Source organism: Hyaena hyaena, unplaced genomic scaffold, assembly GCF_003009895.1.
Source record: "Hyaena hyaena isolate Hyena2069 unplaced genomic scaffold, ASM300989v1 scaffold_806, whole genome shotgun sequence".
Classification (NCBI taxonomy): domain Eukaryota; kingdom Metazoa; phylum Chordata; class Mammalia; order Carnivora; family Hyaenidae; genus Hyaena; species Hyaena hyaena.
Genome location: NW_024081440.1, coordinates 646,296 through 718,384, shown reverse-complemented (window position 1 = coordinate 718,384; position 72,089 = coordinate 646,296). Strand labels below are relative to the sequence as shown.

General features: G+C 36.2%; 1 protein-coding gene across 3 annotated transcripts; it reads right to left on the bottom strand.

Moving 5' to 3' along the window:
- Positions 1–12,211: 12,211 nt before the first annotated feature.
- LOC120221749 (U2 snRNP associated SURP domain containing) lies at positions 12,212–65,179 on the bottom strand. Of its 3 annotated transcripts, none has more exons than XM_039219309.1 (28): positions 64,993–65,179; positions 54,264–54,308; positions 52,922–53,053; positions 50,542–50,640; positions 48,242–48,356; positions 47,648–47,781; positions 44,263–44,330; positions 43,586–43,680; positions 43,467–43,502; positions 43,292–43,374; positions 42,127–42,292; positions 41,738–41,949; positions 40,753–40,796; positions 37,593–37,697; positions 36,269–36,335; positions 36,027–36,190; positions 34,533–34,695; positions 34,032–34,111; positions 33,240–33,327; positions 31,129–31,251; positions 26,007–26,163; positions 25,115–25,210; positions 24,368–24,434; positions 21,421–21,580; positions 18,848–18,958; positions 16,230–16,348; positions 14,322–14,498; positions 12,212–13,158 (listed from the first exon to the last, which is right to left on the bottom strand). In XM_039219309.1, the coding sequence occupies exons 1-28, from the start codon at positions 65,035–65,037 to the stop codon at positions 13,020–13,022; spliced, it is 3,090 nt and encodes a 1,029-aa protein (XP_039075240.1). In that variant the 5' UTR covers positions 65,038–65,179; the 3' UTR covers positions 12,212–13,019. The 3 variants fall into 3 exon arrangements, with proteins under 3 accessions (XP_039075240.1, XP_039075241.1, XP_039075242.1); XM_039219310.1 differs by having other exon boundaries at positions 43,470–43,502; XM_039219311.1 differs by lacking the exons at positions 40,753–40,796; positions 42,127–42,292; positions 43,292–43,374; ... (7 more) ...; positions 54,264–54,308; positions 64,993–65,179 and having other exon boundaries at positions 41,738–41,885.
- Positions 65,180–72,089: the final 6,910 nt, after the last annotated feature.

The following is a 72,089-nucleotide window of genomic DNA, read 5'->3' as shown; positions in this document are numbered from 1 at the left end:
AAGAGTTTTTATAATATTAAAAGATTACTGTTCATTTTTTTCTGATGTAAAATGGTATTGTGAGTATTTTAAAGCCTTTATCTTGTAGAGAAACCTACTAAAACACATACAATTAATTGAAGGGTAATTGTTAAAGCTGGTTGATATATTCAAGAGGGTTCATTATACTACCTTCTCTACTTTTGCATAGGTTTGAACTTTTCATAATTGAAAACATATATATCAGGTCCTAGGCTATACCCCACACCTACTGAACCAGGGTCTCACATACAAGAACCTGGCATCTGAGTTGTGAGAGCCCCCATGTCATTCTGACGTAGCTGGTCTGTGAACTAATTTCTAGGAAAGAGTGATTTGACTCATAAGGAAACTAAGGCACAATGACAGTGTATTTCTTTCCCAAGCTCACATAACTAGTTTATGGAAGAGCCCACGTTGCCAGACTCTTGCCCAAGATCCTTTCCAAGATGATAGACAGCCTCATGAATACAAATGCCCTAGATCCAGACTGTGTCCTCTCTTAGGCACCATGATACTTTGGCCTTGTTTGAATGCGCGTGTCCAGAAGGCACTCTGGGAATCATCTAGATCTTTTATCTCTTCAAAATCATAGTCCCATGCGGCTACCGATGAGAACTCAGTGTCTATCACAAAAAAGGAGGGGGATTTTTGAACTGCACTTGCACATAGGAACACAAATTTATGATCTCCAATGTTATTTCCAAATGAGATTATACATGGAGATCACAAACTAGCTGGATTCACAGTTCCGTAGTGGCAAAATCCCCTTTATCTTCAACCTCTTTTCTAAATGGAAACCAGAAGGCAAAAGGAACATTCAGAAAGGAGGTTGAGGACATAAGGAATATTGCTTCTGTTGGACTGTGAATCCTGGACAGAAAGGGTGATGATATTCAGCCTGAAAGTTTATTAAGTGTTAGAGGTGGCATAGGAATCTGGGGCTTCTCATGATAATGGACCTAACCTGCGATAAGGAATTGGATAAATTCAGTCTTGGCAGATTAAAGAAAAATAATGGTAGGAGTGGTTGTGAGAAGTTGTGAGGAGGGAAAGAAAAGTTGTTTGTAGTTTTCTCCTGACCACTGTTTAATATGAAGACTTTTTTTTTTTCCATGTGTATTTATTTATTTTGAGAGAGAAATAGAAAGCATTCAGAAGAGAGGCAGGGAGAGAGGGAGAGAGAGAATCCCAAGAAGGCTCCATGCTGTCAGCACAAAGCCCAACTCAGGGCTCTATCTCACCAATCATGAGATCATGACTTGAGCCAAGATGAAGAGTCAAACACTTAACCAACTGAGCCCCCCAGGCAGCCCAAAATAAGGACTTTTCTTGACCTTTGATGATAGGGGCAGAGGCTTAAGGGAGGTTTACTACTAATCTGACCTCTGTTGTTAAAGGAGTAAACCCACACCAAAAGCACTGGGTCCTCCCTGGAGCAGAAGCTGGAGAGATCTCATCACCCATGATAATGTAGGATACAAAGTTTAGGGGAGCTGTGTCTCACTCCCCTACTTTGCTACCATATTTTGATGTTCAATATTGCTACTGTTGTAATCAAACACAAGATAAGATTTGGAGGATAAGAACCTGCAGGTCCAATTTTTTTAAGTCTTAGTGCAGGAAGACTTTACAGCATTCCATCTCAAGAGTCATCAGGGAGAAGGTTCCCCCAAAATAAATATACCAAGATATAGTAGGAAAAAAAAGACACCCATCTAGGTGTCCCTTGTTTGGGAGGGAGGGGGGTGGGGAGGAGACAGCATTGCTTGGCTTGATCTTTTAATGTACCAGAAATATACTCCTATCACCCCCAATCTTTATCATGCAACACGCAACCACACTCATACTTTCACATGTAAAAAACTAACCTGAAAAATCACATGTAAAAAATTGAAAACTGCTATCATCATCCAAATTTCAATTATTAACTTCCCTCTTCTAAAAATAGTATAAAATAGTGATTTTTTAAAAACGATGTTATAGGAGCGCCTGGGTGGCTCAGTCGGTTAAGCATCCAACTTCGGCTCAGGTCATGATCTCACGGTTCATGGGTTCAGGCCCCGCGTCGGGCTCTGTGCTGACAGCCAGCTCAGAGCCTGGAGCCTGTTTCCAATTCTGTGTCTCCCTCTCTGATGCTCCCCTGCTCATGCTGTCTCTGTCTCTCTCTCAAATACTTAAAAAAAAAAAAAAATTTTTTTTAAATAAAAAAAATTAAAAACTATGTTATAATAGATTTATGCTGGGAATCTTTGGCCTTTTGCCTGAGCTGTCAAAGGAAATTAATGTGTATCTAAGGACATAGCTATCACTCAGTATGGTTGATGCAAGTAGGCTAGCTTTAGTCCCACGCATTTCTTCAGATGGCTAGACTAGTTACCTTACTTATCTATATAGCCTGCCAAAATCACCCTCTGTCTTAAAGATTCCAGAAATCTCCCCAGCTGGAAGCAAGTAATTTCACCCAATTTGAATTTCTTTTTAAAGCAGTATGTCACAAACTCCCAGTGTTGGCAAAGGTGTGGTGACATACCCATCCTCCACATCACAGAAATTCTATAATGGTACATTTTTGGAAAGAAGGTTGGCAGTATGTGAGCTTTAAAATGTTTATGTTCTTTGACCCAATAATTCCATATCTGAGAATAACGCAGAAAAATTTTCAAGGAATGAAAACAAAAATATTATGCATAGTGACATTCATCACAGCAATCTTGAGAATAGAAAAAGAAACAACCCAAGTTTCTAAAAACAGAGCCCTGGCAAACTACAGTAAAGGGTTTTTTGTGGCCATTAAAGTTGTATTTTCTAAAAGTTGGTAATCTGCAAAGCAAGGTCCATGTGGCGCTCCCTTCCTGGAATGGACGCCTCCGGCAGAAAGACCAAGCGGCTACAGAAGACTGGAGCTGTGATGTCCGGGTGGGCAGCCTGTCCAGATTGCCTACCGCTGGATCCTGGCTCCCTCAGCCCACCGCTTTCTCCTGTTCTGCTGGTTCCCACAGCTGGCTCACCAGCTACACTGTCCATTCTCAGAGATCCCACAGGCTTCCACCGAATTCCTTTTTGCTGAACTTAGCTAGAGATGTTCTCAGTTGTTTGTGCCAAAGGACACTGACACATCTAACTAACCCATTAATCAAATCATCAGACTCTGAAAAATAGTTGCCCAATTACAGCTTGAAAGTGTTTTCCAGAGTCTGTCCGGTAGAACTTTAGCCTTCTGAGATGAGAGAAGTTGGGGAAATATGACATAATGTCTCCTGCCTGGGGATACAGAGTACATAGTCTCAGTCCTTTCTGAGAAGTTCTGCTGAAAAAAGCTATTAGCCCAACGTTTACCAATTCACTTGACCACACAACTCTTTTTTCTAAGTAAGACCTAGTAACACCATGCAGGGCAGTAGGTAGCAGCAGCAATAGATGGCAGCACACTGAATATATGAAGGAATGCTTATGTAGTCTTCACAATTTATCATCTCCTCATCTACCAGCCCAAGAGTGAGAGGCTGTTGTGATCTAACCAGATTGGTTTAAGAGAGGCCAAGTGAAGTTAATCTTACAGTGAATACTTAGCCCCTGCTGGGGGAAAAGAAATCACAAGATCCAAGAACATGATGAGAGGAGAGGTTGAATTATTTATCAGGGAGCTGCTGTTTGCTTGGGGTGATGTTGGATACTTTACTTACAAGACAATTTAATCTCCACAGCCAAGAACCTCCTAACTGGTCTCCCTGCTTCTCCCCTGGCTCCTCTTCCATTCTCTCTGCTCAGTGACCAGGGTGATCTTCTGAAATGACATCATTCCCTCAAACTGTCAAGTTCTACCGAACCTCATCTCATGCCACACCCTCCTTTTCTCACTGTCCTCAAGCCATGCTGACTGCTTTCCTCCAAGCGCTTTTCCATTCCTCAACACACCAACATTGTTCTCCACTTAAAAGTTCCATACTTAGAGCTCCCTTGGCCCAAAGCACTCAGTGCCATGACTTCACACAGCTAGCTCCACATTACTATTCTGCTCATCTCCCAATGTTAGCGTTATTGGGAGGCCCTCTTTGACTACCCTACCTATGAAAGTACCTCTCACCCACTTTGTCTCATCGCCATGTTTTCAGTCCATTTTACCACCTAAAATTATATTTTGGGGGGGGGGGGGTCTGACTCTCCCACTAGTATGTAAATTCCAAAAGACCTGTCTGTGCTATTCATCACCTTATATCCCTAGGGCCTAGAACAGTGCCTGGTGAATAGCAAATGCTCAGTGTGTTGATGACCCCTACAACCTAGATGGCACACTCATGCTGCAGATGAGGGAATGGGTTCAAAATGCCTTGGTTAAGCCATCTTGACCAAGGCCACACAGCTGGAAAGTGATCAGAAACCAGGCTCTGCAATGGCGGTGGCCTGAAAGGAGTCTTTGGAGCCCAGTTACATTGTATGACTGGCCAAGTCCTTCTGGGCCACACAATAAAAAGAATTAGATTTTCCATGAAGCACTCACCTTCTATGAATTTTCTGCCTGTCCAGCCCTGTAGGAAATAACCTAGATTTATTAAAAATGATCAAAGTTAGAAATTCATTTTTAGAAATCATGTTCTACCCAAAATATCCAAAGAGCTCTAAGGTCCTATGGTTTGACAACTAGACTCATTCATACAGATTATGGAAGTGATTACGTCTACTATTTCATGCCCTTGCCTCAATGTTTCCTCTTGCATTGGGCAGTGTTTTGGTCAAAAGTCAAGGATCTGTACAAATTAAGCAGAGAGAAATCACTTTAGCCCAAATCAGCCATGTTATCATACTTTGTTGTCTGCAACACATTCTGCAAGGAAAGAACTAAAAGCTTCAGACAAAGTGGGGAGGAAACAAAGAGCACAGGTCTATCAGAGGAGGTAAGGAGGGCAAGGCAAGTCCTCTATTTCTGCCAAAAGCACATTATAGTCTCCTCCACTTCCATCAAAACGGTCTGTTTCAGGGCGCTTGGGTGGCTCACTTGGTTAGGCGTCTGACTCTTGACTTTGGTTCAGGTCATAACCTCACAGTTTGTGAGTTCAAGCCCCACATTGGTCTCTGTGCTGACAACCTGCTTGGGATTCTCTCTCCCTCTCTGTCCCTTCCCCGCCCTCTCTCTCTCTCTCTCAAAATAAACACTTAAAAAAGGGGGGGGGGCGGTGGTCTGTTTCAACAGAGGTAAACCATCTGGCACACAGACACAAGAAGCTTTGCAAAGTCAAAGGCCTTTAGACCTGCAACGGGTGCATGTAAGGACACAAAGAGGTGTAGGCTTTAGTGTACTCAGGCACTAAAACTAGATTGAAGGCTTTTTTTTTCTACTATCCAAGTTATATAAGGATGTATGAGGTACAAGGAAAGATATGAGGAGGTGGTGATCTGTGTAGCTCAGTACTTTGAATTCCACTGTGATAGGCTATGGCACTTGAAAAGAATCATCTGAAGTCTTCACTGGGTAGGACAATTATTAGTGTATGTGCCATATAAGATAAGCCATTCTAGAAATACTCTAAACAGATCTAGATAGTTGAGTTCTGCACCTTATCACAAATAGCACTATAAGCTCTGAAATATAAAGTAGGCAAGAGTAATTGTTTATCTCAGCACCAAAACTTTCTCTCATTGTTAGTCATGGTTTTATTATACAATGAAGTTAAGAATACACTAGGTTTCATTACAAAGTACATGCAAATAAAGAATATTCTGAGAGGTTTTGACAATTTCCACATTGAGTCAGGAGAAAAAAACAAGTAAACAGATCAAGCAGTCTTTCCTGCTTTAAGACTTTCTCCAACATACACCTGCAGTTTAAGTAAAGCAAAACATGCTTTCAGGGCAATCAACTCAGAATTAAACCAGTATTTTTAGAAGTTGATGCCTCTTAAGAAGTACTTGATGAGTGATATTTCTGCTTGGTGGCACATATACAGTACTTGGCACAGAGTTGGACATGCTGCAGATTTTTCCAGGGAGGACACATTCTTAAAATAAGATGGGATATATCAGAAGTTGTGGATAAGCACCCAATGAAAGAGCACCCGAGAGTACGCATGTGATTTTGAAATTTAGAATTGACATTCACATTAGCTGAATGTTGTGATTGGAGAATATAGATAAGGAATCTACTTACATCACCATTTGAGTTTTGATACCTCACTACGCCCTGTGACAAAGGCCTATATTAGACCCAAATAGTTTACTTTTCCAGAAGTTAAGTGAACAGTTAGATTTTTTTAATACAGTATTAGCATGGCCAAAAACCATTTGAAACTCATTTTCCTTAATGTTCTTAATAAACTGCTCACACCCGATGGCTATTGCAATGCCATAAAACAAAATATGCTGAAACAAGAAAAATCATCTAATAGCACTTCATGGAATAGGACTGTTTAGCTGCTAAGGTAGTCAACGTATAGAGAGGTGCTTATTCTTTTCAATTTCAATGCTTCCTCTTTATGGAGGATCAAATAGTGTATTGAATCAAAGTTTTGCTCCTCCAGATTCGTGTTTGTGCAGTCACAAAAACTCTTTTAAGAGTTTTACAAATGTCTTGAGGACATTACTACAAAGCCATTATTTCTGAGCAGAATTTAAAGTATAATTCCTTTTTCAAATTCTTTATCATTTCAGCTCTTCAGTCTAAGGTATTTTTGGGGGACATTACTTCCTTCTGCATAATCTGATAATACCAACTGTAACACACAAATATACACAAAATACAAGAGTTCAATTCTCCCCACATCACTAACCTTAGTCTTCTCTCAGGATACTCTTCTCTGTCCACTTTGTCTTTCATCTTGTGAAAATTCCCACATTGCTTGCTGCTCTGTTCTGGTAATGTGATCTTTTTTTACTCTGAACTTGAACAAAAATTCCAGTGCTTCATCATATTTCATACTGTTCTCTGTGTTCCTTCCCCATATACCCTATTTAAGTTGTTCACACTTAGATCTTCCTTTATGGGTTTCCTCCCAGAAACTTTTGTCATGGAATTCTACAATAATAAATGACAACTAATAAAAAGTATTTTTAAAAATCAAGTTAATAAAAATACTAAGAATTAAATGTCATCTGTAAGACTGGGGCAGAGTATATACAGATATTCAGTGTGTAATAAATCAAGATATCCCCAATATAAGTTTATAAAATGTATTAGTACAGTGCTATAGAATTATAGTATTACTCTATTTTTAATTAAAAGATGTAACCATCATTAGTTTTCAGGAATATGGTTAATTTTAAATACCACTGGATGACAACTATGTGTCAGTGATTTACATGTGATTTCACCCTTACAATAAACACCCAAGATTAGTACCCATTTTGTAAGTGAGAAAATTAGATTCCAAAATATCACACAGCTAGAGCCATAGCTCAGACTCTTCCTCCCCTTCCACACTAGGCCAGGCCACATCTCATTAAAAAATTCAAAAGCAAGTTCCTTACTCTAAACAGTTTGAAGCTCTGTGTTTTCTTAGGGCAAAATAAAAGAAATGAGAATCGAGTTTTTCTTTTCTTCGTGGCAAATGAATATCTAATCCAAACACTACGTTAACTATGTGCCAAAGTTTCAGTTTCCTTTTCAGCAGGCAATAAATAAAACTACAAAAAAAAAAAAAAAAGGCATGAGTATGGTAATTACCATTAATACACTACAATTTTAAAATCACATGGCTTGCCTCGAAATCATATTTTGTAGCCCATCCTATGAAATGCTGATGTGAAATTATACATAACCATTAAAAAGAACACGGCACAAAAAGTGGTAAAAAAGGTAAAGAAAGTGGTGTGGAGTAGTTGGCATATATACTTGTTATTACTTTGTTTTCTTTTCAAGTTTTTACTTAAAATAGAAAATGCTAATAACATGTCATTTGAGGAAAATCCTTTTCAAGTTCTGTAAGGAGAGAAACTTTAAAGAAGAAGGTTTTAAAACAATATACATGCTACCACATGGATGAATCTTGAGGACATTACGCTAAGTGGTTATCCCAGTCACAAAAGGACAAGTACTGTATGACTCCACTTATTTGAGGTATCTGGAGTAATCATACTCCCAGAAATAAAAAGAAAATAGTTGGGGTGTGGGGAGGAGATGAATTGTTAATTGTTCTGTTTTCAATTTTGTAAAATGAAAAGTTATGGAAATTGCTTGCACAATGTGAATACACTTAACACTGATTATACACCTAAAAATTGTTAAGATGGTAAATTTTGTTATGAGTATTTTAAAATTAAAAATTTTTAAGTCTTAAGAAAAACGAATGGATTTTTAATGCAATAATAATATTGTGATTACACTGTTTTAAAAACAAAACATTCACGGGGCGCCTGGGTGGCTTAGTCGGTTAAGCGTCCGACTTTCGCTTAGGTCATGATCTCGCGGTTCGTGGGTTCGAGCCCCGCGTCGGGCTCTGTGCTGACTGCCAGCTCAGAGCCTGGAGCCTGTTTCAGTCTGTGACTCCCTCTCTCTCTGACCCTCCCCTGCTCACGCTGTCTCTCTCTCCTAGAAATAAATAAAACATTAAAAAAATTTAAAAAATAAAATTAAATTAAAAAAATAAAAACAAAACATTCAATCAGAGATACATACTAACAAGGTGATACTTGGGAGGTCCATTCCACTTTTTTTTATTTGTTTGAAATTTTCCCTAGTGAAATAAAATGAACAAAATAACTCTTCAAAGCAAGGGGAACCAACAATAAGATTTCCTAATCAAGAGAATCATCTATCATAAAAATATTTTATTATACTTTAAACATGTAAGATGTAACATTTTAGCTACAACTGATAAATGGGACACATCACTTATTTCACTTGTGAGAAAGTTGTTGAAAACCAGGTATGGTTTACTGAGCTTGCATTAGAAAAACTACACGGTTAAAATTACATGAACAGGCTAAAGTCTGCTATGAAAACAATGTATTTTTATTAAAGTAATTAAAGTCTAAAAACAACAATAAAAGGAAATTCCACAACCTTTGCAACTATATAATCTTTATGTAGAAAAACTATAAAGTGACAGTCCGGAAAGCAGCTCCACAATAAACTTAATCCTTACATCAAGAGTAACTAAATTATGGTATCCGTTCACCCAAAAGAAATGGTCTTGCTATAAAATATTTCAGCTGAGCTGATTTCAACTATATTATTCTCATTCCTGAAAAACTGTCTTTCCTGATATTTCAAATCGGCAGAGATGTAACGTACAAGAGCCTGTTGAAGTAAAAGGGTAAAACAAATATTCCAAGCACAATTACATGTGAAAATGAATGAGGGCATTTTATCTATAGATCTACAAAACTATATAAATAATCAGTTATACACATAACCCATTCACACTGAAGCTCCATGAGGTGGTACTGAATAAACACTGAGGCGTTTAAGTCTCAACAATGGAACATGGCTCACTCCGAACAGCAGCGCATTCCCACCTTTTAGTCTAGCATCACAACACTTCCCCTGGGATTTGTATTTGTGTACTTTCTGAGTCCTGGGAAGTTGACAACAAAAATAAAGAAAAAAAGCCAAAATGACAACAAATGAAATACCCTCTAAAATTTGCCTAAAACCTACATGTGAAATATGAAGCACTTTGTGAGTTTTTACAGTCATGTGTTTTTAAACTTATACTAGTGTCTTCATTACTATCTGCACTGAATTTCCTGTAATGAGTTTTTCCATTAAAGTGGAAGAGGAAAACAACAAAGAAAAAAAGCTTTTATTTCGTAAATGTACAGTCTTAGAAAAGTATTACTATTTATTTTTGAAACAACCTTCTCTGTTGAAGAAATCACACTGTTGTGGTCATCAGAATAGCCTAAGTCACTTTGGCAATACAGCGATTTATTTGCTCTCATTTTTTAAATAATCATAATGATAGACTATTATCATGGCCATAAAGCTTTTCACAATCTGTATGATCACCAAGGCAAATGTGTAGAGAACATGTCTCATACAGTTAAATCATGATTGGAACTTCTTAAAAATATTTTCAAGACTGTTAAAATGTGGGGATAAAATACAGAAGTCATAAGCAAGTATTTCTTCTGAGATTCTTTAATTGGGATAAAACTCTCAGGGTGAGCTCACAGGAAAGGTCTGCAATAAAGAAAAATTAGGTCAGCTTATAGTAATTTCTGCAAACTTTAGCAGAAAAGCCAAAAATGTTCTGAGCATCATAAGAGCATTCTTTTGGGTCAGGGCTTTTTGTTGTTTTAGTTCTTTAGTCTCTAACTTCACAACATCTTACAGTTTAGAAATGCCCATATGCTTGCTAATGGTAATAAGGAAATACAACGTCAAAGATTCACAAACATGATCCTTTTCAATCACAGGTCTTTCTTTGGTAAGAAATAGACCACCATTTATTTGTTTGTTTTCTCTCAGTGTAGGAGAAGGAGATTAAATGGTATTAAAGTGGCAAGAAATCCCTGTGTGTAAATGTTAGGATTGAAGGTAAAGAGTTTAAGCCTTTGTAAGAAATGTAGGATCTTCTTTATAAAAAGAGGAGGTAACAAGATTTCCTCTTACTTGTAGCTATGATAGAGCATAATAACCATCTATTACAGACCAGAAACAGTGTATCTCCTGTAACTAGAAAGCCGTTCCATGAACATTTTAGTCAACCTGCAGAAATTCTGCTATCTAATGAAGTGTTCTTTACATAGGAAACAGATGAATAATATGCTATTAAAAAAATGGTAAACTATCTCCCCCCCTTACAATTTACCAATTTCTGATCCTATTAAACTTTCATAGAATCCATGAAGAACAAAACAGGCTTACTCTAGATATTTTCTCATTAAGTAAAATTGGAAATAACCTACGTAACAATACCATTTGCAATTACAGGAAAAAAAAAGTCCAATACAATCTAATACGCACATTTAGCAAACTTTACAGAATACATATTGTATCAAGCCTAAGCAATCCCCTCCCCCAACACACCCAGAAGGATATTCATTGTATCTGGATCCAAATGAAGGGAACTGCCAAATTCCATTGCAGTAGGAAAACTATTACAAATAAGCACCCAAAACTGACCTAACAATTTCTACTCACTCCTACTTCTCCAGGGTTTTTTTTTTTTTTTTTTTTTTAAGAGAAAGAAATAAGTATTCCTTGGGACTTAGCTGAGAAAACCATGATCTGACTAATTATTTATAAGCCTGTACTAGATACCAACTAATAATGGAATGCCCAAATCATTATTGTTATATTTGCAGAGAAAAGCAAAATATAAAACTCCCTTCTCCCAGGCAATGAACAGAGGAGAAAAAAACGTGTTACTTTAAAAATGGCTATATTTGTAGGTTTTTAAAAACCAGCACCAAATGTTCATGTTTAATTATTCTGAGCAACATTTAGGAATTAACATTCCCTAACATTATGGACAAACAGAAGAGTGAAGTGAACTCTAAGGGAATAGCTTTCAAGCAATATTGCATGTTGATAAGAACCATTAAGTAAAACAACCTAATTGGCTCATTTCTAAAGCTGTTGTAAGTTTGCCCAGTTTGGAACTAGCACACCTCGCTGCTCAGCTAATATACCTACTCCTCAAATCATTGGTATAGCTTATTTTATTTTATAACTAGGCAACAGTAAGACAACTTGAAACTACAGTTTTAAAATCTAATGCAAAACAATCCATTATTAGAACAGTTTTCTACTCTATGAAGGGGGAAAATATCAAACCACTACATATAGTGTCTAAATGAAAAACTGAAAAATTCACAAATAGTAGTGTCAGTTCAAGTCTACATAACCCTTTATTATATTATACTTATAGCAATATTATGATCAACATTTACACAAGTTTCCTTATTTCTTCCTCATACTGTAGCAATTATTCCCATTGTATATAGATTTTTAACTCTGCAAATTATTTAAATCAACTTTTTGCACCTTGAATTTACAAACTATTGGATGTTAAGTTTCCTGAAAACTATTTTAAGTTTTACCTAAAGCTAAACCTAAAATTCAATTCTTAAAAAAACAAAACAAAAACTAAGGTGCTTTAAACAGAACTTTGTAGAAATATATGAATACGAGCATTTGAAAGGTAATCTACAGAGGGCTATATAAAAGGGCATTTATCATACAAAAAAACTTCTATGGCCAACTCTTGTTAGAAAATTTCTTTTATAAATAAACTTCTTTCATGATAGAAGATGAATCAAAAGATGGAGATTTAATTTTCCCCTAAAAACAAGTAGTTGCTCAGGACATAGGCTGAGTATACTGAAATCGTATTGCTTCTTTGATAAAAGAAAAAAATATTTTAGCCAGGCATTCCATTAACAAAAAAGACCATGCCACCACTACGTAGTCTTTTGATCTCTGAGTACAAGTATTATCCATGATAACCTTATCGAAGTTGGTTGGCAAGCCCACTAAATAGGAGTCTCAGGTCCCTTAATTTTCAGTCATCTTAGTAAATATAAAACTTTAGCTACTTGAACAATGGAGCTTATAAAGTGCATTAAGTTTAAGAAACACAACAGAAGTGCTAAACTCACTTAGTAGGACTTTAAGGGACTTGATATCACCAACAGGGCAAAAAAACAACATTATAGTTTTCTGTTCAGATTTTATTTGAAATCTAATTCAAATTGTCAAAGCTACAAAAGGGGGGAAGACATCTGTATTATTTTTGCTAAGTCACAACATCCTAAAACAAAATACTACTACTGCCAGCAGATCCATTATACACATTTCTGATGAAATTCATTAGCACAATAAAAATTTCATCTTGAGAAACAGCCACAATGAAAGTAATTTATACAATATAAAACAATGACAGGTCTACAGATGCAGTTACTCATGAGTTTACACATGCATTCACAAACAAATAAACAAAAAATCCAGGAATGCTCTTTCATTTGATTTTTTGTGTTTTTTTTTTTAAAAAAAAAACAGACCATTCAGGCACAAAACAAAATTGCATTTCCAATAAGTGACAGCATCTTAAAGATTTATGTCAGTGTTTGTTTTTCTTTGACTTTTTATGAGACCTGTGTGGAGATCGGGACTGGGATCTGGATTTCTTCCCTGACTTTTTAGGGGATCTAGACCGTGATCGCCTAGACCTTTTAGGTGTCCTGGAACCAGATGGTGATCTGCGGAAACAAATAAAAACAATTTATCAAAGTACTCATGTGATCAAAATGGACCATCCCTTCAGTTACCTAAAATGATCTTTAACAGAGCTCAAAGTCAGAAATAAAACAGGTTGTAAACTTCCCAAATTTACACTTTGCCTACTTTACAGAAACACACAGAGACACAAGTTTGCACCTCCTGTGCACAGCACCCATTATTATCACTGGTATACTTGGTTACGAAGACAAAATCCTGAGCCCCACCACTGCTCTATTTAATCAAAATCCCAAGAGATAAGGACTGAGAGTTTGCATTTTTAACAAGCTCCCCAGGTTACTGATATACCCCCCAAAGTCTGAACCTCTAAATCTACAAGATAAAGTTCAAAATGGCATCTAAAAATCATTCACACAATTTTTAAAGCACAGAAGCTCTGCAGCCTATCTTCTTGAAAGAAAAGTATCAACTATTGCATATCATTCAAGGAAATCATGTAACACACCATAATTCTGTACGTGCAGTTCATGAAGATTACCAAAACAAATAAATATACTTTATATATATGCAAGTACCACTTAGAAAAGGAGAAACTTATCTATTTTATAAAGAATTAACTAAAAATGGCTACAATAATAAAATTTTAGAATATAAAGAAGTTTTAGTTCTCAGGAAAATTCCACTATGTAATACCAGATGAATAAAACATTTCTTAACCATTTATCTAGAACTGCAAGGAAAAAAGTAAGTAACACACTAAATTACACTGAAGAATGGTATTTAATTCCACAAGTCTCTACCCAAGAACTTGCTAGTAAGATGCAGGGGCAGGAGGGAGGGGATAATGTATTTTTCTCTGAGCCTTGACAAAATCAAAGAATGTTCTATAGAAACTGAAGAACACAAAGAAAAGTAAAGCAGCTATCCCTGGTCCACAGAAAACACTGGGTGTAATGTTTAAAATTCCTGGCTGGTCTTTACTTGTTGGAAGCCCTCTTAGGCTCTAAATCATGATTAGACTGGGGTGGGGAAGTGGGAAGGAATAATCTAAAATGAAAGTATACTTCTCTGGTTTTCTAACACCCTTTAAAAAAAATGGCTGCCAGCCAAATTATTTTCAAAAGCTGGTAAAATGACAAGGAAACTGGCACTTGAAATATTACCAAAAACAACTTGCATTTACCTTTTGGCCTTTTTGCTAACATCTCTAGGAGAATCTTTGTGAGATGACCTGGACCGTGAGCTCTCTTTATGAGATCTTTCTGAACGCTCTGATCGCTCCGATTTGGGTGAAGGGGATTTCACTCGTCTACCACTGCTACTTCGAGATGGGCTAGGGGATGTGCTGTGTCGCCTCTTCCTATGGAACAAAGCCCCCAAAACATTGCATAAGTGAACAAAGGATCAAGTATTCATTTTCCTTCTACTGAATTAACTATTTATTCCTATCAGTTTACACTAACTTTATTTTCACTTAATGTTACTTTCCAACAACATTCAAAGCGCTTTATAAAGAACATCTTAAAGATAGGCTCATCAACATGGATGGAACTAGGGTGTATTATGCTAAGTGAAATCAGTCAGAGAAAGATAAATGCCATATAATTTCACTCATATGTGGAATTTAAGAAACAAAACAGATAAACATTGAGGAAGGGTAGGAAAAATAAGATAAAAACAGAGAGGGAGACAAATCAGAAGAGACTCTTAAATACAGAGAACAAACCAAGGGCTGCTGGAGGGGAGGTGGGTAGGGGGATGGGCTAAATGGGTGATGCGCTTTAAGGAGGGCATTTGCTGGGAGGAGCACTGGGTGGTTAGATACAAGTGATGAATCACTAAATTCTGCTCCTGAAACCATCAATACACTAGATGTTAACTAGTGTGGATTTAAATAAAATTAAAAGAAATAAAAAATTAAAATTTAGGTTGATCAAAACAGGAACTGAACTCAACTAAATTGGATTTTCTTTTGCTATAAGACATTGGGACAATGGATAAAATTTCATTAAGGTCTCTGATTGGATAAAAGTTTTTAAAATTTTTTATTTATTCATTTATTCTCATTTTTAAAGTTTACTTATTTTGAGCGGGCTTGAACCCTAAAACCATGAGATCATGACTTGAGCCAAAACCAAGAAATCAGAAACTTAACCAACTGAGCCATCAAATGCCCCAAATAATAGTGTCATTTTAATGTTAGTTCTCCAATCTTAAAACTTTTATTGTGGTTATGTAAGAAAATGGGGCATCACGTTGGCAAGTTACTCTTAAATGCTTGGGAGGAGGGGAAAGGAAGAGGAAAACAAAATAAAGCAAAAGTAGAAATATTTCAGTGTTTGGAGGATGCACATGAAGGGTATCTGGGAACTCTTTATACTATCCTTGCAACTTTTCTATGAATCAAAAAGTATATCAAAATAATAAATACAAGACAAACAAATGGTAACTTTAGCATTGAACCAATTAGTATACCTATGTTATTTGTAACTATCTGTAGAGTAACTATGAATTTTTTTATTTGTATTCACTTGCTTTTTATTAGAAAAATCTCAGTTCTGTAAACTAAAGTAATTTTCTCTATTAAATGAGATTAAGGAACTCTGAAAAGTAAAATAAAAACTAAAAGAACTGATTTTGATTAGAATGAAGACTTAAAGTGAGGAGCAAGTCCCCATGGTCCATGTACACAAACTGCTTTTAGACAGGATTGGGAGATTCAAATTTTCAAAGGCAGCGGCCTCAACTCAGAAGAAATGCTTATACCAGAGGCAACAAGCAAGATATAGGAAGCTGTGTAGTTATTTAAGCCTTAGGTTTGATACCTAATACGGTAACTGAATTCTTGCACTTAACTAAGGTTAAGGTACCATACGACCCATGTAAAGGGATGATATCCTAGTTAACTAAGCCAAGTGCCAACTAACTGCCCCATTTCTCAGCTAATTCTGCCTCCTGCAGCCAGGAGCCAAACATGTTTATGATGAAAAAATACTTTTCTAGTTTGTTGGCATTGGTGATGAAAACATTATAATGAAACATCATTCAAAAACTTGAAACCACTATAGGTACTGAGTGAGAAACGTTATACCTTTCTTTCCTTGTTGGAGTACATTCATCTTTCTCCTTCTTGTCTTTGGATCGAGATTCCAATTTTTCTTTATCCTTTTTATCTCTCTCTCGTTCTCTTTCTAATTCTTTCTCTTTCTCCTGTTTTATTTTTTTAAAGAAAGAATAATCATTAAAAAATACCAATCTGGGTTAATCTCATTTATGCAATAATATTTTAACTACTTTTGAAATCACTACTGAAGGTACAATTCTATTTTTTAAAAAATACCCACTCTTCCAGGAAAAGTAGCCATTTCTGCTTACACTGAGTGAAAATAGTAATACCAGTGACAGCAGCTAAATGGTTTCTGAGTCCTTACCATAGACCAATTACTAAACAACTTGCCATATACCATTTCATGTAATACTTCAAAACAGAAAATAGAAATATTACTATCACCCTCATTCTACAGATGAAATATGAAACTCAGAAAGGGTAAGTATCATGCTTATAGTCACATAGGATGGGGAAGTCAGGATCTGAATCTAAACTCTAAAACCAGTGCTCTTAACTACTCCCTCTGTCCCTCCACTTAAAAAAAAAAAATTGGAAAAAATTGGAAAAAGGGAACAACAGACTGCCCTTTCCATCTTAGGCTACAATAGTCAGCAGCAATCCTATAGCAAGTTGATTTAATCAAGAGAGCTCTTTCCAAGCAATGCGCTTAAAAGGAAATATAGCTATTCATAATAATTGTTCATCAGAAAATCTTAATTAGTAACAAGTACCATTTATACTGCAAATTTTAAATAACTTATAAAAGTACAAATGGACTACATGACTTTATATAAACCAGAAGGATGGTCTATGTGCTTATCCCCACTGCTACTACTTCCACTTCTCACTTGAAGTTATGGTTTCTGTTGATAAAATAAGGGAGTGGCTACAAACAATGAACCCACAAAGCCAACTTAGCTCTTCATTAACAGGAATTTAATTTCTCTACAATTTCTATGCAACAAGAAAGCTACCTGGTAGCTGATACAAAGCCTATACCAGATGTTGCAAACATTTTCTGTAAAGAGCCAAAACAGTGAATAGTTTCTGCTCTATGGGCCACAAAGAGTCTCTGTCCCAAGTATTCAACTCTGTCATGACAGTCCAAAAGCCACCATAGATAACAGTATCATGGCTATGTTCCAATAAGCTTATTTATGATGACGTGATGAGTCTGCTGACCATCAGTATATAACTTCAAGAAACACATCCTTCTCTCCAGTTACAATCATGGAATGCAGAGAGATTAAAATGATAATACATGTATTACTACCATCAGGACCAGTGAGTATCTCAAAGTATCGTCTTCAGTGAAGATCAAATCCCTGCCTCCAAAGAGACTCTCAGGGTACAGATAATGTCTTTTTAAAAATCTTATTTTTCTTTTTTCGAAATACAACATAGAGTACAGATTTAAAAAGTAACGCTGAAGGGATGCCTGGGTGGCTCAGCTGGTTAAGCATCCAACTTCAGTTCAGGTCATGAATTCATGGTTTGTGGGTTCAAGCCCCAAGTTGGGCTCTGTGCTGACAGCTCAGACCCAGAGCCTGCTTTGGATTCTGTGTCTCCCTGTCTCTCTGTTCCTCCCCCACTTGCACTCTGTCTCTCTCTCAAAAATAAAGATTTAAAAAATTAATTTAAAAAATAATGATGCTGACAACACTGTCTTCCTCTGGTAATCTGCAGGATATATTTTCCTGATTGATAATTTTATAGGAAATCAAACTAGTGAAAATACTTAAAATATTCTGAACAATTTAATCCAATTAAAAAGTAACTAGTTATTATCTCACAATCCTACAAAATTAGGACTAATCAACCTAACTTCCAGAGAAAAGCAGGCCTCAGGGACTTGGCTGGTAGCACACAGCAAAAAGCGGCCCCAGAAGTGCACAGGTCTATGTGGTGCCAAAGCTACTTTACCATAGTGCTGCTCCTGTCACTGGTTCTCCATTAATAGCTTTAATGAGTCTAAACTGTAGCCTTCTAGTCTAGCTTTTTCTTATCTCTTTCTCTATATGTAGTCTTTTCTACAATGATAGTCAAGATATAGTAAAATTTAATAGCAGTCCCAATAAAATTCCTGGGTTCTTTCAACAATTAACAAATGGACTTTCTTATTCTAAATTCTCTGTATACTGCCACAAATTTTTATGTACTCTGAATTCACCGATGAGGAATGCTACCACTTGGTGTCCTTCTTTGGAAACAATCAAAAAGGAGTCCTAAATGAACTTTCCCAACTCCAACTCGATCTTCATCTTTGTGCCACTTCTGAGGGTTGTTGGTGTTTTACTGTCACAAATGTTGGCACTTCATATAATGTCTTCCACCTTTCAAAGCATGCTCTTAGCAGATTTTCTAGTCCACAGACAGCATATCCAGAATAAAATGGTGCACTATCTCTCTCAGGTCCTTTTCTAAGTTGAAATGATTATAAAACATCAATTTCTAATGTTCCTACCAGTATTCAGCATTTGCACATCAAAGGACAGAATCTGAGATATACTTTTCCTTTAGTATACCAACGTACCAAAATTCTAGGTAATCAAACAAATTACTTTGGAAAATACATATTACTGAGTACACTTATTCCTTACTCGTTGAAGAAGTTTATCTCTGTAGTGTTCTACTTGCTCCTGAAAGCTCTGGCCTGGTTTTTTAGGTCTTTTTCCAGATTCCAATTCATCCTGAAACTTCATAACTTTGAGCTGTGAAATAAGACATTTTAAAAATAAATCTTTTCATCACTATAGCTTTCAAGCAGTGCTTTGGTCCTCTAAAAATTTTTTTTTCCTTTGAAATAAGTGTGTAAAAAGGAAAAATATAAACACAGCAAGCAGTAACTGATTGGGACTCAGTCAAAATATAACATGAACATAAAGCTCCCTTATCTGAAGCCTAACCATGCAGGATTCAAGGAATCAGGCGTGGGCCCACATGCTCTCTGCACAGCACATGAGAGGACTCAAAATCTATGAACTATATATAGTTCATGCTCTTAAGAACCTACTTATTATCTCAACACAACGATAATAAATTTGCTATCTGGCTCCCCAAATGTGAGAGGCAAGGGTGCTATAGGCACACATACTTCCAACAAGGTAGGACAGCCAGCAAAACATAAGAAGATAAACATTTTTTTAAAGCATTCTTTACAGTTCATGTAGAACCAAACACAGAGCTACAGAGTTTGAAAGTTTTGCTCTATTTATAGTACAACATAATCACTGAATATCAGGACATCAAAAAAGGGTTAAATCATAGTAGAATACACTTAAGATAGTAAGAGTATATACTAATAAAAAAAGATCAGAAACACTTCCAATTCCATTTCTTGTCATTTATTCACGAGCAGAAAACCATTTTTACAAAAACAATACAGCATTGTTTATATATATATATACATTCTACATTTTAATTATGTTAATATGTATTGTTATATGGTAATAATATAGATTTGTATGTATACTTATATAAAAATATAAATGTATTATATAAAGATACCTATATGTAACCTTATTAAACGAAGGGAGAACAAGGAAGATGAAATGCATGAGGCCTCAGAGGCTGTTGGAGGTGCAAGTGGAAACCACATGAACACACCGGGATGCAGTGCCAAACATGCCCAACCTGTGTCATTCACAGAGAGGAAGAAAACACTCTTGCCTGACAGAATTCCTGTATATGCAAACATCTTAACCTATTTTATTGAGCATGATAGGTCCTTTAAAGGAACTAAATGCTACTATAAATATTTATATTTGGAAAACAAGACCTCATTTGTTTTAGGTTTTCCCCTCACTACAAAGGAGGCTTTCCAACAAAATGGGAACAAGCTACAAAAACTTACTTCTATTCAAAATGTTATTTTCACCATTTTTGACTTCATGAACATTTCTCATAAATTCCCCAATTTTTGCCCTTTTTCTATCAGGGTAAATAGAACATTTAAAAACGATTCAATAGTCTGTTTTGGCACTTAAACAGGGCAACTTCATTATCAAGAAAATACCTTTTTATTTAACTTCAGGAAGGCAGAATTCAGTAAGCTTGGGAGGAGTTCTGAGAGTTAAGAAAGGGCATGTGCAGCTTGGAAAAATTCCACAGGTAGAGTGTAGTCACTGATATATTCCCCTAAATATTTTGTAGAAGGCACCTAGGTGACTCAATTGGTTAAGCATCCAACTCTTGATTTCTGCTCAGGTCAAGACCTCACAGTTCGTGAGTTCAAGCCCTACACTGGGCTCCGCACTGAGAATGCAATGCCTGCTTGGGATTCTTTCCCTTCCTCTCTCTGTCTCTCCTCTGCTTGACCTCCCCCAACCCAAAAGAAATTTAAAAATTTTTTTTTAATTTATAGAGAATGTATATAAATAAATATATACAACATATTAACTTTGAAAATCTCTCCTCTTCACTTATAACAGACAATATACTGCTTCTGTGTAAGGTTAAAATGAAGTACTTTCCCTGTTAACATTCTGGCTTGGTGATGTCTGAGAAAGAGTTGAGCAAAAACTTGTACCAGCCCAACAGTGATTAGAGAACTGGAAATAAGGTTAACTACTACAGTGGGGATTATCAATTAATAAGCAGAATAGTGCTGACACATAGCAAACATCCAAAACACAGTTAAATTAATGGACAAAGTATTAAAGGTGCCAGAAAATATCTCACTTTGCCTTGTTACATACTATGTACACTCAAATGTAATGGATTTCATAATGCCAGTGTAATTTATTCCTAAAATCAATTCTTCAGAAGATCTCCCATGTGCCAGGCACTGGATTTACGATGATGAATAGACAACAGACATGGTTCTTTCCCCTCATGTAAATAAATCATAGCCTAATAGGGACTAGAGACATTAAACAAACAAGGAAGCTTAAAAAAAAAAAAAAAGCAAAAACAAAACAAAACACATATCACAGTACATGTAAAATAATGAGAGATATAAACAGGGAGAAGTAAGCAAATGCATAAGTGTAAGAAAAAGATAGCAGGAGAGAAGAAATGCTTGAACTAAGAAGTCTGTAGGAAGTCAGCTGGTATGAAGGTTTCTAGGCACTAAGAAAATGCACAAAGGAATGATGCTAAGAGGGAGCCTAGGTCAGTGGAAAAGTGAAAGGTGGCCAGTGAAATACAGTTTCAACTTCACCGAAATACTAACCTCAATTTCACGAAGTTTAGCTCGTTTTTCCTCACTCATTTCAGAGTACTTAGAAAACTTGGACTCCGTCATTTCTTCTTTGATTGGATTAGAGTACAAATGATGTTCTTCTGATTTGGAACTCTGAGTATCTTCTTCATCTTCACTTTCTTCTTCTTGACTGTGGAAATAAGCAGAATATATCATATGTCAAGGCAGGAAAAAAAACTTTACATTTTACAGTCTGGCTTTTTTGCTTTTCACTGCATTAGTCTGTAAATAATGTTAACAAAACATAACCAGACAATTCATCACTAAAAACATTTTTATAAAATATTTTATCAAATAGACAATTTTATAAAACTCTGTTTCCTCCACGTAAGAAGTTGGAGCATCAACATAATCACTTAAAAAAATTCTATGTTAATGTTATCTACAACATTCTACAATAAACTTTCCTTGCAGTATTAAGTGAAATGAATGATTAATGATTCCCCATACTTTCCAGTTCAGAGTGATTTCAGACACTTAATACTAAAAAGCCAAATGGCTACCCTTTTTTCATAAGAGCCTATACACTGGAAAATACATGAGCTTGTGCCATAGACAGTTAACTATGAAACAAGGTAGCATGTAAAGACATTATCTGATTAATACATAATCCTAGGAATGTGTAAATTTTAAATAGTATCACACCTTAGTACGCAATGTCATAGCTGATTCTGAATATTATACTGGTTCTATGTCAGATAAGAAGAAAATAAAAAACTAAGGGACTACCATGGATAAGGATACAAAAAAGAAAAATCCTCCTATCCTTCCAGAAGCAATATAATGCGAAAACACAGGCAGACAACTATATGTAAAATTGGTCTTGTTTACATGTTTTCTATATAGAAAGGATCTAGATACCAAACATTAACCACATTATTTACTTTTCAAATGAGTTATACTTGCTAATTTAAAATACATATTTTACAATTTCTATTTTAATTTTGCAGCGCCTGAGCAGTCTGTTCTAACTGGTTTTGGCTTTAGCTCTTAATTATCAGTTCTAGGAAATCAGAACTTATTCTTTAAAGAAATGGAAATTCAAGTCTGTAAAACCATACAGATTTCATTACAAATGAAATTAAATTACTACTCAGAAGTTTTCTACAAAGCAGTAGTGCTATATATTTTTTTAATCACCTTTCTGCCATAAAAAATAATTACGTTTCAAAAAAGCATTTTTGGATTCAGCCACCAGAGAGCAGTAGTGAGGCAGAAGAAAATTTCAAGGACCAGAAAGTTGTATGTGAAAATTATCTTTGCCTTGCTTTGTACTTCCATAGTTATTTTTAGGTTACCGTGATTTACTGGGAGTTCTTAAGGAAAATAAAAATTACATTTCCAGTGATCCATGCCTCTGTATTCTACTAATCGTATTCTCACTGACTATTCTACTTTCAACACTAAAATGCAGTTACAATCTAAACATTAACACTAATATCAAATTTATGCAAAAAAAGTTAGTATCTAAAGAAACAAAACAAACTGAAGAAATACTTGAGTTCTGCAATGGCCTTTTATACCCTTCCTTTCCCCTACATTAAATAATTATCTATTGAATAAACACACTTATTTCAAGCCAGTGATGCTACAGTTGTCAGAAACATTAATAATGTAGTATTATAGACATTAAAAAGGTTAAAGCAGTATTTTAAAGCAAACTGGACTGTCCCAATTCCTGTACTCTTAAGCAGTCTTGGAGAGGTATTTCCACCAGCAAACCACATCTATCTTTTGTAAATTCTGTCATAATCACTGCTGACTTGTTCTGATCACACCAATGTTTCTGGAAAGATATCAATGATGCCAAGTTTTCCTCAGTATATCAAATTGTGTTCCCACATATGCTGATCAAACACATTTCCTTAACAATATAAATGCTACTAATATCCATATACTGAATCCATACAAATGCCCAAATTGTGCTGGGACACAAAAGGGACTTCTTCCCTTCGTTCACTCTTCCATTTGAGAACAATAAAAGAACAATGATTTTTTTTTTTTTTTTTTTTAAGCAGAAATCTTTGCTTTGTGTTCTTGAGGACATCAGTTCTATTTAAAAAAATTAATTTCCTTTGCAATGATTTAAAAAGGTGTCGGCTTCTACCTAAAATCTAGCAATACAAACTTGGCTGGAGAAGCTAGGAGCAAGATTCCTATAATCGCATTCAGTGTTAATGGAAAAAAAAAGTCTTTGAGGTGATTACCAAAGAGCAAAATTCAAAATTCTAATTTCTCTACATGTTAAAGGAAAGCTTTCTTTTATTTATTCTTAGTTCTACTGAGATGTTTACTTTTTTTTTTTTTTTTTAATGTTGGTTTATGTTGAGAGAGAGAAAATGAAGGCTCATGTGACCAGGGGAGGAGAGAGAGAGAGATGAAGAGAATCCCAAACAGGCTCCGCATCCAGTGCGGAGCCAACACAGGACTGAGGGCTCGATCTCAGAACAGTGAGATCATGACCTAAGCCAAAACCAAGAGTAGAACTCTTAACCAAATGAGCCACCCAGGCAGGCACCCCTGTTTACATTTAAATAACATAACAGAATAGCCATAATGCACTGCTTTTCTTAGCAATGTACACATTTTAAGAATCACTTTCTGTGAAGCCAAAACAGTATTTCACAACAAAGATTTGAAATAAATGCAGTTGATCATTTATTAACTACCAAGTGAGATCATATAAACAAAGCACCAAAAAATTAACTCAGAAGCAACGTGAAACACAGTGTATCAGACTAGAAACCAAAAGCTTTTTATTCACTGGAAAAACAAGGAAGAATTAAAAATGATCCTCCCAACACATTTTTTTAAGAGTGAAGTTTTCCTCTTCACTATTATTTCAAGCATACCTCTTAATGAAAAAGAGAGCATGTACGTAATAACAAACTGAGTATGTTCGAACTTAGATTCTTACTTTTGATTTTCTTCTTCTTCTGATTCTTCATGCTGGTCAAATAACTCCCATTTAGAAGTTGTTACAGCTGAAGGGAAGGAAAAAAAGGATGTAATTCCATAAAATAAATTAGCATTTTGCAGCAGTATAGTAGAAGCCGAGCTCTAGAACTGAAAGTTTATATTACAGAAATTATCTGCCGATTATCTATTGTTTGAATATCATTTCTATGTGCTAAATTTCTTTAGCTATGCTATGCTACAATGTTATTCAAATTTACAAAGTGACAAAAATTTTATCATTTTTATTTGTGTGCTGAATGGAAAGATTATTTCATTAGAACTGATTAACAATTATAGATTATAAGCACTTGAAGGACACATGCCCAAATAGGTATGAAAGCAGGTCTAAACTGTGTCTAAAAAGTCAAGTATCATGGGAGGATCAAAGCCTGGTTTCTCTGAAACTGACCTCTAGGTAGATTTGCAAGTAAGTATAGCTTCCCATCTACATCTTCTACTGAAATGCCTTAACCTGAAAGGTTTTAGTGATTTCTTTGATTACTCTCACAGCATCCAAACTGAAAGATCTAAGAAAATTGTTAACAACAACCATAATGAAAACTTAGCCACCAGAAATAAAATATAGTTAACTCTGGGTCTTAAGGTTGAAACGTTATAAAATATAAAACGAAGACATGCACACACCAATGATTAATTTCAAGTACTCGGTTTTCTAAAGCTTAAAATTTATTGCACTTTTACTCACCCTGTGCCTCTAATTCAGATTCATCTACAGCTTCCCATTTTGATGGGGCAACTTTAAATATGGGCTCATTCTTCTTTGAGTCTTCAGTTGCATCCACTAAAGAGGAAAGATAAACTATTAACCCTGACTGCTAGGGAATGACTCAAAGAGTTCATGGATATTCATTATATTATTAAAAAGTAAAATAAGGCCACACATGGATTAATAATGCTAGTGTGAAGAACAAGGATTATGACTAATCCAAGTCTCTACACCTGATGTCCAATGTTGAAACACAAATATATCAATACAGAATATACAAGTTATTACGATTTCAAGCAAACGGAGAAGTTGGGGCAGTAAAACAATCTTAAGATCTTTACCTAACTACTATTTAAACTATACAATTCTTATACTGTTTAATATTTTCATGTAATTCAAAGATTACATGATATAATACATTACATATACATAATTCAAAGATTAGATTTACTAAAGATTCTGTTATGTATCCTATTTCCAAAAATGATTTCAGGCATCTAGGAAACATAAAACCATAAATTAAATAAAAACAGAATAAAAACAGAACTGACAAAACATGGTCATCTGGGATTATGAACATAAATGAGAACAAGATTTTGCCTATAGTATTCATGACAGTTAAGACAAAAAGAGAAACTTACTTATATGAGGCTGACTATCCCAATAAAGAAATGTTGACTAGAAAGAAAACCTTTTTCTTGGCAGAGTCAAATGTATTATTGGGTATTTGAATTTTGAAGTCAGAAATAAAAGACAGAAAAAAATTAAATTAAAGATTGATACCTTAAACTTTTTCTATATCCGCATGTGTGGAAATTACAGAGTTTTGGAACCAAACTTATTAGCTCATCAGCTTGAAAACTGAACTTACAAGGCACTCCGTCAAGATCATCATCAAGACTCTTTATAGGGACTCCGTCAAGATCATCAATGGGAGTAGCATCAATTGGAATTCCATCAACATCTTCTAGAGGTGCACCATCAAGCTCTTCCTCAATGGGGGCACCATCGAGGTCATCTGGTACATCCTATGAAAACATACATACTTGCTGTAACATTTTCCTTTGCCTACGAAAGTCATATTGCTACAAGATTAACTTGCAATCAAGTACAAACCAACCAGCCAGATATCCACATTCCCAGATATAAATGTGAGGATATAACTAGGAAGATATGTGAGGAGGTAACTTCATCCTCCTGACAAAGAAGCAGTCATTCTTTCATTATTTAAGAAATATCTACGAACTGTTTCTTGATGCCAGGTACCATGTAGGGCACTGATGATACAATAATAAGCAAAAACAAGCTTGTTCCTTTGGTCCCTCCTGCAATAGGTCTTACTAGAATTTTCTGGGAGGCCAGGGGGTAGGAGGAGGCAGGCAATCATAAAATCACAATATACAAAAAACTGTGACTATAATGACTGCTACAACAAAGAGGTATTATCATACTATTCAAGTGTATAATAAGTAGGTTTCACCTAAAGAGGTCTGAGAAGGCTCAATGAAGTTATGCTTAAATTGACATCTGAAGGATCTCAGGTAAACAGGAGAAGTTTGAGAGAGAGGCAAGAATATTTACAAAGGTTTATGGTAGAAGGAAACCTATACTTAAGAAACTGAAGCAAGGACTATGCACTTGGAATAGGGGGGCTAATTAGAATCTCACAGGAGTGAAAGGGAAAATGTAACTGGATTAGGATGGTAGGACTGAAAAGGATTCATGAAACACTGATGAGGTGAAAAGCAACAGAATCGTGATGAACAGAATCTGCTACACTGTGGTGTATCTCTTCATGTACATATTTACTTACATAGCTACTTTAATAAATTAAAGCACTTTAAATAATAATTAATTTAAATAATTTAAATAAATAAAAGTTTAATAAATTAATGCTTAATTAGGTTTTTTTCACTAATGCATTATATATCTTTTCATGTCATCAAATTAAAAAAAATAGTCATCAGGGGGTGCTTGGGTGGCTGTATCAGTTAGACATCCAAGTCTTGACTTTGGGTCAGGTGATGATTTCATGGCTCATGAGATTAAACCCCACAGTGGGCTCTGTGCTGATAGCATGGAGCCCCCTTGGGATTCTCTCTCTCTCTCTCTCTGCCCCTACCTGTGGTTTCTCTTTCTCAAAATAAATAAACATTGAAAAAGAAAGTCCAAAATCTTTGGGACATAGCAGAAGCAGTTCTAAGAGGGGAGTTTCTATCAATATAGGCCTATCTCAAGAAACAAGAAAAATCTCAACTCTAACCTTACATGTAAAGGAACTAGAAAAAGAAGAACAAAGACTAAAACTAGTAGAACTAAAAGAGATGAATAGACATAAACAAAATAGAAACTAAAAAAACAATTAAAAAAAATAAATGAAACCAAGCACTGGTTATTTGGAAAGATAAATAAAATTGATAAACCTTTAGCAAGACTCTCTAGAAAAAAGAAGATTCAAATATATTAAAAAATGAAGGAATAATAACAACCAATACCAAAGAAAAACAAAGGATTAGAAGAAAATACTATGAAAAATCATATGCCAATAAACTGGACAACATAGAAGAAATGGATAACTTCTCAGAAACACAACCTTCCAAAACTAGAATCAGTAATCAAAAGAAAAGTCCAGATAAAAGTCCAAGATCAGATGGCTTTCCAGGAGAATTCTGGAAAACAATTAAAGAAGAGTTAAAACCTATTCTTCTCAAACTATTCCAAAAAATAGAAGAGGAAAGAAAACTTTCAAATTCATTCTATAAGACCAGCATTATTCTGATACCAAAATCAGACAAAGACATTAAAAAAAGAAAACCACAGGCGAATATTCCTGTTGAACATATAATGCAAAAAAACCTCAACAAAATATTAGCAAACCAAATCCAACAATACATTGAAACAATCATTCCTGGGATGCCAGGGTTGTTCAATATTCAATCAGTGTGATACATCACATTAAAAAAAGGACAAAAACCATATGATCATTGCAGCAGGGGCAAAAGAAGCATCTAACAAAATACTATATTCATTTATGATAAAAATCCAGCAAAGTGGGTTTTAGAGGGAACATACCTTAACATAATGAGGGCCAAATATTAAAACCCACAGGCTACCATCATATTCAATAGTGAAAAACTGAAAGCTTTTACTCTAAGATCAGGAATAATACAAGGATGCGCTCTCACCACTTTTATTCAACATAGCACTCGAAGTCCTAGCCACAGCAATGAGATAAGAAAAAAAGTAAAAGACATCTGAATAGGTAGGGAGAAATAAACTATTTGCAGATCACACAACACTACATATAGAAAACCTTAAAAGACTCCACCAAAAAAAACTATTCGAACAAATGAATGCAGTAAAGTTGCAGGATACAAAATATACAGAAATCTGTTGCATTTCTATACAATAATCACAAAGTAGTAAAGAACTTACAAAAACATTCCCATTTACAATTGCACCCAAAGAAAAAACTACCTAGTAATAAATTTAACCAAGAAGGTGAAATACTTATATATTCTGAAATCTATAAAAACTGATAAAAAAAACTAATGACAAAAACCAATGAAAAGAAATTCCATGCTCATGGATTGGAAGAATTAATATTGTTAAAATATCCGTACTACCCAATGCAATCTATGGATTCAATGCAATCCCTATCAAAATAACCAATAGCATTTTTTACAGAACTAGAATAATCCTAAAATTGTATGGAACCACAAAAGGCCTCATATAGCCAAAGCAAGTAAGAACAAGTCCCAGATGGGTGGCTCAAGCCTGGGTGGCTCAGTCGGTTAAGCGACCGACTTCAGCTCAGGTCATGATCTCACAGTTTGGTGGGTTCGAGCCCCGTGTCGGGCTCTGTGCTGACAGCTCAGAGCCTGGAGCCTGCTTAGGATTCTGTGTCTCTCTCTCTCTCTCTCTCACCCTCACCCGCTCACACTCCGTGTGTCGCTTTCTCAAAATTAAATAAACATTTAAAAAAAAAAAAAAAGAACAAGGCCAAGATTTTAAGATATCTACAAAGCTACAGTAATCAAAACAAGATGGCACTAGTACAAAAATAAACTCATGATCAGAAGAACAGAATATCCAAAAATAAACCCACAACTATACACCTGTACAGTCAATCTACAACAAAGGAGGCAAGAATACGTAACGAGGAAAAAAGTCTCTTCAATAAATGACGCTGGAAAAACTGAACAGCTACATACAAAAAAACAAAATGGATCACTTTCTTACAACACACACAAGAATCAATTCAAAATGGATTAGAGACCTAAATATGAGACCTGAAAACATAAAACTCCATAAAACAGGCAGTAATCTCTTGGGGACTGGCCTTAGCAACATATTTATGGATAGGTCTCCTCAGGCAAAGGAAACAAAAGCAAAAATCAACTACTGGAACTACACCAAAATAAAAAGCTTTTTGCACAGGAAAGGAAACCCAACAAATCAGAGGCAACCTACCAGAGGGAGGTGATGTTTGCACATGATATATCCAATAAGGGGTTAATATCAAATATAAAGAATTTAACAACCTGATAAGTGGGGGGGGAACCAAAACTGAACTTATATTTTTCAAAAAAAAAAAAAAAGACATGCAAATTGCCAACACATGAAAGTAGGCTCAACATCATTAATCACCAAGGAGATGCAAATCAAAACCACAAGGAGACATATCACCTCACACCAGTCAGATGGCCAGTATCAAAAGAGTAAGAAATATCAACTGCTGGCAAGGATGTAGAGAAAAGGGAACCATCACGTACTGTTGGTAGGAATGCAAATTGGTGCAACTACTGTAGAAAACTTCATAAAGATTCCTCAAAAAATTAAAAACAGAAATACCATATGATCCAGTAATTCTACTGCTGGGTATTTACCCAAAGAAAACAAAAACACTAATTCAAAAACATATATGCACCCTATTTTTATTTCAGCATTATTTACAATAGCCAAGTTATGGAAATAACCCAAGTGTTTACTGATGAATGGATAAGATGTGGTGTACACACGTACATACACACTACTCAGTCATTAAAAAGAATAGATTCTTGCTATTTGTGACAACAGAGATAGACCTAGAGGGTATAATGCTAAGTGAAATAAATCAGAGAAACACTAATATCATACGATTTCATTTATATATGGAATGTAAAAAAAAAAAAAAAAAAAAAAAAAAAANCTGTTGTTTTTAACCTGGGCTCTTGTAAAGGAGGAATTCTTCAGCTTGCTTCCTTTTCTCCCTTTTGGTTTTTTGGGTCCGTTTCCAGAGACTCTCTGGGGGAGGACAAGACAGAGAATTCCTGTGTTCAGTCCCTTGGAAGAATCCACAAGGCAACAGGCTTCCTATCCCCCTTCCCATGCCACCCTCAAATCTGAAAGGAGGCCTGGGTCCCTGTTTCTTTAGAGAAGGAAGAAAGGGAGGGAGGGAGAAAGAAGGAAGGAGATTCAAGACCGCTTTTAACTCTGAGCACTTAAAAAGTGTATTTACTTTTCCTATTTTCATAGTAATATAGGCTCATTGAGAAAATATAAAAAAAAAAAAAAAGTCCAAAAAAAAAAAAAAGTCACAGAGATGAAAAGTACAGTGAGGAACATAATAATATTGTAATAACATTGTATGGTAACTACACTTAACATGGTGAGCATCAAGTAATGTATAAAACTGTTGAATCACTATACTGTACCCCTGAAACTAATATAACACTGTAGGTCAACTATGCTTCAATAGTTACCAAAAAAATGTGAGGGTGGGGGAAACCCAGCCACCCAGTTTTCACATAAGGACCCAAAACAAAGAATTACTGTTATACATATAATTTCTTCTCCCAGGCTCCAGGAATTCCAGCAACAAAAATCCACAAGTTAGTGTTAAATAGAAGGTATTTTTCACAAAGAAATATTACTCACATCTGTAACATACCACACCCCCACAGCATCCCCAGAAATCAATTCTAAAATCATCAAATACATTGAGTACATACCTCTGTTTCCTTTTCTTCAATAATATTTACAAGTCCTAAGAAAATATTTTGTAGTTTGATCAAAAATGGTTCTGGATAAATTGCCCAATCCTCCCATGCTCTGAAACAGGTCATTACCCGTTGCTAAATAAACAGGAAAAAGACAACACATTATTATTTTAGGGCAATGTCTCAAACTTCATCTCATGAGAATGACCATCACAATTTGCTGAACTTTCCTTTAAACGAACATCCTTGATAAAAAAAAATAACTATCATTACATTTTTAAAAAATCAATGTCATCTTCTAACTAAAAGAGAATAAAATTAGGAATAAATATAACAAAAAAGAAACTATTTTGTTCTTGACCACCTAAGACCAATGCCCCATAACACAAGTGGTACACATGAGGCCACATTTGGGAATAATAGCTTAGAAAATTGGATACCAAGGTAGCCGAGTTTTGACCCAAATTCCTTTATGGTTCAATTAAGTATTTCCTTGATTCTGGTTATATTTTTCTCTGCCCCATCCCTAAACCTTTCTAGAAGCTCTAATTTAAAGTCAAAATTAAGGGTCAAGCTAAAAATTCCCTTTAAAAAATAAAAAAAGGAAGATTTTTAAGTTCATTTATTTTGAGAGAGAGCATCAGGGAAGAGCAGAGAGATAGTGAAAGAATTCAAAGTAGGCTCCAAACTGTCAGCGCAGAGCCCAACATGGAGCTGGAACCCAAACACCTGTGAGATCATGACCTGAGCTGAATTCAAGAGTCAGACGTTTAACCTACTGAGCCACCCAAGAACTCCCCTCAAAGCTAAAAACTTCATTCCATGAAGTCTCCCTCCCATGAAAGTAATATCTATTTATTTCATTATAAGCAAGATTGTTTTGTTTGGCTTTTTTATTTTTTTTGTTTGTTTATTTTTGAGACAGAGAGAGACAGAGCACGAGTGGGGGAGGAGCAGAGAGAGAGGGAGACACAGAATTTGAAATAGGCTTCAGGCTCCGAGTTCTCAGCACAGAACTTGATGCGGGGCTCGAACCCACAAACCGTGAGATCATGACCTGAGCCGAAGTTGGACGCTTAACCGACTGAGCCACCCAGGCAACCCCTTGTTTTTTGGCTTTCTTAACAGTGATCTACAAAGTAGAAGGCTATAAAAAGTAACTAAATCCATTTTCTAAGCATGAATAACCAAAATTATGTTCCTAGTCCAGCCAAATTATATATACCATTGCAAAACAAATGATATTCTGAATGTTTTTTGTGGAAAGACTAACATTTAAAACATTTAAATAAAAACACTTCAAACTGAACACCCAACAAAATAACACTAGATAAAATATTTCAAAATTTCAGGTATTTTTGATACTGAAGATAAAATGGCATTAAATTTTTTTTTTTTTTTACAAATAGTTTATTGTCAAATTAGTTTCCACACAACACCCAGTGCTCATCCCCACCAGTGCCCTCCTCCATGCCCATCCCCCCTCCCCCCTACATCCATCAGTTCTCAGTTTTTGTCAGCATTCAAGAGTCTCTCATGGTTTGCCTCTCTCCCTTTCCCCCACCATTTCCCCCCTTCTTCTCCCCCTTGTTCCTCAGTTAAGTTCCTCCTAAGCCTCCTATACGTGCAAACATATATTTGTCCTTCTCTGCCTCACTTATTTCACTCAGCATAACACCCTCAAGGTCCATCCATGTTGCTACACATGGCCAGATTTCATTGTTTCTCATTGCCATGTAGTATTCCATGGTATAGATAAACCACATCTTCTTGATCCATTCGTCCGTTGATGGACACTTAGGCTCTTTTCATGTTTTGGCTATTGTGGAGAGTGCTGCTATGAACATTGGGGTACATGTGCTCCTATGCCTCAGCATTTCTATATCCCTTGGGTAAATTCCTAGCAGTGCTATTGCTGGGTCATAGGGGAGTTCTATTGTTAATTTTCTGAGGAACCTCCACACTGTTTTCCAGAGAGGCAAAATGGCATTAAACTTTAAAACAATTTCTGAAAGATGCACGTTATGTCCTATACTTGTCCTATGTACTTCTCTAGTCTTCCAATGTGCTTGCCAGCCCCTACCCACTGCATAACATGAGGGAAAAAAATAAAATAAACATACCTTAAAGTTTTCAGACTGTAAATGGCCTTGAATTGTACGATAGGTAGCATTGAGGTCTGAAAATATCTGACATAACTTTGTTTCAAAACTGAAATTCAAATAATACATATTTATGATGGAATTTATTTAAAAATCCCTGTTCTACTTCAGCATGCTAGCAAATGAAAATACCTCTTGAAGTTAAAAAAAAAAAAAAAGAAAAAAAACCTGAGATTAATCAATTCTTTAAAAATCAAGAACTAGATGTCTAAACTCTTAAAACTATTAACTGAACTCCTTATTCTGTACTGTCCTGCAAAGAAATTAGTTTTTTTGATTCACAAGGAATCAGTATGATACTTTAAGCTACCTAAACTGACCTCTGTTTTATAATAGGAAAAGTTAAGCAACTAGTAGAAGGCAAAACAAATAAGCAAACAAAAAACAAAAACAAAAACTAACAATACAACGGGATTTAAACAGTTATATATAGTTGTCTTTTTTCCCTTCCTTTACACTCGCCATTATTTCTACTGTTTCAGTTTATTTACTACACTGGCTATATATGCAATAAAAATAAAGTTATTTTTTAACTTATTTGTTCTAGTATAGTTTATCAAAATACTAATATGAAAATTTTGAAAACATTTAGCTGAAAATGGATTAACAAATGCAACCCACTATTTTAGAAAATTCTATAAACTATCAAGAAATTCAAATTAATTAACATCAGTTAGCAAAATAATCCTCTCTCCTCAATTCCTTACCCTTAAATATTATTTCAGGACTATCAGCTTACATCATTATACTTACAATTTTCTATAATATGATGCATTGGCAACTTTGGCTGAAGAGTTATACAAAACATCAGAAACCAAATATAATCTGGCAATCTAGAATACCAAAAGATAACATAAAAGAGATTAAAAATGAAAACCAGCAGCAAATAATATATCTAGAAATAAATCCATATTGAAATTTTTTGCCGTCAGTGGCATAAGGCTAATGTTTAGCTATAATACTCACAGCTAATTAGAAGGGTTATGAGAAATTCTACATTCCTGAAGCCACTACTTTGGCAGGGATAAAATATGTAACTCATTTACATTTCAACCTGTTGATAACTTATATATTGATTAACATCAAAAGAACATAACAAGTTTCGCAGACAGAAGGAAAATAAGACCGCCTAGGGAAGGTTTCTTCAGTCAAGTTCTTCATGCAAAAGGAAACCAATTTCAAACCAAAAAGAAGTCAAATATTATTTCTCTTTTACTTAATTAAATTTTCCATAAAGAGAAATTATTTCCATACCTTTTTAGGGAGGGGTGTTTTTAAGATGGACAATGACTCAGTAATGCAATCCACTATCTCTTCAGCAGCTTCAGCATTATTAAGACAGAAAACCATTGCATCTCCAATATCATTTTTCCTTGGAGTTAACCCCCGCAGGATTTCTTCTAATTTGTCCCTCTGTCTGAATACAAATGTTTGTAACTTATAAATATTTACAGATATAAGTTTCAAATGCCATTATAGTTTCTGCTCACAAACTAATTTCTTTGAAAAACCACTCAGATAAAATTCTGGAGATTAAATTGTGTTAAGTCTTATTTAAGTCCCTCAAACATATTACATCTATTTGAAGAACTTACATGGGGGAAGAATACTTTCTCATAAATAAATTAATTCAGTCATTTTTAGCTTACAAATAAATTTTAAATTATGGGCATTTTTTTCAAGGGTGTTTGTGAGTGTCCCAATCCTATTATCCCATTACAATGGAAAAAGGCCTTCATGTTCTTTACTCTCTTTTGAAGGAAGTCAGTTACTTTAGCACTTCTGCATCAGATTAGAACAGGCTAAAGCAGGGGGTGACAAACTCTGTATAAAGGATCAGATAATAAATATTTCAGGCAATGCAGATCATATAGTCTCTCTCATAGTTACTTGACTCCACTGCTATTAACACCAAAGCAGCCACAGACAACAAGTTAAAATGAAAGAGGAGGGGAAAAAAAAAAAAAAGAAAAAAGGAGGGGAGAGAGCATGACTGTGTTCTAATAAAACTTTATTTACAAAAACAGGAGGCAGCAAGATTTAACCTACAGGCTGAGTTGGCAGATCCCTGGGGAAAATGAAGAAAATATCTTCAGAAGCAAATATGCTTCAAAAATATATAGCTCTTTATTAGCAAATGCTTTCACAATCATTGCAGCTAACATTAAGATTTACACTACACAAAGGAGTATATACTCCTATATGCCATAGCCTTTCAGCCAATTTTCTTCCATGAGAACCTCCTCTTAATGTTTAATAGCTATATTGGTTTCTGCTTCTAAAACCAGTCTAACTTCACTCTACCCATAATGACTGAGCACTAATAAATATGTTTCCATGGTGGTCACACATTGGAAACTCTTGTGGAAAGGCTTTGCATAGTCAACCATATGATTTTGCAAAGCTCTACAGTAATTTTTCCTTTTTAATGCTACATTCAGAGAGGCAAGAATAATAAGGGTCCCAATATAATTTCTCTAAACCACAAGTATTCCATTGCTAGAGAATCATTCCTTAAGAGATGATCACTATTCTTTATCAGTAGGAAGAGACAAGAGGTCAACAGGACACATACTCGTACATGCCAAGATGTTTAAAATTACAAAGCAATACAATGTTAGCAGTTTAAATATTCACAAGTACAAGGAAAAAATTTCATGTTTTAGGGTTAACACCTTAATAAGATATTAAAGCAATTATTAAAGTGACTTTTCTGAATATGTTAACAGATAAAGAAAAAATTCTTACTCTTCCTTAAGTGCTCCCTTTTTACTAGGCTCCTCTACAAAAGCTTCTGTTTCTTGTTCTTCTGACATCCCATGCAGGTATGGATTTAATGGTGGTGGTCTCCAAAAAGATCCATTTTTGAACATACGAAAATCTTCTGTCCGCCACTTAGTTGGAGAATCTCCCTAATAAACGTCCAGAATGTTATTAGAAAGATGAAATACCTCAGAGTCAAAATTAACAAAGTAATTGTTTCCACTTGCCTGCAGAATAGAATAAAGCTTCCACCTATAGTAAACATGGGCTGGTGTCTGGTTTTCAAATAAGAACCTAAAACAACCAAAAAAAAAAAAAATTTGACATCATATTCTTTAAATGTCCTCAAGTAAATATAAACAGATGAGAAATATTATCTGCTTATTTCATTTAAACTAAAACCAAAAGCAAAGGTTCTGGAAGAAAAATCCTCACCCACTGCCTTCTGCCATCTATCCCCTTCCTCACTCTAGCCCCCAGACAGCCTGTATGAATGACATTAGTATTCAGAAGGTACGTATGCATCTTGCTAAGCCTGTTTACAATCAATTTTACTGAATGCTTACATGTCAGCTATTGTATCTGGCAATGGAGAGATTTTCCCAAGATAGAAATTTCAAAAGCGGTGTTTTTTTAAATGACTTAAGAGTGTTATATGAATGTCTTAAGACACCACAGCTACTCAGAAGATCAGAAATTTTCTATAAAGCTCTATTGTTCTACCATATCTCACTTATGAAGGACTTTCATTGAAAATGATATAGAGTAGTATTTTCCTCCTAGAGACTGCTAAAAACAATGTTATTTAGTTAACTAAGTCAAAATCAGATGGAAAATTGACCCAAGTACATCTTAATCTAATTACTAAAACTGTCTTCTTGTCCCATTGCAAAAATAACTCCGTACTCCTAGAACTTTATTCTAAGAAATATTTTTAATTCCAAAATTAAGTTAAAAGTTTTTTTAAAAATCTTTTTAATGTTTATTTATTTTTGAGAGACAGAGCATGAGCAGGGGAGGGACAGAGAGAGAGAGAGAGAGAGAGAGAGACAGAGAGAGAGAGAGACAGAGAATCTGAAGTAGGCTCCAGGCTCTGTCAGCACAGACCCCAATGTAGGGCTCGAACTCAGACTGTGAGATCATGACCTGAGCCAAAGTTAGCTGCTTAACCGACTGAGCCACCCAGGTGCCCCTAAAAGTTTTTTTTAAACACACACCTGAGGACAATTTGTACTCAACATACAAATACTGATTCCACTTATATGAGGTACCTAGAGTAAACAAATTCAAAGAGACAGAAAGTAGAATGGTGGCTGCCAGGGATTGGAGGACCCAGGTAATGGAGAGTTATAGTTCAAGGGGTATAATTTCAGTAATGGGAGATGAGACAATTTTTGGAGATGGACTATGGTGATGGTTTGCTCACCAATATGAATGTACTTAATGCCATTCAACTGTACACATAAAAATGGCAAAAATGGTATTTTCTATTTTATGTGTATTTTACCACAGTAAAAAAAAAAAAAGAAAAGAAAAGAAAAAAATGCACACCTGAACATAGGATTGTTGATTTCTCTGTTCATAATCATAGCTTCAAACATTGGCCCTTCACGTACAACAAACTCTATCATTCGATGTATCAGGGCGAGTAAATTCCTACAACAACAACACAGTTAAAGAAAATGGATTCAGACCTACCACTACATAAAACTATACTTGTTCTAAGTTACTATAATTGTGCAGAAAAAGATTATTCTGCTGACTAATACAAAATTTTATACCAAAAAATAATCTGGAGCATATGTTAATGCCTTCCTTGTGCATTAAGGAGTGGGGTAATGGGGACAGGGGAATTGGAGGGGAAGGAAAGGTGAAGGGAGGGTGGGAAACCACAACACAGCTTCATAGCAATAAAGGTTTAATTTCTTAAATGCCACTTAATTTTATTTTCAAAATGCAAAACATTAAATTATGAATCACAACTAATTGGAAAGCTGCAAATATATAAAATCAGTAAACTCAGAGCTTACATGTTATCATAGCCATCTAAGAACTTACGTACTATCTCAGTTTTAAAAGAAAATATTCCTACACCAAGCACTTTTGTGGTGGTATTGAAACATTATATACATAACTATAATGTCTAAAAATGCAAAACTATTTAACAAGTTTAAGGCCTGATTTAATAAAAAATCCATCCAACTCCTGTGCTTTTCTGGTACACATACAGCAGATGGAGTTTTTATTGAATCTGACCTTTAATGAGGCAACATCCCTTTGGATCACACTTCAAACTAGTTCACACCACTCATGACATGTATAATTCTGCCTGCATATTATGACTCAATGAAGCAATTATATTGCCAAAGCCTTAAATGGAGTCCTCTTTCCAAAATAAGGGACATGGTGAGATGCTTTTCCCATTTTTCATAATAATTACTTTCCAATATTTAAGCCAAAAAGAAACTTGAACCTTTTTAGTACATTTTATTGGTTAGGCTCATAGAAAATCTTTATTTTCAAAATCTAGGTCCTAAAGTCATATGATATATAACACTATTTTAGACATTGATTACACCATCAAGAAAAGTGACTCAGCTTATTATAAGCTGCTTTTGATTTCTCACTTCACCAGTCCCCCAGCATAGAGAGTTGGTAAATAATATTTGGGAAAAGCAAAAGGATATTGGCTCTTGGTACAAGGCACACACTAAATTACACCTTTAGCATTCTGAGCTCAAATTAAGTTCATATAATTGCTAGAATATGAATAAATATAGTTATAGAATAAGACAGATATTTTTTGGCTCTATAAAGCCTGCTTCTGAGTACATAAACAGTAAAATAATTTATCTCGTGGTCATTATAATTATTTTCTTACAATGTGCAAACAAACCTACTTAAATGGATACTAAAATCTCATAGTGAAAAAAATTAATTTTTTTGACCTAAAAGGTCAAAAAAATTATGTTTAAATCTTTAATGAAAGGGAAACTATATTTAAAACTATTAATTCAACCTCAAAATTGTTAAAACAAAAACCAAAAGCATCAATTTTAAATCTAAAAACTAGCATTAATAGTTCTGCAAATATGCAGTTCTTGATATCCAAATGAGAATATATTCTCAGCATCCATATAGCTAATGATATCATTTTGAGGGAAGGGAGATAATGTAAAGTTATGATTCAGTTCCAAAACTCCCACTGGTATGTGCCAAATTGAAGTAAAGGGAAATTTTATGTGAGTATCATAATATCTAAAATCAATTATTAGGGGGACAAATGCTATAATCCAGAAACTTATATGAATTAAGTCAAATGCAACTTGACTTGAATATTATGGATGAAAAATGGTTTAGCAAGTTTAAAACAAAGGATTCACTGTAATGGTGAGTTAAGACTTTTCAACAAAATACATACTCAAAATTTACTTTTGAAATAAGCTGAGCCACATGTAAAGCTACTAGTGGATATATGCTTTTTGAATGCTACAAAAATACTTTCCTGTGAATGCTTTTTAATCAGTGGAAAAAAAAACCCACTATAGTTTTAAATAGGCTTGTAAACTGATAAAATCTAGTTTAGAAAATTTAAAGCTTAAAAGTTTTAAAAAGTTTCATGTGATTATTTAAAATCAAAATCTGACAATTAGCTTGTTGCTAACCTGATTTCAAGAGAATGGTAATCACACACTTTTTCCTTAAAAATTGTGTATTTAACATCATTTTAATAGGGTGACTTTTCTATCAGAATAAAACAGTGTAGTACAAAAAGAGGATGTATTTTAAAGTGCATTATTTTATTTTAAAATGGCAATTATCTTACTCTGGGCAACAACAACCAAAAAAAAAAAAAAACCAAAAAATTGTCTCTCAGTTATAATAAAACCACATTTATTGGAGTCGATCGTACCAATGTCTGGTCAAAAACTGTATACTTTCCCAATCCATCCCATGATGTTTTCCTGGTCCCCCGCTGCCGCAGACAGTTCAGCTGGTGTTGCTCACCAAGGCCAATGTCAAAGAGAATTTGGTATTCTTTTGTGTTCATTTATTATTCAACCAGTGTTGTGTTCCTGTGTTTGGGAAAAGGCTTAGCTTGACTGAGCAAGAGCATACCTAGAGCATGAATTCTTCTGCTTTATCATTATGTTGAAAAAGAAAAAAAGAAAGGAAAATAAAAAGAATTCCAAATACCTTTGTTACCATGAAAAAAAGTTTCTAATATGTTCAGTGTTCATGAAACGAATTGGTAGTAATTCCTAATCAATTAGAAAAAAACCAAAGCTATGCCCTTTCAGTAAGAACTCAAATTAAGGTTGCATAAACACAAATCATTCACGAACAAAGAGGAAAAAAACAGATGGGTCAAATTGTAACATTATACACAATGTAAGATATATTTAAACTATTACTTTCCCATCACAATAGTCTAAATATTATTAGACTAACAACTCCATATTAAATCTATTAAACACATTCTAACTACTAAAGCTATAAAATACCCTACATTGGTAATAATAAAAACAAAAGGATAATGACATAAAATTGCAAAGTACACTAAAGTTAGTCACTTATCCCCCCAAAAAGTACTGGGAAGGAACCATTGCTCAGTCAAGATATTACCTTTTCCTCAACACCATTTTTTTTTTTAATTCAGAAGGGGATATTGTCTATATTTAGATCAGTAATAATAAAGAAAAACATGTACCTTTCTGTTGGGATAACCACTTTGACTATGGCTTGCGACAGAGTCTGTATATGAAGTCACATCAGATAATAAACATAGAATATGTGAGTATTGTTAACAAGTAACAAGCAAAAATATACATAATGCATTGAAAACACTACACATCTAATCACAAGTTTTGCAGGCAATCACTGCATTTGAAGTAATTATACACTAAGCAATTACATAAATGCAAATGGATGTGTTCAGTGAACAATAAATGTTCACCAAATGCAAAGAATCAGAACATTCCTGCCAGAATGCACATCAATGCACTGAAATAGGTACTACACTGAGAATTATCAGATAAAGATTTTAATTTGTGAAATAATTAACTGTTTGCCTCTGACCATACAGTTTGCTACTTTGTTCCCAAGCCTTTAAAACCAGCCCTGTCATTTTAAGTGTAATTATTTCATAACAGAACCAACAAATTCTTATAAACTTGAAATTAAGTTGGTTTTATGTTTAATAAAAAGAAAATACTCACCCTTTGCTTTTACTAGAGTAGTTAACTGTTTTTTTTTTTTTAAAAAAACCACATACGCTCTCAAATACTCTAATGCCTCAGATCTTGAGAATTAAGTTAGCTAGCAGCCATCCAAACAGTTTAACTATTTAGGTCTTTCTAATTGAAAAGTCACTTAACCAAATACAAAGTAACACTTTCCCAGAACAAATTTAGATATTGCACTTAAGCAAACCTGGACACAATAGTGGACAAAGGAGGGGGAAAAAAACCTTAAGTGGTCAAAAAAGGAATGGTAGCCACAAATAAAAATATGACCTAGTATTTCAATACAGGGTTTCCATGGGCTAAGGCAGGGAACACATCTACTTATTTCTTTTAAGAGTTGCCAAACAGAATTACACACACATTTTCTATAAAATTATTGAAAAGAAATACTACCACAGATATTTAGTATTTACAAATTAGATGCGGCCCTATGTACATTTTTTAAATTACCTTCTCAAAATCCTCCTTGTTTTTAGGTGGCGGTAACATTGGAGCATTGGGGTTTTTTAACCTCTCTCTAGGCTGCGCATTAAAAGGCAGTCCTGATGGAGGTGGGGGAAGCGTATGTTCCATCATAGAAGGCGGAATGTATATTGGATGTGGAGGAATAGGCACAGCTTTACCCCAACCTAACTTCATTTCAAAAGACATAATCATCTTTCCTACAAAAAAGAGAAGAAAGGTCACCCTGGTAACTCTCAAAAGAAAATAGAAGATTTCTAATAATCTGAATTAATTTTAACCTTTCCATTTCTGGTCCATTTCCCCCCTAGACTTTTCATTAATATTTTCAGAACAAGAAGAAAGTCTGAATTCTATTAATAGACAAATGTTCTTACCATTTAAATTTTTTAAAGCTCTTTCAGCATCTCTTCTATTCATAAAGGCCACAAAACCACAATTTCTCTCTCTTGCTCTTTCCTCATCAGTCCTAGGCCACATAATTTTCACACTGGCTAATGGTCCAAATCTTCCAAACTCTTGACAAAGCATTTCTTCATTCATCTATTAAAAGGATTGAGAGTTTTTTGGTATGCAAAAAAAGGAGGAAATTCTATGCAACAGAAAGCAAAGTAATTTTTGCAAAATGAACAGAAAGACCTATTAATGCTACAATTTTCCATTCAAGAACTAGGACCTCTATCTATACAGGTAAAATTTTGCCCTCATGGGACATTCACAAATCTTTTCAAATCAGAAACACAAATAAGTGGTCAGGGTGAAGAGGCTGGATGGCTAAAGAAATCAAAGTACACCTCTACATCCCTGCTTGGTCCTTTAAAGATCCTACATCTAAAATAAGCTGTTTTTCAGCAGTGATTTGTTTAGGCATTTAGCAACATCTTTCAGGCAGCAGTGATTATCACATTTAAGAAAAGGAGAAAATGCATGTTGGTGATGAAAGAAAAAAAAAGATCTAATCACTTTTTTTCTTTTTCCAGTACCCAATATAATCAAGAAGAGAGAAAAGTGAAAACAGTAATACACCATGAAGTCCAAAACAGATATAATTTTTAAAAAGGACATGTTCTTTATTATAACCACTACATTCCTCATAACACAAATAACACTGAAATGATGAAAAGAATTAAAATATAAAAGAGGCACAAATGACGAGTTTGCTATTATCAAGAGCAGAAGGAAAAAGCAAATACATTAAGGAAGCAAGCTATGCATCAGAAGGGGGTAGTCTCAAAAGAACATTGTCTACCACTGGTCATATCCTAATTTGATAAATAATACAATCAGCACATAGGAAGACATTTCAAATTCAGAGAGTCAGTTACAGAAAGAGGAGATAAGCCCTTAAGAACTACAGCAAGATTAATTCAGCCCATACGAGTTAAGACTTAATTTTATAAGGTAATTTTTTTAAACGTCAATAGTCCCTAAGTTCCATCAAATTTACTTAGAGTCTTGACTTATTTTTTTTTGACTGATAAAGCAGTTTTTTTCCATAATTACGATTATGAGCCAACATTCATCTAACTTTTCTAATATTACCTGTGGATTAATGTTTCCAAGGTATAAATTAGTAGTGCTTGGATCTCCTACATCATGTGAGCCAGGTGCATAATCATCAAGAACTAGGACAAGAGAGGAAAAAAAAAAATTATAACCTGCAAAATACAAAGTATGGACAACTTTTATTAGTTAAAAGAGCAAAAAACTGTATTACCACCAGATGATCTATTTCTTCTTGAAGGCGCATCCACTTTAAAAGGGGAAAAAGAAAACAATTCTTAGTTTTTAGAATAGTTAATCACAAATATAAACATTAAAATAAATGCCACTTACTAGAACGACGCTGACCATCAGAATCTGACTGAGGAGGTTCAAATCGGCTTAACCTGCCTTTTGTTTTATGTCTCTCATCACGCTCTTCCTGAATTCTGTTGAAAACATTTATAATCACTAACAATAAGCCAAAATTTGTTCATTCACATCTGTTAAGAATACAACTTACCCAGGTACCATGTTCACAGAACTTGAAATATTCGTGAATAATTAAATGCCAGTACTAACAACCGTGATTAGAGTCCTGCAGCTATAAGAGTCATGAGCAAATTTCTGCTACGTCATATAAGCATTAGAATACAAAGCCCACTTCTAAGGTGAAGAGGAAATTCAACATCAAGACCACTGACTTTGTTCTTTCCTAGTTAAGTTTGCTCACTCCTAACCAGTATCTCAGTGACTACATTGTTTCCACTGCAAACAGGACTCCGGACATTAAGTAATTACATACTATCAATTGAGCTGCATTACAGGACGCAACCAACCCAGATGCTGGGTGAAATGCTAATTCACTTTCAAACATATCCTAAAAAAATCATTATAACATCTAAAACAACATCACAGTAGGTGAGCCAGTTTAGTGGTAACTAATCGGTATACTACATTCCTCATACCTGCATCTCTAAGCAACAGCTCAATATACTTATGATAGCCATTCTCCAAACTATAAAACTTACTGTTTCAATTCTTCTTTGAAGAGTTCCAAATTGCTTTTTTTCTTTTCTTTCTCCCCTTTCTTCAGTGGCTATGAAGGATATGACAAGTTATACTTCAAACAAAACAAGATTAAACAAAACGAATGGTTCAATAATCTGATCACTTGAATCTATTTTAAGGGCGCCTGGGCAGCTCAGTCGGTTAAGCGTCCGACTTCAGCTAGGTCGTGATCTCGTGTTTCATGAGTTTGAGCCCCATGTCAGGCTTGTGTTGGCAGTTCAGAGCCTGAATGGAGCCTGTTTCAGATTCTGTGTCTTCCTCTCTCTCTGCCCCTCCCCACTCATGTTCTGTCTCTCTCTGTCTAAACAATAAACACTAAAATTTTTTTAAAAAATAATTTCTATTTTAGTATCCGTTATGTTCTAATTATTTAAATTAAAAAGAATGCTTCTGTTTTCACTACACTTCCTGTTCTCTTGAACTAAGAATTTAACAATTCAATTATTAAAGCAATTAAAAAAAATAACAAACTACAGTCTTACAGTAAAGGAGCCACTAACTTGATCCCCCAAAATCCTGGGATACTTAGGCCTGAATATTGTTGAGTAACAGGAAGCAAAACTAAACAACATAAAGTGACTGACCTGCAAAGTAACTACCACGAACAACTACCAAAAATATGCCCTTCTTCAAAACAATCATTTAGGAGAACTAAGAATTAGTAAAACAATCAGTAACATCTTTGGGATTCCTCTTTTAAAACTGCTTTTGGGGGCACCTGGGTGGCTCAGTCGGTTAAGCGTCCGACTGCAGCTTAGGTCATGATCTCACGGTTCGTGGGTTCGAGCCCCGCGTCGGGGTCTGTGCTGACAGCTCAGAGCATGGAGCTTGTCTTCGGATTCTGTGTCTCCCTCTCTCTCTGACCCTCCCCTCCTCATGCTGTCTGTCTGTCTGTCTCTCTCTCTCAGAAATAAACAAAACATTAAAAAAAATATTTAAAACTGCTTTTGAAGGGGCACAGTTGGTTAAACGTCCGACTTCAGCTCAGATCATGATCTCACGGTTCTTGGGTTTGAGCCCCGCATTGGGCTCTGTGCTGACAGCTCCAAGCCTGGAGCCTGCTTCAGTTCGTGTGTCTCCGTCTCACTCTCTGCCCCCTGTCCCACTTGTGGTCTGTCTCTGTTTCTCAAAAATAAATAAACGCAAGAAAAATTTTAAACTGCTTTTGAAATCCCTCTCTTAAAAGTGCCAAAATAACTCAATGGGGGAAAATAGCCTTTTTTCACAAATAGTGCTAGAATAGCCACATGCAAGAAAAATTGAAGGTGGACCTCTTCTTTATGCCATACACAAAAATTAACTCAAATGACTCACAGAAACTAAACTGAAGCACTAAAACTATAAAACTCTGAGAGATAAATACAGGAATAAATTATGACTTTGAATAAGCCAATGATTTCTTAGATATGACAGTAAAAGCAACATACAAAAAAACCCAGATAAACTGAACTTCATCAAAATTAAAAATTTTTATGCTTCGAAGGACACTATCGATAAAATGTAAAGACAACTCACAGAATGGGAGAAAACATGTGCAACTCAAATTGTTGATAAGACACCTGACTCCAGGAAGTGTTAAATACTCTTACAACTTAAAAATAAAAAGAACAAAGAAACCAATTACAAAATGGGCCAAGGATCTGAAAAGACATTTCTCCACAGAAGATTACAAATGGATGATAAACACATAACAAGATGCTCATCATCAGGAAAGTCCAAATCAAAATCACAATTAGGTACAACTTCACACCTACTAAGATGACTAAAATAAATTTTAAAAATAGACCACTTTAACAAGCATTGGTAAAGATGTGGAAAAATTAGAACCCTCATACATTGCTGATGGGACTGTAAAATAGTACAGCTAATTTGGAAAAACATTTTGGCAGTTTCTCAAAAAGTTAAATAGTTACCATACAACCCATAATTCCATTCCTAGGTGTATGTGTATGTGTACAGATATGTGTGTGTGTGTGTGTGTGTGTGTGTGTGTGTGTGTGTAACTGAATACTAAGTCCACAAAAAAAGCCTACACACAAATGTTTATAGCAACATTACTCGTAATAGCCAAAAAGTGAAGACAATCCCAAGGTCAAGTGATATATGGATAAACAATATGTACTATACCCATAAAATATTATTCAACCATAAAAAGGAATAAGGTACTAATATGTGCCAAAACATACAGATAAACCCTCAAATATTAGGCTAAGTAAAGAAGCCAGAAACAAAAGGCTACATGTTGTAGGGTTCCATCTGCATGAAATGTCCCAAACAGGCGAATCCAAACAGATAAAAAGGAGATTAGTGGTTGCCAGGGGTTGGGAATAACTAAAATAGGTATAAGGTTTCTTTCTGAGATAATAAAAATGTTCTGAAATTAGAGATTAGTGATTTTTGCACAACTGCGAATAGAATTTTTAAAATGATTGCATAATTTAAAAGGGTAAATTTTATAGTACATGAGTTACATCTCAAAGAAACTGCTTTTTTCCTTTGCATCCAGAGCTATTTGTTATGCAAGGAAAGTCAGTGTCACCATTCAATGTAATCATATTTTTTCACCAAGTGTGGCTCCAAATGACATACCCCACATCTATATAGCACCTCTCATGAAAAATCCATTGAAAAACAAAAATTTTTCTAATACCGAGAATACTTAAAAGAAAGAGCCACTGGGGCACCTGGGTGGCTCAGTCGGTTGAGCGGCCGACTTTGGCTCAGGTCATGATCTTACGGTTCGTGGGTTCGAGCCCCGCATCAGGCTCTGTGCTGACAGCTCGGAGCCTGGAGCCTGCTTCGGATTCTGTGTTTCTCTCTCTCTGACCCTCCCCTGTTCATGCTGTCTCTCTCTCTCTCTCAGAAATAAATAAATAAATAAAAGCATTAAAAAAAAAAAAAAAAAGAAAAAAAGAAAGAGCCACTAGGTTGACAGTAATTCCAAATAAATTCCAAAAATGTTGTAGGCAAAAGATGCATTATTGGAATATAGAAGTTTTACAAGGAAACTGCCACTACACATGCTAGTATTATTTAAATACCTCTGTTTAGAACTGTTTAAAAAGATAATCCCATTACTTTATATTTAAAATAGTCAACTTTTTACTTGCAGTATGCAGTAAGTATAGTAACACCGAATGTACACTGTTCAAAGGACATAAAAAGAGTATCTAAGTGTCTTACTCTATTATCTCTTCGTTAGAAAGACTAAGCACCAAAACTCAACACCTACTCCAAAAATAATTAAAAACAAGAAACCAAAGTCCTGCTTACAGTGGAGTACTGAAATATCATTGGCAGTGTCATCTCTGAACATAAAAAGTCATTTATTTGAGTATGACTTACAGGTTTTTTGGTTTCTATGACAAGAAGAGATGGTGGTCTTTCATTGGATGACTGATTTGGAGGATTTTTTTGATCTGCAAATCTTGAAGACGGCTTATAGATTTTACCTCTTTTTTCATCTGTTTCATGTTCTTCTGAAATTTAAAATACTAAGTTTCAAAACTTATTTTCAAAAATAACTTCATATTATTCTATTTTTTTATTTAAAAATATAAATTAGTAAAATGCTTTTAGCACTCAGATATAACACTGAAAAAATATGAAGTTAAATTCATATTACTACCTTACTCTCCAACAAAAGACTAACCTAATCATTTTATAGTAAAATTACAAAATATATTAAAATTTTTGCTAAGTGTTCTGCTTTCTTCAACCTTGAAAGGCACTAAATATTTTTAAAAATTTATCTGGCTCTAATTTCTCATTAACCCACATCTGGCCATTTATTTTCCTAATTAATAATATCAGCACTAGAGGGTGCTGATAGAAAGGAAATGTTAAATTCAAAAGACAACAAATATCTTTCATTATTTCCTACAGTGATTCTACCAAGACATTTTGGATCTGCTCAAGGACTGTAATATTCACACTAACCTTTAGCTGCATTAACAACACCTCCACGCACAAATGTCTTTACTTTATTACCATCACCTCCTTCAAAAGCGGCAAGAAATTCCTCATAAATCTCAGCGGCTGCCTTTTCATCTTCCTAAATATACATGAAAATATTAGTACCATTTAATATGAAAATTATTATTGTACGTAGGGTAAAACTCATTAAGGAATAATGGAAACAAAACCTTTCCCTTCACTGGGAAAAGCAAGTTAAGCAGTCCCCGTAAGTAATAATATCTCATCTTTAGTAGGTATTAGATACTAATTAACACTGAAACAAAGAGAGACCTTGATCCTCTACTGGCCATTTGTGGAATCAGAGAAAGACCCACTAAGTAAATCTGTTTAGAGACAGCAAGAGTCAAACTGTATGACAACTATATAAAATACTCTATTAATGTTTTTAACTATATAAAATATTATTACTCTATTAATGTTTTTAACGTTTCTAAAGCACCACCAAACACATGAGTATTACAAGTTGAAGCAGCAAGATCTCCACAGTTGGCATTAGGGAAAAAAGCTCAAAAGAACCTTGACAATATCATTTATTACTCTTCACAATGTCCCCAGTATTTGTATGCAACAAAGGCCAACAGAACATAACAGAAAACAAAGAAATAAATCCAACAACAGTTGGAAATTTAGTATTTGATCAAAGGAGTATCGAAATCAAAGGAGACTAGATGGACTTTTCAAAGAATGGTGTTGGGGTAACTTGATAAACCTATTTGAAAAAAACATATAAATGAACAAATTCTTTTTTTTTTTTTTTTTTTACAAATAGTTTATTGTCAAATTATTTTCCACATAACACCCAGTGCTCATCCCCACAAGTGCCCTCCTCCATGCCCCTCCCCCCCTCCCCCCCACATCCATCAGTCCTCAGTTTTTGTCAGCATTCAAGAGTCTCTCATGGTTTGCCTAAATGAACCAATTCTTCACATCACATACCAGGAGAAACTGCAAATGAACGAGATTTAATTTTTTTAAATGAAACTGTATATAAAGTATTTTAAAAATGAAGAAATTCCTTTATAAACTAGGAGAACAATAACTGAATAATAGAAATCTTAAGGGAAGATTGATAAATCTGATTACGTAACAAAAAAGTTTCTACATGGAAAAAAAAAACCAGAAGCAAAATAAAGACAATCGACTGGGGGAAAAAAAACACTGTACCTTGTGTCATAAACAAAATGTTAATAAACTTAGTATGTGAGGTTTTAAAAAATAGAGATAACCTAATCTCTGAAAAGACTGTTTGAGATACAAGCAGACAGTTCACAGAAACAAACACAAAAGCTATTCAACCTTACTTATATAAGAGAAATACAAATTTAAAACTACACTGAAATAACATTTTTCACCTAGCAGATTGGCAAAACTTCAAAAACATCCTCTGCTGGCAAGGCTATCATACATTCCGGAGAGAGATGCGAAAGAAATGGCCCTGCCCTTTTAGAGAGCACTCTGACAATATCCAACAGAGCTACATTTGTGTATTTACAATTCAACCCAGCAATCTCACTTATAGAAAGATACCCAATGGGGCACCTGGGTGGCTCAGTTGGTTAAGTTTTGGACTCTTGATTTTGGCTCAGGTCATGATCTCATGGTTCATGAGATCAAGCTCCACACAAGGTCCATGCTAACAACACAGAACCTACTTGGGATTCTCTCTCTCCCTCTCTTTCTGCCCCTTTCCCACTCAGTGTACGTTCTCGCTCACTCTCTCTCTCTAAATATATGAACTTTAAACATATATATCCCAAAGATAAACAAAAAAACATGCATAACACTATCCATTAACAACACTACTTGTAATGGCAAAAGACCAAAACAAAAATACCCTCAACAGAATTTTAGTGAATAAACTAATGAATGTCTACACAGCTATTTAAAAAAAAAAATTCAATATACTGATGGTAACCTCTGAGATATAATGTTAACTGAAAAAAGATGGAGAAAGTACACTGTATATAGCATATTACTGATCATCTAGGAAAGAGAAGTACAGTATGTATTTACGCATAGTTGCTTATACAAAAAGAACAGACAAGAGAATAACCAAAACGTACACAGAGGAAATGGTGGAGGGGACAGGGATACAAACTGGAGTCCTCTGAATGTAGCCTGTGTTACAGATTTGACTTGGTGGTGGGAGCGAGCTGAGAATAGCCTGAGGTCACAAAACTTTGAAAAGCATTTCTCTACCTGCACATATACTTACTTAGACAGATTTCCAAGGATAACTCAAAATGCAATTTAAACATTACCTTTTTCTTTAATTCTTCTTGCTCCTTCTTACTTAAAGTTCGCTTAGCTGTACTCATTTTTCCAATACTGAACGCTTTAAGTTTGTTTTCTAGAAGAGGCTGTGAAAATAAATAAAAAGCATACCTTTACTACATACACTTCTTAATGCTACCTATAACTTAACCGAATGTGATAATCATATCTTCAGATTAGATGACTTTTAAAAAAGAAGTTTCGTAAAGCAGAAAAGCTGAGGCTACTCTTAAGCATCAAGTGCCTACGATGGGCTTGATTCTGATGTAAAGTATTCCTTAAAGAATGTCTTCATTTGCTAGCTCAAGGTCAATAACTAACATACAAAAGCCATTTTGTTTTAAAATGGTAAAAATAAAGCAGAGAGAAAGAGACGCCAAGGCTTAGAAATCGTTCATCCTACTTGCTGGCAGCAAGAATAAAAGCACTTGAGAAAAAGTACAGATGGTTCTGAGCAGAAAGAAATGATGGAAAACAGACATTCAAATAGGGAGAAGGGAGCATATATTTCTGATGTTCAGTAGCAGGAATCTAAATATCATCTATAACCTCCATTTCAAGTACTACAAATCACATCACTTCCTTTTATAAATCAGTAATTAACTCATTCTTCATCAACAATACTGAATATTTATAAACATAATCATAGAATTTCATGTTTCAGCAGAAGTAAAACTGTCATAGACCTTTAGCTGTTCAGTTACTTGAATGTTCATTTGAACATTAGAATGTTAAGACTTTGACTCGTAAACTTCAAAGAGAGGAATGTCTATTAAATACAACCTAAAATATTAATCTGTAATTAAAACCCAAAAGTTTCATTCTTGCCTACCAAAATGACAAATTAACCAATTACAAATTAGACTTCATCAATCCCCTGAATATTAAATATGTCTGACCTCGAGAGAAGCAAAATGGAAGCGTAATATTGCCATGAACTATTTTAAAGTTACATTAAAATCACTTTGAAAAAAAAAAATAAAGCCATTTATAACCAACAAGTCAAAATGAGGTTTCAGTAATAGATTGAAAGTAAATTTTTTTCCCCAAAGTAGAAAGAAAAATGTTTGGCCATCAATCAACATCTCTGGATTTGTCTGGGGGCTTTTTTTCTTTTTGGCACTTTTAATTTATTTTTATTTGCTGGGAGGAGGGGGGTGGGGGGGAGAGAATCCATAGCAGGTTCCACGCTCACTGTGGAGGCCAAGGCAAGGCTTGATCCCAGAATCCTGGGATCATAACTAGAGCCAAAATCAGGAGTTGGATGCTCAACCAACTGAGCCATCCAGGTGCCCCAGCATCTCTATTTTAACTTCAAAAGTTTAAATAAATGGTTAGGGCACCTGGGTGGCTTAGTCAGTTACTGTGTCTGACTCAATTTCAGCTCAGGTCATGATCTCACAGTTCATTACCCATATCAGACTTTGAGCTGACAACAGGGAGCCTGTCTGGGATTCTCTACCTCCTTCTCTCTCTGTCCCTCCCCTGCTAGCATGTGCTCTCTCCCCTTCTCCCCCAAATAAACATTTAAAAATAAGTTCAAACAAATGGTAAAATTATATACAAATTCAATGAAAACCATAATTTTACAAAACACAATTGGAAGAGCTCAAATTTTATTTATATCCTAACAGAAATATAGTTAAGGGAATTACAAAATGTTTACACAAAAAAACACAATCATTCATTAAAATACATTTATGCCTAGAAATATTAAACAAGAAAAATAAAGTGTTATGAATGTTAATTTAATAGTGGCTGGTGATAACTGTCTTCTTGATTATGCTTCCAAATTTGGTTTTTATTAATTTATTAGCTTCCCAAATTTAATCACAACCAGAAAAATTATGTGAAACAGAAAAAACACTAAAACATGAGAACACTGTTTTAAAGTGTTCATAGTTCATACATAGTAAAGAAGCTCCTCCTCTGGGTTCTCATACTGATGGGGATACTACACTAACCAGAGTGAATAATACCTGTCTCTGTTCACTTCCCAGAGCAAGACTATAAGCTCTTCAAGAGCAAGAACTGTGTGCTGTTCCAGTGACTGTCATGTGGCACTTGGTTCAGTAAATGTTTGTTATAAGGGAGAACAATAAATCTGATAATTAACCATTTTATATTGAAAACACTCCTTGGTTTTTTAAATAAAATTTCAAATTTTACATGAAATCTATCTCACATATAAGCCACAAACACATTTCCTTACATGAACTTGAGTTTATCATTAACCCAAATAGAACAATGAACGTTATTTTCAAATAGTGACAAGATGAAATAACCAGCACCAAAATAGTCAACCACCAAATTTGATCAAGGACAGATTAAAATCATTAATCCTTTCTCATCTTTATCAACACTTACTCTTGAGAGATTCTGATGAGGAGAATCACAAAGGCTTTCACGAGCACTCTCATTCCTATAATTATGTTTCCTTGGACTCTTAGGTCGTGTCCGACTTGGCATGTCACTATCTGAGGGTCCCGATGCATCCATCTTCAGGAAAAGTAAAACAAATTTTTAAAAATCACATATGTAGTACTAAAACTAAAAATAACCCAAATGTCCAAAGAGTGACCAATTTCACTATACACTATCAAAAGTCTCATCCCTTAATATCACCACTGATTTAATCAGGTACCTTTTCTCAAGACAAACATCACACTTTGATAAGCAGTAGTGCCTTATATGTACTTCCCATTTCATCACACAGAACATTACAAAGATCCATACACAAGGACAAAATTTAATATTAATAATTTTTACTGCTTCATCAAGAACATTCTTAAGTGAAACTAGCACATTTTTACTTTTACTGTGCCAGATGGGGAAGCATACAATGACTATTAGTACACTTTGACAACACTGGCTTGATTCATGCTAAGATGCCAACAGTTTATCCATCAATTGCTTCTGCATCATTAATGCAAATGTCAACATAATGAAAAAAGCAAATATTGTCTTTGTATTATTTAAAATAGTTGAACTCACAAAGCCCCTGGAAGATCCTGAGTAACCACAGGGGTCTGAAGACCAGACTTTGAGCACTGCTATAATAACATGTAAAGGAATGTTTATTGAGAAATTATTCAAAATATCAAAAAGCTTTTCAACAGGTATATGCTCATCAATACAGAAATAGCTTAGTAATTTATACCTTGCCCTATGGAACGACGACAGCAGAAAGACTACATTAGAGCTATGACTGCTGACTTGTGCGAGTTTCCAATAGCTATATTGTGCAATGAGAAAAGAATGAGTGTATACAATGCAAACCATAGTCAATGTACAAGTACACACATCCGTGTATGTACAGAACTTTGTAAGCACATATATGCATATATATATGTGTGTGTATATATATATATATATATATATACTCGGCTTCTAACATGGTCTGTGGGGGCCAATTTGTACAAATATAACACACAAAAAAGAGATCACTTAGCTAAAAACAAGATAGAAAAGGACACATACAATTGTTATTTATCAAGCAAAATCATAAATGTAAGAATATATAAGGAGAGAAATTAAATGTTAAAGAAAAACACAAGGCGCATCTGGCTGGCTCAGCCAGTGGAGCATGCACCTCTTGATCTGGGGGTCATGAGTTTGAGCCCCACATTGGGTGTACAAGGGAAAAAAAGGAGGGAGGGAGGGAAGGAAGGGTAAGGGAAAGAAAACAAAGATCACCTTTTATACTTACGTGTGCATCTGAAGATCCAGATGAATGAACATCTGATGATCTCGTCTGCAATTATTAAAAATGAAAGTCAATATTTAAGTGATCTTAAAATATATCATATGCTAACAAGTGTGCCTCAGGTTATACAAACTTAATCTTCCCAAACTTGTAGCAATTTCTCCTCAGCTAATAAAACCAAAGGCAATCTATAACTTACAAAAAGGTTGTGATCCAAAATAAATGTGCAAGTCCATTCTTCAAAATTCAGAATGCATATGTGCCAAAATACATAAATGAGAGTAGGATATATCTGAGGTATACTTAAGCCTTTTTAACTGTAGACTAGAAACCGAACCACTATTTTACAACAGAATTTTTGTGAAAAAGCCTCCAAGTCATAGGATACACTATATACTGCCACAACACTGACAGAACAGCAACATCTCATTATACAGCAAAGAAACTTCCCCTCCTTCTTCCAACTACCCAGTCATATAAAGAGTAGATTCTAACAACAAAAAAAAATCCACACATAAACCCTGACTGTAAAAGGTACAAATGCTGCTGCACAAACAGTTCAAGAAAAAGAAAACTCTATTATCAAATCCACAACTGGCCACCATTTACAACTTGTTTTAAGAGGGCTGCTCCTAATTCAGCATGACACTATTGCTGATTATTGCACAGAAAGAATTCAGTCTTCAAATAATGGCACTTCCAACAATGGCAACTGTAAAATTTCATCTTATTTTTTCCTAATTGATCTACAGATCAAATTATATATGGCATACAACATTCTGTTTTTTCACTATACATCTAAAGACAAAGCCAAGCTGCAAGATTATTAACTAACGTGATATCTGTCTGAAATTTTTACTTAGGAGTCCCAGAATTTTAACTCTGTCACTGAGCTGTTTTTATTTTCAAGGTATTAGGTAACAAGATTTTACTTATTTCTATGTACATTTAAATGTTAAAAGTGAAACCAAGAGGGGACCTGACTGGCTTAGTTGGTTAAGCCTCTGACTTTGGCTCAGGTCATGATCTCATGGTTTGTGAGTTCCAGCCCGAGTCAGGCTCTGTGCTGACAACTCAGAGCCAGGAGCCTGCTTCAGATTCTGTGTCTCCCTCTCTGCCCTTTCTCCCTCGCTCGTGCTCTGTCTCTCTCTCTCTCTAAAAAATAAAGAAGCATTAAAAATTTTTCTTAATTTCTTTTTTTAATGTTTATTCATTTGAGAGAGAGAGAGCATGAGCATACGAGCGAGGGGGGAGGTGCAGAGATCAATGGAGACACAGAATCCGAAGCAGGCTCCAGGCTCTGAGCTGTCAGTACAGAGCTCGATGTAGGGCTTGAACTCACAAACTGTGAGATCATGACCTAAGCCGAAGTTGGATGCTTAACTGAATGAGCCACCCAGGTGCTACAAAACAAGAAATTTTTAAGTGAAACCAAGAATCCTTTTTAAGGGTGAGCATTTACTTCAAATGATGAAAGAAAACACTTTTAAAAAAGTATGTTTAAAAAGCTGACATCCCAAACATAAAATCTAGAAAAATAACACAATATTATTAGTAATCAGCTGTTTTACATATGTTTGCATTATTTTTTTCCTACTTTTGTGCTGTGTACTCTGCTTTTTTTGTTTTTTGTGGGTTTTTTTCAAATTTTTATTTAAATTCTAGTTAGTTAACACACAGTACAATATTAGTTGCAGGAGTAGAATTCAGTGGTTCATTACTTACATATAACACCAATGCTCATTATAACAAGTGCCCTCCTTAATACCCATCTCCTATCAACTCTCAGCTTGTTCTCCATGCTTAAGAGTGTCTTATGGTTGAGGCACCTAGGTGGCTCAGTCGCGTAAGCAGCCTGCTTGGCATTCTCTCCCATTTAAAAAGTCTCTTATGGTTTGTTTCCCTTTCGTTTTCCCCACTTTCATATATTCATCTGTTTTGAAATGAAACCAAGAATCCTGACACCACAAATATCTGACCTAGCTCCAAGTTCTAGACTTAAAATAAATATACAAGACATTACATTTATTTTTAAGAGAAAACTGAAGATTTGTATGATATATAAAAGAGCAAGTACAGTTAAGACTCTTGGTAGGTCTACACACAGTATTGCTTTACTTACCTTCTCTAAACTTAAGGCTAAGAATAGGTGGTCAGATTTTCACACTGAACCAATTTGTTCCTCTGAATTCCACTGTGCTGGGCCCTAAGCAAAATAAGCCCAAGACAATCAAGCACTGAGGTATCTTCCATCACTATTCTTTGAATCCATCTCCTTTCTATCTCCAACTTTTACTGTGTCCTTTCTCATTCACTTTCTTCTCCCATCTAACCCTTCTTAAAAGGCAAGATGGTATGGAAGAAGAAATTTTTAATATTTAAAGTTAGCTCAGTGAAACACACTTGGAAACATAGTTTAAAATGTGCCCATTTCCACACATTTAGAAATTAGTATATTCAAAAGAACAACTACTCTTAGAAAACAAAACAAAACAAAATTCAGTTAGAAACTAAACAGATTGAGGAAAAAAAAATCAGGGGTACCTTGGTGGCTCAGTCAGTTAAGCGTCTGACTCTTGCTTTTGGCTCAGGTCATGATCTCATGGTCACGTGACCAGAACCCACATCAGGCTCCGCACTGAGTATGGAGCCTGCCTGGGATTCCTTCTCCCTCTCTCTGGCCCTCCCTGAGTTGTACAGGTATGTGAAAGCATGCATGTTCTCTCTCTCTCTCTCTCTCTCTCAAGATAAATAAATAAACATTTTTTTTAAAAAAATCAACTGCTTGCCAATATACTATTTTTAACTTACTAGGTAACAAAAATAATATCCTAATCACAATAGCAACAGTAAGTGGAAAACATCTAGAAACCAACTAAAGAAAGGTACACAACCCAGGTGAAGAAAATACAAACTTCACAGAAGGATTCAGCTATTCAAGTTACCTTTTGAAAAGATTCACTACATTCCTGGATGGGAATACACATTATTAAGACAATGTCAATTATAACCAATTTTATTTACATAATTAATGCAATTTCATTCAACAGTTCAATACTCCAAAGGGAAATCTTTGCACAGGGACAAAGCCTGCCAAAAATAATTCTAAAGTTCACCCAGAAGCATAAGCATGCAAGAACTTATAAGACAGTGCTAGCTTTTCTTTCTTTAATCTTCTATGCTACCATATTCAAATCATCATTTCTAGGACTTAAAAATAACAGCATGGCTTAGGAAGATTCATTAGTTGATTTCAATTAATCTAAGATGGCAGTGGTCACATTTACTACAAACCAGACATTTCCCACTGACATGGAGCTATAACTACACTGCACTCAGAATGGAACTTCTTTAGACATAAAGATATACAAATAGCAGTTAATAAGATTTTTAAAAGAATAACCAACTTCTGGATGTGAGGGCGATCTGGCTGCGACATCTGTCACCCCATTGATCGCCAGGGTTGATTCGGCTGATCTGGCTGGCTAGGCGGGTGTCCCCTTCCTCCCTCACCGCTCCATGTGCGTCCCTCCCGAAGCTGCGCGCTCGGTCGAAGAGGATGACCTTCCCCGCTAGAGGAGGACCGTTCCTCGGTCAAGGGTATACGAGTAGCTGCGCTCCCCTGCTAGAACCTCCAAACAAGCTCTCAAGAATAACCAACTTCTAAAGCTAATGGTCCAAGTAAACAGTAAATGTAATGCCACTTCAGAAGCTGACCTTCCCTCTTCCTGACCTAGAACTATTATTTGTCTTGGGTTTGGTTTTTATGTTTTTAAACTGAAGAACAACATATTAATGATGCCTACAGACCTTCTGAAGTCTACAGCACAATTCTTCATCCAAACGAAAAACACCCAAAAACAAAAAATGAAAGGGCAGAATAAGGGAAGCTTGAGACAAGAAGCAGACATAGGAGAAATTTACCTCAGGATAGAGAAAGCAGATAGTACAGATGTGGTGAAAGTCAGCAAGAACATCCTAAAGTAAAAAGGATTGTTCGCTCAAGGATTGTTTGCTTGTTCTCATGATTGCTAAGGAGTTAAAAAGTGAAAGCAACTACTCTATACCATATGGCGCTACATCTTGGTGGCTGAGAATAAAAACTTTGTTCAACTTTGCAGTGTAGCTACAGCAACATTACTCCAACACTGTCATTCTGCTCCATCAGCTTTCCATTCCCTTTATTGACTCCTTAAAAGGTCCTCTTTCTCCACTCATCCTCTAAAGCATCAATTTGCATCTCCCCAAGTTTAACAATCTCTCCCATAGGAAGCATATCAACACCTTTATTGCACTGAAAGGATGTCTAAGTCTTTATTTTTCAACCTTAGTCTCTCTCTTGGATTCCAATCTACCTCCTAGTTGTCTTCACCTGAATGTCTGCAAGCTCCTCAAATCCAATATATTTAACATTCCTTTCAAACTAGCTTCTCCAATTGGCCTTACTTCTGATACTGGATTGTCTCTCTCAATCACTCATAATATAGAAGTAGTAAGATGTTTTTAAGAGCAGTTTCTGGAATAAGACTTCCTGGTTTTAACACTTACCAGTTTTGTAACCTTGGCCCTACTTCCTTCATCTGCATAGAGGAAGAGCACCCTGCCTTGTAGGATTGTTATGAAGGACAAATACAGGTAGGGTACATACTTAGAATAGTGTCTGGCACTTAACTGCTCAGTAAGTGTTAGCCAGCAACAGCCCTCTAACAGAATCATCCTAGACTCCTTCTTTATCCCCTCAATCACAAGTCAAATTCTGTTCACCCCTTTAGTACAGCTCTTCCGTGGGGACTCGTCCTTTCTAAAGACACCATCGTGGTCCAGATCTTCCCTTAATTCACTGGTACTATGTCTTAGAGATATTATCAAGTGAAATAAGACATACTTCCTGCCTTTAGGAGCTAATAAAAGAGTCAAGTAAAACAGTGGCCATAAGAGCACAGGGGTCAAAGTTAATCTTAATGGGAGTAGGGAAGGTGTTAGGAAAAGCTCCCCAGAGAAGATCTGATGTCAGATTTTTGAAACCATCCCCAGTATATATCAGTAGCACTGCAGTAATCTTCAAACTGGTTCTCCTCATTCCCAAATCCTTGTTAAATAAAGTATGCCCCAAGATTCTCTTTCCTAAAGAACTTTCCTGCCTCAAATTTTCTGTGGCTTTCTAATTTTACTCACAGCATTCAAAACCTCCACAATTTATTTCAAACTTACCTTTTCATCTCAGCAACTTTTATTCCCTATGCAAGTGCCCTATGCTCTGGCTAAACAAGAGACCATTTATTTACTGATCTATTTCCTGGATTTACTTTTCTTTACCTTACCCATCTCTTTTTATAACTTCTGCTCATTGTTCAAAAGAATTCAAATTCTTCTATTCTTGAAGTCTCCTCCTCTCACCCTCCATTTAACCAGCTGTCACTTCTTTCTCTAAAATTTTAGATCCCTCTGCTTTGTCCTATTATGTGTTGACTTTTTTCCACTAGACAGCATGCTCCTCAGTTTGTATAGTCTAATTTAATGTTTTCTTCCTCAAAATCAAGCACAAGATCTGCCAAGTGACATCGCCTCAATATATCTGTTGACCTAACCTGCAGGAACAAGTATGTACCCAACAAAATTAAGTTACATTCCACTGTCAACTTACTATGCTGTCCACTAACAAGTAGCAGCTACCTACCTTAATATCACTCTCCAAGGCAAACTAAGGTCCACCACTCAAAAAAAAAAAAAAAAAAAAACTTTATAAGATCAGAGGCATGCACCATGTATGATAAAGTTAAACAAACCTGAAATGACCTTTATTTTTTAAAAAATTATTTTTAATGTTTATTTTTGAGAGTGAGAGAGAGAGCGTGAGCAGGGGAGCGACAGAGAGAAAGCAAAACACAGACTCCAAAGCAGGCTCCAAGCTCTGAGCTGTCAGCAGAGCCCAAGAGGGGACTCAAACCCACAAACCGTGAGATCATGACTTGAGCCGAAATTGGAGGCTTAACTGACTGAGACACCCAGGCACCCCATGAAATGATCTTTTAAATTACATCCAAAACTCTATCAATAAATTAAAAGTTTCAAGAACATTCCAAATGTCCTGTAGTTAATCCAAAAGGAGGAAAGTCTAGTGAAAAAATTTAATTCCTGAAGGAAGAGACATCTAACAGTACCAAATAGCATCAACTGCTACTGGCAAATGCCATCTTCCTTTGTGAAAAGTTATTTCAGCATAATAATACATGGCTGGTCTGCAATAAAATGTTAAAGCTACCTAATGATAGTTTAAAAGACAGGTTATCGATAATATTAATGTTTTCGAGTTTAATATCCTGTAGCAAGTTTTTATTTTAAAGCTTATTTATTTTTGAGAGAGAAAGAGAATAAGTGGGGGACGGCAGAGAGAGAAGACACAGAATCCGAAGCAGGCGCCAGGCTCCAAGCTGTCAGCACAGAGCCCAACTTGTGGCTCAAACCCACGAACCAGGAGATGATGACCCAAGCCGAAGTCAGACGCTTAACTGACTGAGCCAGCCAAGTGTCCCCTATTTTTATTTTTAATAAATGACGTTCTTCGTTAAAAAAAAAAAAAAAAAAAAAGGTAGAGAAGCAGGAGTCTTCAACTTGCATACCAAACAAGCCCCTCTTTCATTTGCCAGTAAGGTAAATGATTATCTTCCATAAGTTTACATTCCAGGAAGAATAAAGCTTCAGGAACAAAAACCAAAAGAAAATTAAAACTGGACTTTGAGAAAACAATCAATCCAATAAGATAGGAATTTTAAAAACCCTTATCAAGAGTCATCATATTCAAGCACCAGAGCTGCAAATACTGAAGTTTCTAAAGAGCACCAATCAAGAAAATGGAAGTTCATAATTCCACTCTCCACCCAAAAAGACAACCTTCCACCCATTAAACTATCCACCTTACATTTTAAGATAAAGTTACAAGCATACCATAATAAAATTTCAATCTAAACTAAAAATGGCAAACCACGAAGAACATAATTTTCAAGGTTTGTGTTTTGTTTGGAGTATTTTACCATATCGAATTCTTACGTATCTTCAGACACCATCAAAAAACAATGTACACGTGAGGCACCCCAGTTAGTTAAGCATTCAACTTTTGGCTCAGGTCATGATCTCGCCCTTCACCAAGTTTGAGCCCTGTGTTGGGCTCTGTGTAGACAGCTCAGAGCCTGGAGCCTCCTTAGGATTCTGTGTCTCCCTGTGTTCTCTCTCTCTCTCTCAAAAATAAAAAGAGTAAGAAAAAAATGTACACAGGCAGTAATAAATACCTACGGTCATAAGCCTTGAATGTATCCTTATTTTACTTATTTCTTAGAACCAAAATACTTTTGGGGCGCTTGGGAGGCTCAGTCGGTTAAGTGTCGAACTCTAGATTTCACGTCAGGTCATGATCTCATGGTTTGTGAGTCTGAGCCCAAATCAGGCTCTGCTCTGACAGTGCAGTTTGCTTGGGAGTCCCTCTATCCCTCGATCACTCATGCTGTCTCTGTCTCTCTCAAATAAATAAACTTTAAAATTGCACTACATTAGCAAGTATAACTAGCACAGGAAATGCAGAAGGAAAAGAAAATATCGCATTCTCTTCCGATCTTCGTTTTGCTGAACAAGCAATCAAAATTCTTGAAATCAAAAGAATACACTAATTTTTGTAAATTAAATTCTAAAGAAATACATTTAACAATTTTCTAAGGAAACAATTAAGGTCTCTCCTCCCAAAAGCAATCTACAACATGGCCCATCTCCCCTCTCCTTTAAAGCAATAACAGAAATAAATGCATAGGAAATAAATACAATTAAGACACATTAAATAGTGCTCGCTTCGGCAGTACATATTACTAAAAAAAAGACACATCAAATAATTTGCCATCAAAATCCTGCATATCGTACATTTTATTATTTATTTTTATTGAAGTACAATTGACATACATTATATTAGTTTGAGGTATACAATTTAATAACCACAATAAGCCTAGTTAATATCTGTTAACATGCAAAATTTTTCTTGTGATGAGAACTTTCAAGATGTACTCTCAGCAAATTTCAAACACGCAATACAGTATTATTAACTACAGTCACCATGATTCCATTCCCTTGTACATTTAAAATAATTTTTTTAACATTTATTTATTATTAAGAGAGACAGAGCATGAGCATGGGAGGGGTAGAGAGAGGGGGAGACACAGAATCCGAAGCAGGCTCCAGGCTCTGAGCTGTCAGCACAGAACCAGATGCAGGACTCGAAACCATAAGCAGTGAGATCATGACCTGAGCCGGAAGTTGGACACTCAACCGACTGAACCACCCAGGCGCCCTTCCCCTGTACATTTTCAAATTAACACTCTCTTCGATGTATAGAAATATGATTAACAGGCATCCTGAACTATATCAATGGGAATATACCAAAGAACAAGCATGAAACAGAAGAAATCTGTATGTTCCATCTGTACTGTAGAATGTGTCACTCATCTGCTCTACCAGAGGAAGAAAAATCAAACCACAGAGATCAAAGACTAGAAATTCCAAATACTATAGTATTAGCCAAAATGATCTGATACTCCCTCCAATAAATTCAGGACTTGAGTGAGAAATAGAAAGCAGCAATCTGGGCAGCCATTATATGATAGCTGATGACTTAAGATTCTAAAATCTTAGAATTCAAATTTATACAACATTTTGTAAAGTAAGTATTTTCTATTTCCTCTAAGGACAAAATGGAGAGGAGGGGAAAAAGGAACTAAGGTTTGTTTTTTTTTTTAATGTACTTTATAGACATAGGGATTCACTTAATTCACTTAATCCTTACACCAACTCTGTAAAAACGAGATTTACATCCATATTATAAATGAGAAAACTGACGTGCAAGAAATAAGCAATTTGTTTTAATGTCACAAACACAACTAATTACCAAGTCATGATTTCAACCTAAAGGTCTTTTGCTTGTTATTAAAATCCATAATCTTTAATTGCATCATGTAGCCCTTCATACTATGGGAGAAAATTAATCAATGTCCTTTGAGTCCTGAGATACTGATTCCTTTTACAGACACTGGTAGGGAATCTCAAAATAGCATGCACTGATGATAATCTAAAGCAATATATAAACTGAAAAGACTACTGGAAGATCCAACAATTTACTTATAGGAACAGCCACTCCCTCACAACCATGAGAAGTACTATTTTAGAAGGAAGCCTGAACATACTCGTGAAAATGTTCTCAATGTATCCAAGGCCTCAAATAGGAGATACTTAAAATATGACTTTGAAAAGAAACTAAAAATATGAAGCTTATGCTGGAATTATTACTGGTGTAGTAGCTTTAGCAACAGTTCCCTAACAGCAGGCTTGTTTCTGTGAGTCTGTTGAGGAAGTGGTCTGAGTAACGTACCCAACTATTCCCCTCCACACCTACAGGAAATGTTCTGGGGAGAGAAACTGAAAAGGAGTAAAAGCGGGAATTAAAACAACCAAAACTGGTCCTCTACTACAGTTTCCACAAAATTTAAGGCTGTTAAAGCCATTACTAGTTACGAACTAATTACGAACATCATTCACAAAATGGCAAAAAGATTATGATTTATTAGAAACTGATAAAGCAGGTATACAATGGACAGGTTACGTTTCTCATAACTAAGACTCGCCCGGTCTACGGGAAACTTAATTTTCTAATAACCAACTTATAATCATTCACGTCTGCAAGATGTAACAGTCCCTGGAACCTTTAAGTGTTACACAACTTATCACACTGGCATCAAAAAGCTCAGTAACTACTTCAGGCATTACTTTTAATATCGTATTGCTTGAGAAACTCAAAGCAAAAAAAAAAACAAAAAACAAAAAAAAACAAATGACCGGCCCAAGACGGTTAAGGACTGATGCTAACCACCACCTAACTAATGCTAAACTACTTGCACAGCTCAATGGTTTCGAAGTATTTGCACACGCTTCCCTATTAACTCAAAATCAACTTAATAATCTTAAATGGCTCCCAAGTCTATGGAAGTTCCCTTTTCGGAGGAATACACAACACGGAGATGCAGGAGATCCCGGGCTCTTGAAAATGAACCCTCAAAAGGAGCGCTCATTTTATACTTCCTCTTAGGTGATACAAGACCACGTGTAGAGCGTGGCGTTAACCTTGGCGAGACAGCTCCGCAAAGGAGAACTGCTCCCGCCTCTGCACTTCCCACCCCGCGCGTCTTTCCACCATTGGTCCTCTCCTCCCAACTTGCAGCCCTAGACGTTATTTATTTCCTGGAGAGGGTATGAGGGAAATTGAGGGAGGCCGGAAGCGTATGAGACCTAAGACCAAAGAACCGAGGAACGAGAGGCAAACACTTAAGCAACGGGAAGCGATTCCCGCCTCTCCCAGGTGCTGTCCGGCGGCCTTAGAGCGCAACAAATAGGGATACATGGGCGCGTTTTCACGACTTCAGACCTCAATTTAAATCCCTGATTTCCCTCCAATGCCAAACGCAGGCCGGACTACTCACGCCACCAACCGTGTGCCCGCCAGGCTCGAGAGGAATCCAGGTTAGGACTAAGGGGAGATACCAGGCCTCTCAACCTGCGCACCACAGTGCGTCGGCGCCCGGGCCTACCGTAGGGACCAGAACGCGGACTCCCTCCCCAACCTCCTCCCGCTGGCCAGAAGAGTCTGTAGGCCCCAGAAGACAGTGATAAAGTCACTGACTTATGAAGTTCTCTAAGAAATTACCTTCGAACTGGCCTTCTGAGATCCGCCTGGCGTTTTGTCCGCCATCTTGAGTTTTGCCCCTCCTTCGGCGGCCGCAGCAGCACGGGCGAGTCGAACGCCGAAAGAGTGGATCTCAGCGGAGCCCGCCAGAGGCGCCTTCAGGACTGAGTAGTCGACTGCCGAGACAGGGAATTCCGGCGGAGCTGTGCCACATGACTTCCGGTGTCAGTAATTTCCCCGGGCCCGCCCACTCCGCTGAATTTTGTGTGTTTCGGTTGCCTGTTGTATATCTCGGCCCAGGAATTTGGAGAATCTCCTTTTTCTGACTTTGAGGGCTGGCTGATATTTCACTTTTTTCCAGGCGCCAGCCGTTGATAGGTGCGAGCCAGTTGAATTTTGTGCGTGAAGAGAGAATAGCTCCTTAAAGAAGTTGTGCTCTGGTCAGCAAGGGAGCTGGCGGGAGCGAGGGGCGTCACGCATTCTTTGGCCAAAGACGGTGTTTGCGCCACCTCCGGAGCTTACGCCACAGTGCGAAAAGAAAACTTGGAATTTGCACGTTACTTTCAGCTAGAACGGTGCCTAGCAGGCGGAGAAAAAGAGCGTTTGATCCAAACTGAAAACCCGGCAATGGAGTTATCCGATAGACTGTTGGGGGTATCTGCAAATTGGGTACATGCAGAGAGAGGCACAGTGAGAGAAAATTATAAGTAGACAGTATTCTAAGTCTAGCATACATGTAAATTGTGTGTCATTTAAAGGTACGTTTCATGGGGCGCCTGGGTGGTCCGACTTGGTTTCTTTGGCTCAGGTCATGATCTGAAGGTTTTTCGAGTCAGGCCCCAGGTAGCTCTGTGCTGACAGCGGGAGCCTGCTTGGGATTCTCTGTCTCCGCCTCTCTCTGCCCTTCGGCACTACGCTTTCTCTGTCAGTCTCAAATAAACCTCAAAAAGTAATTTAAAAATTAAGTATTTCGAGGCGCCTGGGTGGCTTAGTCGGTTGAGCATCGACTTTGGCTCAGGTCATGATCACACGATTCGTGGGTTCAAGCCCCGCGTCAGGCTCTGTGCTGACAACTCAGAGCTTGGAGCCTGTTTCAGATTCTGTGTGTGTGTGTCTCTCTCTGCCCCTCCCCCACTCATGCTGTGTTTCTCTCTGTGTGTCTCAATAATAAACATTAAAAAATTATTTTTTAAATAAAATATTTCATGGTTTAGTACTGTTTTACTTTTTAATTACATAAATGGAGGGGAACGCCATAAACTTTTCTGTACTTAATACCTTTTTTAAGTTTTTTGTTTGTTTCTTTGTTTTGAGAGCGCGCACACAAGCGGGGGAGGGGCAGAGAGAGAGAATCCCAAGCAAGCTTCACACCATTAGCACGTTAGCAGGGAGCCTGATGTGGGCCTTGAACCCACAAACTGAGATCATGACCTGAACAGAAATCTCAAGAGTAGGATGTTTAACGGACTCGGCCACCCAGGCGCCCCCCACCCCCACCTTTTTAGTTCTTAATAGCATCTGTATTCAAAGAAGGAAAACTTGCTTGAGAAGGTCATGCCTGAACCGAGCCCAGCAAGGAAAATGGAAAGGGCATTTCAGGCAGACAGAGTAGTTGAAATGAAAGCCTGGTGACATGAATCAGTACGGAGGGTTGTGCAGCCACCATAAGCAGTCAAGTGTTACTAGAAGAGGTATGGAGAGCGTTGTGGCTGGAGAGATGGGTGGAAGCAAGTTCACATAGGGCCCGGCAGCAAGCAGCTTGCTTAAGAGTTAGAACTGTAGTCTGAGGTGGAAGCGTGGGCTTCAGTAGGGTTAGGTAGCGCTGTAGAGCTGTGGTGTCAGATTTTAAGTTTTAAGAAACTGCTCTGAGGATCACAGGAGGGAAAGAAGGATTCATCACTTTCTCACCTTAATTCATTTATTTGAAATATTTTTGAGCCCTGTTTTGTGTACAAAATCCTGCGCAAAGCACTGAGAGGTTTACAGAGACAAGTAAAAATAACTGTCTTCATATGATTTTTAAAAATTAATGAAGAATGGGGGAGAGAAGCAGCAGAATTAAACTGATGCCTCAAGGATGGATCAATAGCTGTGGGAATTCTGAAAGCAGTAACTCTGAGAGTAAAGGTGCTATTAAGAGATGGGCAGATTTCACAAAGAAGAGAGCATTTGCGCCAACTCTGAAAAAGTAAAATTTTGTCTGCTGGTTGGCGGTGCAGGGAGAGGGAAGGGAGGTTGGTGGGTGCATGAGGGAAGCACTTAGAACAGGATCTGACCCATGGCAGGCCCTCAGGAAAGATGAACGTCATATTGCTGGGCACTGAGGAATCAGCAGGCTGGAGTTCCTGTTCTAGGTGGGCGAATGGGGGTGGCAGAACACACAATAAACAAATGAGCAAACGAGATGATCAGAAAGTGAGAAATGCTATGCCTTGCAATTAAATTGGAGTGATTTTCAACCTCCAGTCCCATTGAATTTATTTCCAATCTCAGGTTTTGTCACACATTTTCCATTCTGGTCTTCTTCCCCCACCCTCACCCTGGCCTCTGATTGAAAGCTCATCAATTTTACACTCTTACTGAAGATGTCACTTCCTCCAGGAAGCCTCACAGACCTCCCTCCCCCATCAAGCCTAAAATAGAGATTCTGCTTCTGTTTCCATAGGAGTCTACTTTCCCACTCCAAATGCTCATCACACTTAATTGTTTACAGTCTAGGGTTAGCAAGTGCAATCAGCTGAAATGAAGGAAGGATTGGAATTGGCTGTGCCTCATCATGTTCAGGCAGTACTGGCGGCTGACTTTGTCACTATAAATGCTTCTCATTAAAATCCCTAAAATTCTACTTCTCACAAAAATAATTTTTGCCAAATTTCTACTCCAGAAGAGTTAGAAATAAGGGAACACAGGCTTCCTCCTTCTCTTCTTTTTCATACAGTAAGGTCCCAGAGGAAGCCAAATGTGACCTGACAGAAAGTAATAGATAGGCCTTTATTAAGGCCTAATTAAGTACACTTTAAAAAACTCACAATCATGGTTATGAGCAAAGTTGTCTTCCACACATATAAGTCATGAAATCTTGGTCCTATTACTCAAATCACAAATTAAAGGGGATGCTATAGCATGAATCATACAACTGGAATTTTATGGATATGAAATTTTTAGTTAGATTCACAATTACTATTACCAAGGGACTACACATAACTAGTAAGAAAATCACACAATTTACTACTATTAGCACTACTTTTGTACAATCACACTAAAACCACTCTCTTTGTCTCTGGCTGGTGTGTTAGGTCTCTAGTCCCACACCTATCATCTGTTCTCCCTGCAGCTATGTTCAATAGAGATTCCAAAATAGGGCCAGATACCATCCACAGAGCTATTTTGTTTGGTTCAACTAGAGAGATTTTTTTTTCTTTGAAGTTTGAGCTAGCATTTTCAAATTGGGAGATTTTATTCTTTTATACTCAGGGTTTCCGGCTTTTCTTGAAAAATGGGAAAGTCTGGCAACAATTCAGTAGAGGTGAGCCACAAGGACGTGGGAGGGGAGCTGTGCCCTGCAATTCACCATGCCTTCACACCACACACACACACACACACACACACACACACACACACACACACACACTAGACAAATGCCCCACACCTGATCTGCTTGTAGGCATTTGAGCTTTCTACTCCTCGTGCACAATTTAAGTCTTACTAGTGGTGATAAACAAATCATTTAATACAGTCCCCCAGCACCAATGAGAATGACTTATCCATTAAGTATAAAAGGTTCCATGCTGAGGAACCACAATACTTTTAGGGACCTCCAAATGTTAAATTTCTTTTAAAACAAGGGCAGGGAGGGAGGTAGATTGGAGAGGCTGAAACAAAAGCACCATTTACCAATGCACGCGATCAAAGACAGAGACCTTACAAACGATTGCCCCAAAGCCACAATCTTCTGTAGGGTGCCAAAGGACTGCTCCTACTTGGTGGCACTTTCATTCCATGTAATTTTTCAAGCAACTTCTCCCTGCTTTCTAGACTTCAGGAGAGAGTCTGATAAAGCAGAATCCCATCCATTTGTTTGTTTGTCAGTTATTGAATTTCTAGCATGAAAAAGAAGATAAGAAGGAAAAAAGAACAGCTAAAAATCAGACTTAGCTCTTCTATTAAGAGAAAACTGCTGCTTCTAGGAATAGTCAGGGGATAGCCTTCAAAGAGGGTGTGTTCCCTGTGAAATTAAAGATTCTTTCCGATAAACTTGATTGCCTTCCCCACCCCAGCATGCTAGCCTGACAAGATTTCAGTGGCAATAACAGGTTCTCCCTTTTCTCCCCTCCCCCACCCACTTACTTAATGATGGTATCTAGAATTCTTTTGAAGATAGTAATTAGGAGTGGCTTATTTTTAGCAGTGTCATTTTTTCAGAACTAAAAATGCCTGAGAAATAAAAGATACGTATAAATGGTGTCAACCAGCATATAGCTCAAGAATGGGCTGGTGACACTTTCAAGATAATAAAAATTGCTCTTTTTGCTATGATCCTGGTGAGATTGCCATTAGCATGCTACCATGTAGCAATTGTTTTATCAACAAGATAAAACCTAAGATGATCTAGAAGGGGTACTCTGGAAATGGTGTTCCTAAGTGAGTGACTGTGCATACGTGTGTGCATGGGTGTTTGTGGCAAAGGTGCAAAAGGTGCCCGTGGCAAGTTGAGACAATTAGCAAAGTGTAACATCTCCCAGGAGTCCTCACTGACTATGACCTGGGAGTCCAAAGGTGGGGTTGGCTTGGAACGGAAAGAGATCAGGCTTCAACTTATGATCTGCCTTCTGCTGGTGGGGGGGCCTGCATATCCCCATGAAGACTGAAATTCTAAAGACAAGACCAGGTAATATAAAGGTTGAGTGAAGAACGAAGTTATGAAGAGAAAATAAAACAGACTATTTCCCTTATCAATTTCACTTCGTTGTCAATAACAGCAGTCCAACTGTAGTGGTCTTAAACACGGAAGGCTTTATTTTGACATTGTTATTGTGGTAAGTCTTCTACCAAAGAATATAGCATACTTTTCTTCTTTCTCAAGTTTTGTTCTGTTTCCTTCACATTCACTTTGCATATTTCTTGTTGTTTTATTCTTACTTGTTTTATTTTTTCTCTTGTTACTGCAAATAAATTGCTTTTCCATTATTTATATATGTCCTAAGTAATTGTTATTCATATGCTCATTACTATACATTAATGTTGTGTCCAGACACTTCGCTGAATTCCTTTATTGTTTGTATAGTTTTTCTGTTTTTTCCTCTTAGCCTTTCGGGTACACAATTGTATCATTTGCAAATAATTGCAAGTTTACCTCCTCTTGTCCCCTTTTCCTCTATCATTTTGTTTTTCTCCTTGTAATAACAGCCAGTACCTCCAGAATAACACTAAGTAAGAGTGGCACAAATGGATATCCTTGTCTCATTCCTGACTTTAGTGAGAATGATTTTAGGGTTCTTATCAGAAGGAGGCTAACCTTTGGTTTGTGAGATGAATTATATACAAATTTTTTAGCTAACCATGGAACTGAAAATACAGAATTTTAAATTCTCATAGAAAATCTGGGGACTCAGAGGATATGCTAAAGAATGCCATTGGTGAGACAAGATGGTTAGAGAAACACTTACAGGCTTGTGTTAAGAAAAACCAAGACATCTCAATGACTTATGAAATAAGGGAACAACGTAGAAATGTCCTGCTCTGTGCACCAGTGAGAATGGGCAGTGGGGAGGGCAACCTAGAGGGAGGACATGTAGAAATCTATGTTCGTTTCCTGTTGCTGACATAACAAATTACCACAAAGTTAATGACTTATAGCAGCAACACAAATGTATTATCTTATAGTCCTGGAGGTCAGAAGTCTAAAATGTGCCTGCAGGCCTGTGTTCATTTGGAGACTCTAGAGAATCCTTTTCCTTGCCTTTTCCAGCTTCTAGAGTTCACCTACATTCCCTGATTCATGGCCCTCTTCTCCATCTCCAAAGCCAGCAGCATAGCATCTTTTCTCCTCTTGACCTCTGCTTCCATCTTTATATCTTCTCTTTGACTCTAACTCTACCGCCTCCCTGTTATAAGGCCTTTTGTGATTACAATGGGCCCACCCTGACAATACAGTATAATCCCCCCATCTCAAGAGCCTTAACTTGATCACATCCACAGGTCCTAATTCTGGGAATTAGGATGCAAAGATCTTTGGAGGGTTACTATTCAATCCACCACAGGATCTAAAATGAACTTTCTGCTTCTATATATTGTCCCCTGGATGGCAGGCACAGCTTTGATTCCATCAGATTCCATGGGTACTAATAAATACAGCCATCTCAAACCAACCGAGTTCTAATATTGTTACTGGGGAACTCAGTGGGTGTGGTTTCAGTGAAGAAGGAATAAGACAGGTCTCTATTGCCAAGGACTTACAGGGCATAAAGGAGACAAATGTGTCACAATAAGAGTGTCATAAGTGAGGACTGAAATTTTACTCTGATGTATTTGCTGCTACATCTGCAGTACCTAGAACAGAGTAAGCACCATGCAGGCACTCACTGAGTATTTATTAATGAATGAAATCTATATCAGAGGTGGTTTCAGGGAGCTCAGAAGATTGGCACTGCAGAAAAGAAGAGGGAGAACCTCATGAAGGATGCTGTAGAACTTTTGGGCATGTCTGTCTCAATTTCAAGTCTTCACCTCTGGGGCTAATTCCCAGGAGTTAACTAGAAATTGCTCAGTGAGGAGAATGAGGACCTTCACAAAATGTTGTCTTATTTTAAGAAAATGCAAATTTTATTATTTGGTCAGACTTCAAAGTCTCCCTTCATGTACAAATTTGAAATAATACAACTCTCCTCTCATCCCCAATTAAAAAACAATTTTCAAGAATTCTGTGATTTCTACACAGGCAGGCCCAAATGACTGCAAATATCATTTACCATTTTGCCACCTGGTGGCGCTGCTGCAGCTGATAAACAAAATACCCACCATCCTTTGTAGGTATCCCGTGAGTACATAGGGAACCTCTGTGATATTGGTGCTCTTGTCACATTTGTTGTTACAATGAAAAAATCTTTCTAATATCCTGT

Coding starts and splice junctions, on each gene's coding strand:
- LOC120221749 (XM_039219309.1), bottom strand. CDS start 65,037: ATGGCGGACAAAACGCCAGGCGGATCTCAGAAGGCCAGTTCGAAG. Junction 36,191..36,268: donor AGCTTTATTCTATTCTGCAG/GCAAGTGGAAAC, acceptor GACGTTTATTAG/GGAGATTCTCCAACTAAGTG. Junction 18,959..21,420: donor CTAAACTTCGTGAAATTGAG/GTTAGTATTTCG, acceptor CTTATTTCACAG/CTCAAAGTTATGAAGTTTCA.